A 69,980-nucleotide genomic window follows, 5' to 3' on the forward strand; every position below is an offset into this window, starting at 1 on the left:
GCCAGCCCCCACCATTCAGGCGCCAGGGCCTCGCCTGTGCTGCCGCTCCCTGGGGAACTGAAGTTTGGGCTCCTTTAATAACCTGCAGGTCCCTTGGAAAACTGCAACGAGGAGCATGAAGGAGCAATTCGGTAAGTTTATTTTGATGAAATACAATAATTATCATGCTTAGCAGCTGTTGCTATTTAAAATAAGAAAAAACGGGGCTTGCATTGAAAATGTTTTGTAAACCATGTGCACCAACAATCTGTTCCAATGAAACCAGCCATTATGGAAACGGTATAATAGCAGGAGCTCATTATGGAAAGTTAAATTGCAAATCATATTTTGTTTCAAATGAGCTAGATGAATGCATAATTTGCCTCAAAGAAATAGTTTTGTAGTTCTGATCCTCCTGCCAAGAGCTGAAACTCTGGGGCTGCAGCTGCCGGCGGGGCCTGATTGTCCATTTCAAACTGCAGGAAGTTTGAGTTTCAAAGGAAGATTTGAAGAGAAATTGGGGGGGGGGAGGGGGGGGGAGGTAGTAGCAAAGGAAAAAAGGCAGCTCACTGCCTTCTGAGCTGAGCTGGGAGCTCTCGGCTGCTTTCCTACCTCTGATCCCGGCGCTTGCGGGGCTCTGCAGGTCGGGATAAAGGCACAAAAGGCTCCAGCCCCCCCGGACCCTCCTGTGCAAGGGGCAGCGGCGCCCTTCCCGCAGCTCAGCATCAGATGCAGCCTGGGAACATACCCTGCCATAGCCAGGGCATCGTTTATAAACACAAAGCTGTTTGTGTCCTGTAATCCTCGGCTCCATCCCAGCGGCTCTGGCCATCCCTGTCTGGTTAGCAGGCTCGCAGTAATTCTCCCGGCGCTCTGCAAGGAGGAGGCTCAGCAATCTCCACCGGTGAAAACCAGCAGTAAATTCTCTGATGAGACTTTAAAGCCCCGTCTGGGGGCTCATTGGCCCATTCCCTGAGGGTTCCCAGCCTTTCCGGGCAGCCGCTGTTCAAATCTGCAAACTCTGCGCTTCCCTTTGCATCCCGGGGGTGCAGAATCCCGCTGGTACCACTGCCAGCAAAGAGGAACAGGGGAAAAAAAGCTGCCCCCAAGAGCCCCCTTCTGCCGGACGGGGATCTCCCCTGCCTATGACTGCAAGTCACCGCTGCTGTGTTTTATTACACAGCAGCGCTGTGTAAGCTTGTGTAAGCCCTCAGCTTTAAAAAAGAGCCACAAGTAGTAATGAAACTTGGCGGGAGGTTCCGTGTAAATGCTCCGTGTAAATGCGTTCCCAGCCTCTCAGCCTGTTCCCGGGACGCGGCAGCCGCCGGGATCAAGGGTCGGGGCGGCCCGAGGGGACAGGTCCGGGGGTGACACATCGCTCAGAGGGTTCATACAGGGCTGGGCTCCTTGTGCCTGCATCCCGGCACCCAGCAAATAGTGGGAACAGGGCAGGAGGTGACGGGTTCCTGTTTGAGCCCGTCGAACCAGGGAGCACAGGGAGCAGCAGCTCCACAGCCATCTGGGATGGATGAGGCACAGCCTCTCCCCGGGAGCAGGGATGTGCTTTCCAGAGAGTCTTTGAATGCATCATAGATCTTCACAGATAATTTCAAGCCAGTTAACCTCACAGCAAACTTGCCAAAATAATTGAAAAGGCTAACGAGTGTTTTCTAACCTCCAAGCAAACAGCAAATACTTAAAACAGCAGGGTTTTTTTATTAAAAAAAAAATAAAAAAATTCCTCCTTCCTTTCTTTTTAATGGCAGCCTGGAGCTGGAAGCAGGTAGGTGATTTCTTAATTAGCCTCTAGTGCCTACCCCTGCAGTTACCATCTCCTATTGCTGTCCCAGCCCTCCCTAGGGCAGCACTGGGGGGCAGCACCATCCTCCTGTCCTTTGCTGCCCTGGCTCTGGCTGGGTGACATCCCCTGTCCTTGTCACAGCTCTGGTGACATCCCCTGTCCTTGTCACTGCAGCAGCCCCGACATGTCCCACTGCAAAGCTCTGGTCCCTGTCCCAGCCCCCGTAGCCCTGGGGTTGTTGGGGCAGGTTTGGTGTCCTCCCAGCCCCCCATGGCTGGTGGAAGGGGCTGCCCAGGGCAGGCTGTGGGGACAGGGGGATGGCTTTGGATCCAGCCCCCCCACTGCAGGGGCCAGGGGGCTGAGGGGTGGGGGGACGAACACCGGGGTGCTGGTGGGGCAGGGCCAGGCGTGGCTGGGAGTGGGTGGGATGGCTATTTCTCAAGGCTATTTTTCCTCCTATAGCAGCAGGTAGGAACTTCTCTGGCCGGGCAGGTAAGGTGAACACATCTCCTGAGCTGGAAAGCTATAGAATTCCAGCCCTGAAGCCCACCCGTGGTTTGCCCTGTGGTGGGAGTGTCTGGGGCAAGGGTCTGGATTTTAAATCCTCTTTCGTGTTTTTTCCACAGTGATAAGAAGAAAAATATCCAGAAGCAGAAGAAGAGAAGCGAGGTGGCTCAGGGCAAGTGGAGAAACTATAAATCACTGAGAGTGCATCCCAGAGGCTCACCTCGGAGTTCAAGTGCCTTTTAACCTCTCAGATCCTGGCAGCCCTGCTGGAATTGTCTCAATATGATTGAGGTCTTTAAGTGCCTCACAGCCCAAAACCAACCCCTGCACACAGGCTGCCTGGGGACACAAGATCACCTTTGGCACTGCTTAAGAATCCTAAAAGGCAGGATGAAATGAGTTTTATGCAGTGTGATCTCTTTAGACAGCAAAGAAGGCAAAGGCCCCAGTTCTCCTACAAGTATGACCAGAAATGAAGCAGCAGGTCAGGTCAGATCTGCAGCCCAGGAAGACACTTTTGGCAGTTTTACGCAGTGTAGGAAAAAGTGAGTCCCACGCCTGGGGCTGCTCATTACTTTAATGAGCTGCAGTGTATCATAAAACCCAGCCCAGGGAAAATGATATTAAGCAGCTGTGAAAAGTAATAATTTATTTCCATAATGTCTGTGTTTTGGATTGAAGGAAAAACCCACAACTCCAGCAAGGCGTCTTTTCCTGCCACAAAGTGGCAGTTTGCTCATTAGCTTAGAGCATCACTGCTCCAAGTGTAATCATCTTTAAAAATTATTAAAAATACAAACCCCACTGGTAAGGAGTAGCAGAGGGCTTTGCACCTTCAGCCTGGCAGCTGCCAGCAACCTGTGGGTTCACCGTCATCTCTGGGCTGTCTGACCTGCAGGCTGGATGTGTGAGATACCACCCAGTCTCCAGACCTTCCTCACTTCCCTCACCTTTCCTCCTGGTTTCTTCTGCCCTCTCAAGCAAATCGTCTCTGAGAAGGGACCAAGGGCTGGAGCTTCTCCTTTGAACTCAACCAAGCGCATGAAGTCGAGGGAGCAGCTGCTGTTGTGGGGTTTTTTGGAGGCTCTTCAGAAAACCCCAGAAGTTTTGGTCAAGAGCATGGCTGCATTGCCATGGTTATGGTTTGAGCAGGGTGTTGGACCCTTCTGGTCCTAATTACTGAATGCCCTGGGAAGCTGGATGGGGTTTGTGAGGGGCGGGTTTGGTTTGCTGCAGCCACAGTTGGATGAAGGAAGGGATGACCCCAGGAGCCAGGGCTGTGCAGGCTGCTCCCCTCCCTCCCCAGACTCATTAGCAGAGCCCATTAAATCTTGTGCTACACAAGGAACACATGGAGCAAGGAGGGAAATGAGCATGAAATCTGATTGCAAGGCTGATCAGAGCTGATGGAGCTGGGCAGCCAGAGCAGCCATACCTCGAAGGAGGCTCAGGCATGAGCCCTCAGGCTCCTCCATGGCATGGGGAAATAATCATCCATAGGACCTGATTATTCATGAGCACCATGAAGATTAGAATTCAGAATTCTTAACAATTCAGCACAGCTCCTGTTTGATGTGGCGAGGCTTGAGCAGTGCATTTGCATTAGAGAAAGTATTACTCCATTTCTTCATTTGATGGAGGAGAAGGATTACAGGAGAAATCTGCATAAATTTATTGGTAAATGTCATTTAGCATATGTCCAAATGTAATTTATCATGGGTTTGTAGTGCAGACTCTGACTCACACAGGGCTCTTTTTTCTTTTTCTTTTTTTTTTTCTTTTTTTTTTTTTTTTTTTTTCCAATAGACAGGTAAATAACCCCAGGGACAAAATTGCCTCATTGAAGGAAACTGATATTAAATCATCATTGTTGCAGGCGTACAGAGCTGGCTGGAGGCAGCCTCTTGGTGCAGCTGCCCATAGGTCCCCAGAGGAGCCCAGGCTCAATGGAGTGGAAATGCTGGTCCTGAGGGGAGGAGCTGGCAGCACCCAAAGGATCTCTATTCCCACAGGCTTTCAAGGCCTGTTTGGGTGAATTTGACAGCTGCTGGGGCTCCTTCTGTCCTGGAGTGACTCTCCAAAGGGATGTGTGTATCCAGAGAGGCTTTTCCAGCTGCCTTGGCTTTGATCTGCTTGGCTTCCCCGGGTGATCTGAGGTATTCAACATGTTGGGGAGGACTTTCTGGCAGCCCAGCACCTGCCAGAGCAGCTGTGACAAGCTGAGAACAGGTCCTAGAGCAGAATAGCAGCCCTGAAGCTTGGGAGGCTGGAGATCTCTGTCCATCCCCACAGCCCCCTCACTGTGAGATCGATGTGGAAAAGCAGAGGTCACTACAGCAACTGCCTTGAAGGTGACAGGCGTGATGGCACAGGGCTCCTGCCCCATGCCCATCCTGGCACCTCCTTGTCTGCAGGAACATCTCTGTGTGTCCTTGTGAGCAGCTCAGGACAGGGCAGAGGGAGCTGCAGCTCAGAAACCCCCCAGGCATGGGCTCCTTGGGCTGAACTTGCCATGAGGGCAACAAGATCTGCTCAGACACCCCGAGGTGGGGAGGAGAAACACCTCGAGGCAGGGAGCAGAGCCTGGGCACAGCTTCAGCAGAACTGGGCTGTAGCTGCACACAGGGCAGAAAATGTTCCTGTTTCTTGAGGAACTCAAGCCTGAGAACTGGATAATTTCATCCTGCTTAAATTCCAGCCCTGGGAAGGCTGAAGGTTTCTGCCAAACCCCAGCACTACCAGGTCAGGCAGCAGCTTCCAGCTCTCAGATGTCCTTGTCTGCAGGGATTTCTGCATCTCACTCCCAACACTGCTTCCACACATTTGTCCCAAGCAAGCAAACACTTGCTCCATCATGACTGGCTGGTACGTCTGAGCATCTTGTTAGCAACTAATGTTAGCATGCTAGAAATTGCTAATATGTGATAGACAATAATTAGAATTAAATTTAATTGCCCAGTAGCTGTTTAACTCTGCACACAAGTATGGCTTTCCCCTCTCTCCATTACAGGGAATGACACAGGAGGAGGAAAACATCCCTGAGGAATGGATGAGGCCAATGCAGCCCAGCTGAGCTCCCAGAACCCCGTTGCAGGGCAGGCCCAGCAGAGGAGGATTTCCCCCCTCCAGCCTGCTGGGAAATGGATGGAAGCTGCGCCAGGGGAGGTTTAGGCTGATGTTAGGAAATGTTTTTTCCCTGAGAGGGTTGTCAGGCATTGGAATAGCCCAGGACAGTGGTGGAGTCACCATCCCTGGAGGCGTTTAAAAGGTGTTTGGACCTGGTCCTCAAGGACATGGTTTAGGAGCTGGTTATGGTGTTGGTCAAAGGTTGGACTGGATGAGCCTGGAGGTCTCTTCCAACTTAAACATTCTGTGCTTGTGTGAAAGGCTGGGGATGGGCAGAGCAGCGTTGCTGGGTGCTCAGTGCTCAGGTATGCTCTATTGTAGCCTTCAGCCCTCTCCCCTGCCTCGGGGTCTTCTTGGGTGAGGTTGGAAGGAGAACTGCTGCTCCTGGCACCACCTGAGGCTTCATCTGTAACAGCAGGTACCCAAAAGACAACAACAACAACAAAGAAAGAGGAAATGTAAGAGCATTTCCCAGGGGTCAGAGTCCCCTGCACCCAGGTGGGGTGCAAGGTGGAAGCTGCCTCAGGGTGGGCTCTGTGTGGGAGCAGTGGAGAGGGGCTGGGCAAAGGGACCTGTCCTGGGGAGTTGTGGCTCTGTCAGCAGCTCTGGGGCATGGGGCAGAGCAAAGAGATGAGCCCATGTATCTCCTCAAAGCAGGAGTTAAAAGACCCTAAATTGTGGTCTCCACTTCCCCAGCTGTGAAAATGGGTGATAACAATGGTCTAACGGGTTGTTTAGCTCAGTTAAACTGGAATTAAAGTATATGTTTCAAAAAAGAGTGAAATTAATCCTGAAACAGTTTACCAAAGGATGTGCAGAAGGTTTTAAAATGAAGGACACAAATGCTGCTTGGTTTTGGCTTGCAGGGGCCAGGGGAGGCTCATGGGTTTGCATTCTTACCTTGGTGGACCCTGAGGCTCAGGGGACAGGGACAGGCAGGGGTCACCCAGAGGGTCAGCTCACACAGTTCCAGGGGACAGGAGCCCCCCAGCCCACGGAGCAGGGGTGGCTGGAAGCTCTGGCTCCACACGGTGACACAAGTGACACCGCAGCAGTGTCCTGGAGTGCTCCCAGCACGACCTCAGCTCACACACATATTTATTCCCTTTTTTTGAAGTGTGATCAGAGAGGCAGAAGTACCTGCACAGAAGGAGCTGGATGGGGCCGTGATCACCAAGGGATTAATTGGCTGCTGGTGACTCAGAACCGTGACTCAAAGAACGGCAGCAGCCGAGGGATCAAGTCAATCACCACAGCCCCATCACCAGCCAATTCCACACACTCAGCACCGTCTCCTGAGTGATTAGTGCAGCCGTGCAGGGAGTTTGCAGAGCAGAACAGCTCCATTTTGGGTCTCCCTTGCCTGCGAGTCGGTGTCTGTGTCTTGTGATAGCTGCGGTGTGCAGCCAGCCGGGGCTGGGAAAGGAGGGCTCCGGGGGATGGAGAGAAGGGGCCTTTGATCCCTCTAAGCAACTCTGATTTAAAATGGGCTCTGCAGTTAAGAGCCAGGAGGAAAGCTCAGGTGTTGCTCTGATGTGTAGGGGTGGATGTGGCCAAGAGGGCAGGGAGGAGGGTGGGGAGATGAGGTCCTGGGAGCAGCAGGGGCTGATGAGCACCCATGGGTACCCGAGGCGTTTGATGGGGACCCAGAACCCCCGGGACCCCAGCAGCGCACAGTCCGGGGGCTGCTGCTGCAAACGGTGCTTTGTTGGACGCTGATCCTCCGAGTCCCGGCTCCCCTGAACCCCCAGGGTCGCCGCCGCCTCTCCCGGTGTTGCCGTGACCTCTAGTGGCGGGCTGGTTCCGAGAGGAGGGGTTTGGGGCCGCGGGGGCTCCGCTTCCTGTGCCCCGGTACCGGGGGGGGAGACTCCGGAGCCTCCTGACGGCGCTGGCAGCGGCTGCTTCGCTGAGGAGCATTTCGGGAAACACCCATCAGGGAGGGCAGCACCTACCTGCCCCGGGGGACACTGCCCTGGGGACACCGCCCCGGGGGACACCGCCCTGCACCCCCCCAGCCTTCACCTCCTTTCCTAAGGGGGGACACAGACACCCGGAGCTGCCAGGTTGGGTCCGGGCTGTTGCCGTCAGGATGGAGGTGATGGGAAGAGCTGCCCCCTGTCCCAGCAGAGCCTCCAGTGCCACCAGAGCTGGAACAGACACTGGCGTGGTGGGGGGCACAGCTATGCCCCTCCTCCCCAGCCCGTGCCTGTGTCCTCCCCGGGGTGAGGAGGGGACAGTCCCCGCAAGAGCCCCGAGCTGAGGGGTGACATCTTTTCCGTTTCTCGCAGTTGCTGTTGAGGTGCCACCACCTTTGGCTGTCCCTCCCCCGGCATCGTGGCAGCCTCCAAGCCTTCCCTGGACCGAAAGGGAGAGTTCTGAGTGTCCCCCATGGGCAGGGGGCTGCAGGTGACAGGTATGGCCCTTCCTGTTCGCCCCGGGGCACTGGCAACCCCCAGCCAAGGAATTAACTCTGATTTCTGACTGCTTGGTAGGGTCAGTTTCCTTCTCTGTACTGGGAAATGTGTGAGTTGATGACAGGGATGTCCCAGCAGAGCTGGGCACCCCCTGACCCTGCCTGGATCTGCCATCCCCTGCCTCTCAGCAGTTCTGGACTTTCCTGTCCTCATCGGCGTTTAGGGTTTAATTAGGGTTTGAGAAGCAATTTGCATATGAAAAGCACCAAGATGTGAGCATCCCAATAAACAGGTCTGTCAGGAAAGGGCCCGATCCATGGTGATGCTTTGCTGGGTGCTTCCTCGTGTCACTCGGGTGCTGCAGCACAGCTTTGGGTGGCAGTGGGGCTGCCCCTGCAAGCACTTCCAGGCCAAAATCGGGGTTTGCTTCTTCCCTCCTGCATTTCAGCAGAGGATTTGTGGTTTTGTTCACACACTGCATGGCAAAGGGGCCGTATGGACAAGTGATCCCAAAACATCTGATTTTGGTGCGTCTGTGAGACCAGTTCCAAATCTGTGTGGAGAGTTAAATTCCTCATTAGTTTCGAGAAATACATGGATCAAAGACAGTCCTGTGGAATCAGACTGCTCTCTTAGGATCACTAGGTCCCTCTCCTCTTTATGGTAGTAATTCCTTCTCTCTTTCACTCCATAAATTGCAGGACAGTTCCTCACATGTATCTATAGTATTTATTAGCATTTAAAATAATAAATATCTCCTTACTGGGGCCCCTGGGCCCATTTGTCCTGGGCAGTGCCACCCCACTTCTGGAACAATGTGGATATTCCAGCAAAACTTCCCTGTGGCTCCAAGGTGGTGATCTAGGTTCCAGCCCTGCTGGCAATGCCAGGTCCTCTTGCACAGAACTCACAGCTAAAGTTTAAAAAGAAAATAAATTATTTAAAAAAAAAAAAAAAGAAGTAGAATCTTTGCTCCTGATGGGAAAAAAAAAAAAAAAAGCAAATCCCAACCTTCCTCCTCTGCCAGCCTGCTAATAGTGGGAGCTATTAGAAATAATTCGTCCTTACTTGTTTTGAGGTTTTTTTTTTTTTTATCTTTCTTTTTGTATCGTTCAGTTCTACAGCAGGTACTTCGCAGACACTCAGGTGTAGAGAAACAAGATAAACCAGGTGCCTCGAGTTGCCAAAGAGTGGGTGTGAGTCCACCTGTGCCTGGTTAGGGCAGGCCCCCTATTACCAGGGGGCCAATAAAGGTGGGACACACACCCACAGAGAGAAAGCTCACTCCTGCATGAGGCAATGGAGAGACCAGCAGCTCGTCGAGCCTCAGGAGCAAGAAAGGCTCTTCCTGCTACACTCAGGAATAATTCTGCCTCAGTCAGCCCTCTCAATTTCAGAATGAAAGCAGCACAGGCAGCTGCTCTTAGCACAAGGGGCTAAGTCCAGTGCAGCAGAACTGTGCTTAAATAAGCTGCTTCTGAATTGGTAAATGAGATAAAGTTCCCTACACAGCCCCTAATAATCCATTATAGTAAAGCACTGAAATTACATTTTAAAGCAAATGGTTTCTCTTTATTCCTCTTTTTTTTTCTTTTTTTTTTTTAATTAACATGTGAGTATGTAAAAAAAATCTGTGACAACAGAACTGGGGTAACTTACATTTTAGGGTTTTTTTGCAGAGCTTGGAGAACAATTTACAGCTGAATGCATTTGAAAGAGAGAAAAGTTACAGAAGTAACTTAAAGCTACAAAAATAGTCTTGTTGATGTGAACAGGGGTGCAGAGAACCCCAAGCCTTAATGCTGCTCCTCTGTTCCAATTGCTTCCAGAACTCAACCCAGGTTCCTTGGCAAGCCATGGGTTATTTCCTTGCCTCCCTTGGAGGTTCTGAATTTTTAAATTCTTTTTTAAAGTTATAAATGTGTGTGACTGAGAATACTTCCTTGTGTGATGCAGCAGCCAGCTGGTTGTTTGTGAGCATTTCTGGGGAGCCTTGGCCTACAGGCAGGTTCAGGCCCTTTGTGAGAGTCCCATTTGTCCAAGCAGAGGCAGGGCAGGATTCCCAGAATCAGGATCTGCTCACACATCCTCCTCTAGATGCACTGAGAGGTTCAGCTGCTCTCACCACCCTCCTGCCAGAGGTTCCTCCTCCAGTCTCCAAGCTCAGCTGCTCCAGGAGCATCCCTTGTCCTGCTTCCCCCCAGCTGAGCCTCCCTGCACATCACCTTGTCCTGGTTTGGGCCAGGATAAAAGGGAATTTTCTGTCTTGTAGTTTTGCTTTCAGCTCAGTCTCTTGTCAGGAGCTGCACTTGCTGAAATGAACAGCAAGTTTCTCAGTCAGTGTCTGCTTCTAGGACTGATAACACTGATGTTTGTAGTTACAGCCAGAGCCTGGTGTGCAGAGCCAAGGACACTGCTCAGCTCTGAGGAACATTTTACCCTCCAGAAGGAGTAAAGAGGTCCCACCTGCAGCCTCCTCTGGGGAGGAAGGGACAAGAGAGATGCCAGAATTGACCAAACAGAGGATTCCATCCCATACACCTCATACTCAGGATAAATTTGAGGGATAACAAGAGGCTTCCTGCCCTTCCTGCCCTTCCTGCTTCCCTTCCTTCACCCATTCCCTGTTTCCTTCGGCACCCTGGGAGGGTTCCATCCATTATCTGCCTGTGCTCCTGATCCATCCCAGCCCATATCTGTGTGTTCCTGCCTCCAGCTCCCAACTGCTGCTGAGCCCAGGATTCCAGCCTGGACTTTCCCAGGGCTGCCCTGCAGCCTCGGTGGTGACGTGAGAGTTACTGGGGAAAAGGGAGGAGGAACATGGTATCCATTTTCCTGTATATTTTATATATTTAGTAATTTTCCCTATTTATCATTACTGTTTCATTAAAGCTGTGTAGTTTAGTTCCCAACCCAACAGTCTCTCTCCTTTATTCTCTCTCCTTTCTTTATCAGGGAGGAAAGAGAGATAAACAGAGAGCATCAGTTATTTGGTTTAATTGCCAGGCCAGTGTTAAACCCTGACACACTCCCTGGTCAGGACTTGGGGCTGAAATCCTTGGGGGAGCCACCCAGCAGGTTCTGCTGGAGCCTGGGGGGGATTCAGCCTGGGCAGGGCAGGGCTGGGAGGGGTAAAGGCATCGGCCAGGTCAGGTGTGGCTGTCCCCTGGCTGAGTCACAGCGTCCCTTCGGGTTTTCCCTGGCAGGAGCAGCTGCCCTGGCACTGCTGCTGCTGCTAAAACATCCGTGCTGCAGCTGACGGAGGAGGGGAGTGTGTCCCAGCAGGGAAAAGTTGTGTCCCAGCAGCTGCTGAGGGAGCCAAGGGGCAGCACAGCCCCAGGGGGTGTGGGGTGGGTGCTGCTGGCTCCAAGCCACTGACACAGCAGGTGAGACACTGGGGCTGCTGGGGAAACCAGTTACAGCATGGGTGTCACCTGGGCTGTCCTCTAATCACTAGAAATTAAACACAGGACAATCTACTGCCCCTCTAATGAAGACTTGGGGCTTCCCACAGCCCTCCCCCCCCACCTGGCAGTCCCCATCTCCTTGCAGATCCTCTCCTCCCAGGATGGATTCAATCCCCCCATCTCACCTCTTGGGTTCAGATACCACTTTTCCTAGCCTAAAACTTGAGCTGAGTGTTGTTTTTTCCAAGCCTGTTCACCTTCACTGCTGTCACTCCAGAAGTGACAAAGCTTCTCTTTGGCTTGATGTGTTATCACCCCAGGTGATGTTCAGGAGGTTTTCTCTGTCCAGACTTGCAGCCAGGAGGTCAGAAAAGAACTATTTTTAAAGTTAAAGATGATAAATTTGAACGGATGGGTTGGATGTGCAACAAGTACACGACGTGAAGTGGTTGGGATTTCATTGTAACATTAATAAAAATAGGAAATTCACGAGAAGGTGACGAATATTGAGCGTGTAATTAAATTTTCTGCAGCATATTAGTGGGCAAATAACTGGTAAAGGGAAGATGAGGATGAATAGAGAAACGTGCATGGTATAAATCACTTGGGCTTTGAAAAAACTTGGATGCCTGGAAAGAAACCGAAGCGTGCATCATACATTTGTGGAAATAACAAATAGCTCCTTGCTAGAAAGCAATAATCTGCATAATGAAACATTAATGGATATTTGGAATCCCGGGCATCCCTGCATGGTGGAAGCTAAAGGATGATAATTATGTTCCTGTCCCCATGGGATCTGTTCTGCTCTTTACACACAGCTTTTCATTTCCTTATTCCTGCTCCTCAACTTCTCTTCCCTGTTCCCATTGATTTCCTGCTCATTCCCAGGCTGGACTGAGCCTCCTGCCCTTGGCACAAGGGAACAGAACCAGCCCCCCCCCCCAGCCTGCTCTCAACTCTGGTACCAGTTTTCCAGTCAACCCTGCCTGTGGCACTGGGGTGGCACTGGAATGGCCACCCATGGCCTCCCATGAGGTTCCCAGGATCCCAGGGGGTTCCCGGGATCCCGGGGGGTTCCCAGGATCCCATGAGGTTCCCAGGATCCCGGGGGGTTCCCAGGGGGTTCCCGGGGGGTTCCCAGGGGGTTCCCAGGATCCCATGAAGTTCCCAGGATCCCGGGGGGTTCCCAGGGGGTTCCCAGGATCCCATGAAGTTCCCAGGATCCCGGGGGGTCCCCAGGGGGTTCCCAGGATCCCATGAGGTTCCCGGGATCCCGGGGGGTTCCCAGACCCGCGGTTGTGTCGCTTTTTCTCCGCTAGGGGGCGCTGACGCGAGCCCCGCGGGGGGCGTGGCGTCTTTTCCCACGTGACTGGCGCGTGCGCGGTAAGGCGCGCAGTCAGGTGACGCGCGGGGAGGGGGGGGTGGGGAGGGCGGTGCGGCTGCTGCGCCTGTTGCGCCTGCGCGCTGGGGCTCTGGATCCGGCCCGTGCGGTTGGCGGCCAGGAAACCCCTCGTCTGGGCTGAGGCGGGGGCGCCCGAGCGGCCATAGCGAGCGGCGGGGCCGGAGCGCTGCGTGCCGGAGGCGGAGCGGAGGCCGAGCCCGAGCCGGGGCCGCGGGGGCCTCTCCCCGTCGTCTGTCCGGAGCTGCGAGGAGCAGCAGGAGGAGGAGGAGCCGGGCGGCGCGCCCCGGCGGAGGCCTGGTGCGATCGCTGAGGGCCGCGGGCCTGGCAGCGCCGCCGCCATGGAGTCCTGAGGCCTCCGCCAGCCGAGTCTGCCCGAGGCCGCGGGGCCTGGCCATGGCGGAGCGCCGCGGCCTCTGAGCGCCGCCGGCCCGCTCGAGCTCAGCCCGCGCTGCGTGCCGCGGCCCCCTCGGGGTCCTTCCCCGTCCCCCCGCCCGCCCTAACCGGCGCCGCGGCCGCCGTTGACGCCGCCGTCGCGGAGCGGGCGCCGCCTGGGCCCGACCATGTCGTGCGTGCACTACAAGTTCTCCTCCAAGCTCAACTATGATACGGTCACCTTCGACGGCCTCCACATCTCCTTGTGCGACCTGAAGCGCCAGATCATGGGCCGCGAGAAGCTGAAGGCGGCGGACTGCGACCTGCAGATCACCAACGCCCAGACCAAAGAAGGTGCGTGAGGGTGCGGGGCCTGGGGGCACGGCCCGGCCAGCCGGCGGCTCCTCCGCGGCCTGCTCTTTGTGGCTCGGCCCCACGGAGCGTGAGTCAGCCCCGGGCCCATCCCACGGGCATGCGGGGACCCAGAGGGCGCCGGGGATTAATCGGGGTGGGAGGCGGTAATGAGATTCGTCCGCAGTCGGGGGTTGTGTGAGTGGCGTCGGGGGCCTCCCAGAGCTGCTGTTTTTTTGCGGTGGCTGTGGTGACAGCTCTTTTCAGAGCGGTGGTTTAGGCGTGGAGCTAGGTGGAGAATTCGCGGTTGATGTGCGACGGACAGTGCTTACAAAAGTTTTTGTTTCCTGTAGTTCTTCTAGGTAAAATGGTGAGGAAATGTGGGGGGGTATCTTAGAATAGCAAACTTGCCAGATTTCTTAAAAATCTGGCAGAGAAAGATGAAAGTGATGGAAATGGTATGCGTACCTAATGTGGAGGGGGAAAAGAGTGGCTTCGGTGGCTTCATTTTGCTTCTAGCCTCTTTTATCCCCTTCATTGGAAACTGGCTTTGAGCCCTCTGCAGAAACTGCTTACTGGCAGCATTTTTATGCAGACCGCTTCTAAGCCATCGTGCACATGAGTGTTCTCTATATCGAAAGTGTGTTTTGGAATTTCTTGTTAATGCAACTTGTACACCAAAGACATTGTCACTCAGATGCTTTTGAGCATCATTTCATCATTCATTTCTAACACTTGTGTTTTGTTGCTGGTGCTGTGTGTTAGTCCTGTCAGAGCAGAACTGAAATTTCTGCTAAGAAAGTCATAAATTCTTTTAAATCTGATAAGTGGTGCTGGATTCTCAGATGATAATGGTTTCAGATGACTTGGTGTCATATTTCAGATTGGTAATATTCCATCTTGATAAATCTGAATGCGATTAAAGACTTTGGGCTGTGGTTTTTCAAAAATGAATTGTGAAGTGTTTTCATTCCTTAAAACTTTTTTTTTTCCCAGTGGTTCTGTGCTATGGCAATCTTTTATTTAAAATGGATAGTAGTGGGGGTTGCTTTCCTGTTTCATGAATTCCAAGTTAAGCAGAGTAATCTATATGCTGTGGTAACTGTAGCTTCAGACCTAGCTTTCAAAGTGGTTGGGCCCAGAGCTTGTTGTTTATCTGCAGGTATTTAACCCATTTTCAGGAGGATGTTTGTGAAGGGACTTGCAGTGCAATGAGAGGTGTCTTAGGGATGCTGTTGGGTTGCTTGAAATACTTGGGTAGATGCACTTCAGAAGTCTTTAGTTTTTCTGGTAGTATTGAATACAATTGCCAGAAGTTTTTGAGAAATGTTGAATTTGCTTTTAGAGTTTTGCCACAGGAGAATCTCAATTTGTTCTTCAGTTGCTCCTGTACTTCAGCTTCCCCAAGGCTGGTAGGCCCAGGGCCAGCTGGCTGCTACTGCTCTTGGAAGAGTTGGGTCTGTGTAAAACAGAGCCTGACTCCCAGCATGATAGGTGTCAATAAACTGGGGTGGAGCACCATTAATCACTACAATAAAAATGTTTTGAAATAGCCCAAAACATCGGGATTTTGTTGTAGCAGGTGAGGAACAGAAAGCAAGGTTTTAAAGAAAAAATTATTCTCATAAATCTGGTAGCCTGTGCAGTGTTCCTTCAGTACACTTAAGAGCAGCCTGGTGAAGTGTGTTGTGGCTTTGCTCTCCTGCACAAGCAGCGTCCAGGGAAGGAAAAGCATCTGCTTCCCTGCAGTCTGTGAAATGTGGTGTTGCATAAAGCTGAGGTTAAAGATGGAGTATCTGCATTTCAGAGAGCATGACTCCTGCTTAGCAGGGATAAGATGCTGCTTTAGTTACATTGTGTTGCACTTTGCCCTTAGTAAAATGAGTATAGAATTCTAAATTATTAGTGACACAGATGCTTACTGAAGTTTTCCTAAGGGTGTTTTCCATGTGAATACATGAAAATCCCCCAGTGGTTTTTAGATGTAGATGCTTAAACTCAGCTTCAGGAGGAGATGGAGGACTAAATTAGACCAAGAACCACCTATTTTGGTGGTATTGAGAAATAATAGTCCAGACTAATCATAAAGGTGTTTTGAGGCAGTGCTTTCAGTGGGCAGTTAGCTTGTCACAAAGTGTGCAAGTGGTGTTGGTTAGAACAGAGCTTAAAAAAAAAAAAAAAAAAATCACATGAGATCATATTTTTAAGTGCTAGGGAGAAAACCTGTTCTTGGGAGTTCCCCTCTTCTGGTGGAGACAGTTTTGGCCCCTTAGTGGTCATTTTGATCTCATACTCTGCAGATCCTGGCCCTAGTAACTCAGGATCTGGTTAGCAAGGTCACTGAGTCTACAAAAGGCTTTTCTGCCTAGTTTCAGATGTGACTTGCCTTCTGATTAGTTCAGACCATGAAGTAGCAAATGTTTTTTCAGTAACTTGTTCCTAGCCTGCATGTGACACAAACTACTAAAACCACCTGATTTTCAGAATTCTAGATTAATTCTAAAATGGGAATTTTAAATTGTGCATTAAATATGAAGCAGTATAAACTTCAGAGCATAACTGGAGCTCTTTGTGCTTTCTTGCATGAAGAAGGTTATGGGCACTAATGCAATCATTGACTTAAAGTTTTTTTAAGGCAGTGTGAGGCAGCAGTCAAAGTAGCTATTCCTTAACTTGCCTCCATTAATTCCTTGAAATACTTCTTTCTGTGATTCATTCAAGTATACTGTTTTTTTGTAGAATAGATATAGCAAGTTTTAGATGTATAAACACCTCTTCTGCTCTTGACTTTAATATAACATCCAAATCTTTTGCTTTTGCAAGCTTTCCAAGGTAATGGCATCCTTATTTTTAATCATGGGCTATACTGACAAAGCCAAGCAACCACTTTCTGGCCATCACTGTCAGTAAATTGGGTTTTGTGCTATAAGGGAGTAGCAATCAGCAATGTTGTTACCTCTAGCTTGTTTGAACACTTCACATTTGCCTTAGCAGAGCTCCAGCAGAAAAGTTGCTTTGTTGAGCATCATGTCCCTGCTCACTTTGCAGCCAGGTGGTGAGGCTGTGACATTGCTTTGCTGGGAGCTGCCAAGTCGCTGCTGCCTGTGAGGAACAGGTTCCTGATGGGAGATGCCAGTTTGGCCTGGGAGGTTGGGCCAGGCTCATATCTGTTAAATTCAAGTTGAGCAAAAAAAGATTTCTGGGGACTTCAGGAATAGTGCTCTACCTTTAGTCCTTTCCTGTTTAAAAATTTTACATTGTTTGAGTTTGCCTTGAATAAAATGTCATCACCAATATGAATGGAATTCATTGAGGCAAAGGATAAATAAATGTATTAAAGGCATTTAACTCACTAACTCAGCACTGTGCTCTGCTCTGTGTAAACACCACTTCACACATTCTCTGACATGGTGCCCGAGCCAGTGGGATCCATATAGAAATAAATCACAGAACCTTTTTGGTTTGAAAAGACCATTGAGATCATAAAGTCCAAACCATAATTTAGGGCTGTGAAGACCACCACTCAGCCATGTCCCTTAGTACCCTGTGTGATTGTCAGGCAGGTAGAAAGCTGCTTGGGGCTTCTGGAACTGCAGCCTCATCTCCCAGGGGTCTGCCTTACCTCAGGACTTCTCTCTAAAAAAAGTCCCAGCACATGACTCTCTTGACAGGTGGCTGTGTATGGTTAGATTTTTCTCTCAGCAACAGCTTGGGTTGGTTTCAGGATAAGATTTCTATAAAAGCTGCTGTTCTCATTGGTGGTTCTTTCTCCAACAATCTGAAGCTGCTCTGAGGTCCATAGGAGGCTTGCTGTTTGGTTTCCTAGTAGACAAAATCAGGTGTTAGTTTCAGCTAAATGATTGCCCAGTTTTCTGAAGAAGCATTCTGTAATTTTGAAATAGAAGTAAAATTCTAATTTCATTGTTGAAGTGATGTCTTCTGGTCTGTGTTGGTGTAAGAGAATAATAAGGAAGTGTAAGGAATAATATATACAGAACAATGGAGCATAAATTGTGAAATATTTATATTTTGTGTATGGCCACTGGTCAAAACCACCCTGGCAGAGCCTGAGTAGATCCACATCATCTGTGGTTTTCAGACCAGTGTTCTGTTTTGGTCTGCAAAGGTAATAGCTTTTAATATTTAAAGCTGTAGGTAGATTACAAGGAATGGCTGCTGATGGTGCTTTAAAATATTCAGTAATATCCAGCTTGGGTAAGCTCTGTACAAAAATCATTCTCATGGAGAGATTTTTGCTTTTGAAGCTTGCTCAGTCCAAGAGTCTCAGTTGGTTTTTGTTTGGGCCTTTGTAAAAGGTCAGAAAGCTTTCCTCTTCAGAAGGCTGACATGGTGTAAGCCAAGGCAAAGCACAAGGAGTTTCCCACACGCAGGGCTTTCAAAAAGCTTTTCAAGGCTTTCTTCATTGGTAATTTTGTTTGAGTCTTTCTGCTGTGTGTAAAAGAAAAAGGAAGTGAAAGATACCATGTCTTATTGGTTAATTCAAGCAAGACAATTAGCTTCAGAGGGGAGATACCCCTTTAATTTCAGCCAGTTCTGCTCCACTTGTAAAAGCAAACTCAGCCCCCCTGAAGTTAGTGATCCAAATGCTGGCAATGCCAGTTTCCAAGTAAATGCAAAGCTCCAAGCAGTTGCTGTGTGGTTGTGGAGGGATTAAGTTCCAAGTAATGGTGCTGTCTCTCTGCTGCGTTCTGCCAGTCTGGAGCCCCAGCAGTGCAGTGTGAGCTGGTTCCCAGCTCTGGGAAGCTCTGAAGGGCTTGGTGCTCAGTGCCTGGTCAGCTGCAGGGCCAAGCTGCTCACACTAGGAAGCAGGCCCTTTGCTGTAGTTTGTTTTTCTCCAAAGATCTATTGGTTTTTCAGCCTAACAGAAGCAAAAGCAACATCATCTTGATTAGGAAAGAGCCTCCTGCATTAGCAGACTCTCCTTTAGTGACCTTTGAGACCATATTGCTGTTGGCATTTGAACTATTTGAAAAAAAAATTTGCTGCTTGAGTTTGATTCTTAAACCTGAAGATTTCTTGAAACATGTGTTGAGATGATAAAAGCATAGTGTTACATGTAAAATTTTGGTTTTAGATCTGTGAAGGTATTCTCTGAAGTGCTATGTAATTACACATTCATGTTCATTCTTAGGAACTGACTGATTTTTTTCTATATTTGCTTTCAGAATACACGGATGATAGTGCTCTGATTCCGAAGAACTCCTCAGTAATTGTTAGACGAATACCTATTGGAGGAGTTAAAGCTACCAGCAAAACATATGTTATGTAAGTATCCATAAAACATTGTACTCTTTGGGAGCGGTTTCAGTGTGATAACCTTTTCTGTTGATACTAGATTGCAGAGGCATTCAGATTGTACCTTTCTTGGTAAAACTGCTGTTAGTTGTAATGGGGTAAATTTTAATGCACTTGTCCCAGAGTAACCTTAAAGTTCTAGGCCTGCTGAGACAGTAGATTTGAACTCCAACAGTGCTTTACTTTTAAGATGATTCTGTTGGGTTTGGGCCTTCATTTTTGAGGCCCAAATTTTAGATGCTGTTTCCTCTATGTGGAGAGATTCCTGATTATTTGTATCTGCTTTTCTGGTAAAGAGAGATACACACTGCAGTGTCAATGTATAATTTGTTGCCATCTCAGCAGAGTCTGATTTCCACTGGTTGACTATTTCTTGCATTTGGGAGAGGGATGGCAGGATATGAGAGGTATTCCTAGGCCCCAAATCTGAGGGTTTTGCATACTTGCCATAAAGGAAAGACCAAGGGTTGTCAGCTGGCCAACCCTGCAAACAAGAAGTTTCATAACTGGTTCCTATTAGTTTGCTAAAGACGATGTCTGTTTCAGGCAAGAGAAGATAAATAATATCCTCAGCAGATTGCCCTTTGTGAGGCCATGATTAGTTAATTCTTTCCCATCTTGAAACTGAGTAAGCAGTGTAGCACATGAACAAATGTTACAGTTATCTTTCTGTGGCTGTTTCTACCTTCAGCCAATACCCTGCTCCAGGTTTTAGTTCTGGATGTCTCAGGTCTATGGAGGACAGAGCATCAGGTGTATTGGTTAGAATTACAGCTGTTCCTGACTCCAGGATTATTGCTGTCCTTTAGTACCCCTACAGTCCAGTTCTGTGCCAGCTGCATTAGCATTATCTGCATGGTAATGTTTTCTGGCCTTTTTAAAGATACAGCTCTCCACCACGAGTCATAGATATTATTTGCCTGTGGTTTTGCCATGTCTTTCTGATGTTCCTTCTCACTAAGTGTAGACTGATGAGTTACAGTGTGCCTCAAACAAACAGCACAGCAGCATCCTGCTACCCATGAAGCATTTGCAAGCAAAAAAAAAAAAAAAAAAAAAAGCTAAAGTAATGTGTCTCTGCGTGTAAACCTGGGCCATATGGCTGCAGTAGCTGGTGCAGGGTTTTCAGGCACTACCCAATAATTCTGTACACCACAGGTTGTGCTTCTAAACATGGCCCTTCTTGAGGATTAATTTAAATATGTGTGCTGAGTGCTGACTTTTCAATGCACCCTCTGTTTCTGGTTGGGTGGTTCCTCTCCTGCTCTTGTAATACTGCCCTAAACTGAGAGGATAGATGCTGCTAGCATCAAAGATCCCATAAATACCTGTAGGTGGGGATAAGGAAAGAACTGCAGTTCTGCCATTGAAAATTAAGCAGGCAGATCAGCTTTCTGTTCCTTCAGCTGGAAACACTGCAGAAATAACTGGGAGGGTGGTTAATGTCTGGGAATGATGAATTGGCTGTAGTGGTGGAGAGGCCTTCAAAAACACATTGCTTGCCTTATGTTCAGGAAAGTAAATGTATGAAGAAACCATTGTGTGGCAATCTAAAGTGTTTCTTTGTACAGCCTCATCTTCAGAAGGAGGCTGTAATTGTGAGCCCCATGGGCTCTGGCAGTGCAGGACTCAGGAGCCTCTCTATTTTATATAAATTCCACGGCAGCCTTTTAATTGCCTCTGCTCATAGGACACTTGGGATGATGTATGAATTGTTTAACTATATCAGTGGTTGCATGTCTGAGTCATGAGGAGTAGCATGCAGATACAGATCAATGAGTATGTGGAATCTCAGCAAGTTTTCAAATGTAAAAAACATTTCCTAAAATACTGTAGCATTTTCAAGATTATCTTAAAGCAAATTCTGGCAATTAAGACCTTTTTTTTGTCACAGGACTCCTAAATCGCACAAAATCCTAGAAACTTCTTTCAGGTGACATTTCTACTACTATTTTTAGTCAATATAGCAAATGTAACACGTTTAGTATTTTGGCACTTTGGTGGCTAAATATAGTAGATATCTGAACACAGTGCTTGGGCTTCCACAAAGAACCACTGTTCTAAAGACTGCACTGCTGATATTTTTGTTATTCCTTTGTCAGATGAGGGGGTGATTTTTTTCACTTAAGTAAACTTGCACTTCAGAGTGTCTAGACTATCACTGTTCTTTCTTAGAAATTAAGGTACTGTACCTGGTACCTGTTTGTAACACTGAAGTTATACAGGTTGGCTATAGCTGCCTTCATATTCAGGTGATTAAGAACATAGAACTGTAGTACCGACTTAATGTTTTGGCTACTTCCATACCAGAGAAAAAATACCTGAGGACTTCCTCTTGCACTGTTGTGTTCTATATCTGTAAATCTTAAAGAGTAATTTGTGACAAAGTAGAAAAGTTATTTTGGGTTGTTTTGTCTTCAGTTGCATTGACCATACCAAGAGAGAACAGTTTATGTGTGTGAATAAATTTCCACATTCACTAGAGTATCAGCACATAATGTTTTGATGTTGAGGTTTTATAATCTGTTTTCAGTGCAATATGTTGGGTGCTGTATTTGAAATTCTGATCACCTTTATTTCCTCTTCTAGAAGTCGAACTGAGCCAGTGAGTGGAACATCAAAAGCAGTATGTAAAAACACAATCTCAAAATTTTTTCTACACACTGCACTTAATTCTGAGCATTGTAGCCTTTTATTAATTCTCCAAACATTAACTTAATCTATTTCCCATTAAAAAATAGTATATGTTGTAAATACAATGTATTTGATTCAGCATAGTAAAAACTAAGTAATGCCATCATTTGCACAGTTCTGATGTGAATATTGGTATTTGTGCCTAGTAATGCATTGTATTTCATATTGAATATGCTAGAATATTTGCTGTATGACTTTGTGTTGTACAGATAATGTATGATCATTTTTAGGTCATGTAGGTTCAAGGTTTGCACAACCGAACATGGTGCCATGTTCTACATCTGTCTGTCTATAGCTAGTAATGTATGTTTGTATAGGTTGTTGTGTGCTTTTTGTTTCTTGCAATAAAAATTGTTTGGAGTGTATTTTTTACCATTTTCACATTGTATCACTTAGCTTTTGTTTTTAAATACTTTTTTTTACCTATTGGTTTTTGAAAATGTTATCAAAAACCACTGAGAAACCACTGTTAAACTTGCTACTGTGCCTGACTTTTGTCTCGGGGGTTCAAAAAACTGCCAAACCCAACTGATCCCATATGTTTTGGGGGATGGTTCTGTGCAGCTACACAAGTCCTTTCTATGACCTTGGGTATTTGTTCCTAATACTGTATGATGGAAGTGATATTGTTGGGGCCCCTCGGAATACGTGAATGTCTTGACTAGAGTGCTGTGACTTTAACTCTCATTGCTACACAAAGTGGTATTCTAAAGTTCTGCAATCCATCTCTCCACTTTACCAGATGAAGCAGTTTAGTTTAATAGTTTGCAAATGAAAATACCTAAAACCCAGTGTACAAATTTTGGCACAAGGTGCACTTGTGGGTAAATTCCCTGCCATTTTTCTTACCTCGTGCCTGCAGTACACTTTTGGATCTGGGAGATTTCAGTGTTGGATGCTGCTTGAGTTTCCCAAAGGTTCAGCCTTTCTTTAGTATACCACCACTTTGAACTGATGTGGGGCAGGATTTTTCTTCAGCTCTTGATTTGCCACTTGGGTTGAGTGCTATGTGTAACTGCACATTTCAAAATAGTCCTTATAGTATAAAAATAATCCTATTTGGCGGGTTTTCTTTTTCATCTTTATTTTAAATACAAATGCTTTTTCTTCACTAGAATGGTGTGAGGCATTACACTAACCCTGGCTCATTGGATCTGATCATTCAATAAGCTGTTAGGAGAACTTGATCTAGAAATTCATGAGCTCTAGGTCTGTGTTCTGTGGAGAATACAGCCTCTGATTTTCATGGAGTGGTGTACAATCAACTTTAAAGGGAAAACTTTTATAAGTAGGTCTAAAAATACAAAGTCTAAATGTGACATCCATAATTTTGTTACTGATTGGTCTGAATTCCTCATTTTGGACACAAATGCCTCTGATTGGGAGTTGCATTAGCTTACCTGGCCCAGTGACCCTAGTAGTTAATGTAATGCATTTATGTAAACCACGTTTATAGTATTTGATCTACTTCAGATGGGTTTTTATTTCTTGAAAACAGTTATTTTTCTTTTTGTTTACTAGCATGTGTATAAACACAAGTCACATGTTCATAAATAAAGTTAACATTCTTTTAGCCTTGTGTGTTCCCTGGCATGTCTGTACCACGTTTCTGAGGAGCTTACCATAAGCTAACATAGATGTCTCAAAAAAAGAAAAAGGGAAATCCTGGGGTGGGAGGGAAGACTTTTTGTTAGTTAGACCTAATCAAAGCAAAGGAAAGACAAAGCAGGAACATTTCCTTTTCTGCTTGCTCTGACTTTACCCGGTTTGGGCTGTAGGGAGGGTGGAAGTCAGGGCTCTCTCATGTCACTCTGAAGGCCCTGCAGCCTCAGGTGCCTCCAGTGTTGGAGACACAGTGAGCTTTATTCTTAATGCTAACTCAAGGCTTGGTCTGCAGTGTGGTGGTTTGATTTTGGTTTTTAATGACAGAGTTCTGGATGTGTCTTGAAGCAGAGCCTCCATCTTAGTGTGGCAGGAACAATTCACTGGGAAGCTTGCTAATTATTTAGGGGCAGTAAAGCAACAAACCTAAAATTAGTTGAGGGTTGTTTTTTTTTTTAAAGTATGCACAAAATCTTGAACCTCGAGTATTTTTTTTCTTTGCCTTGCTCTGCTCTTTGTACACTTCCAGCCTCATGTTGCAGTCCTGTTGTTACTACAGCCACAGCCAGGACCTGGATCCTCCTTGTTTGAGCATTCCTGTGTCAGTAACCTGCAAGAATCTCAAGTTTGGATTTGTCCTTGTAGTCTGTGGAAGTGCAGTCATGTCCTTTTTTTTATTTTTTATTCTTTTTAACCACTATCAAGCACAACTGTGGTTCTTCCTGGCTGTATTTTTGGTTTAGCCAAGGGGGGTTAGGAAGCCAGAGTAATTTAAATCTAGCACTCAGCAGTGAGATCAGATCAGCCTTTTCATCCTATTTTCCATCCTCTTTCCCATGTGCTTGATGTTAGTTTCTGTTTAGTCTTCTACATGAAATGGGTTCCAGTTTTCAGGAGTTTTGGTGGTTTTTCAAGTCTTCTGCAGTGTTATCTTAGGGTTGTATACACATTTCACAGAGATACTGTTTCTACATCGTGGATTTGAGGGACTTAGAGGAAATAATTCAGTAGAAATGTAAAGGAAACAGGCAGAAGAATGCAGGATCATTGGAAGTTGGCTGTTGTACTAAATAGTATATTAATTACCTGCTTGTTGCTTTTGATAACTGTGCAATAGAAAGAAGGGTTGTCCCCTCCCTTGAGAAATTAGTTTGTAGGCTGCTGGCCATTTAATAATACCTAAAAAAAAAGGAACGAGTTAATACTCATTTATTAATGAGTTTATTAAGTGTTACGTTTCAGCTACTGGTCAGTACTAGACTCCAGTAGAGAGATTTCCTGATGGCTTGTTGGCAGTACCACACCATGGTTGTGGTTGTGCCTGCCATGAGAGAACACAGGACTGCTTTTCCACATGTGAAAAAGTGGCATATGGAGCACGTGGCATATGGAGCAGTGCACTTGGTCAGGTTTCTTTTTAGCAGAACTAGGTACAGAGTATTCTGAAAGGAAGTTGAACCTGAGGGTAAGACTTGCCGTGGAAGGAAGGTCTATCCAGATCTGGGTGTTCCTCTCCAAAGCCACATTTTCAATAACTTTTTAGTTAGTAATAGAGTAATGGATGTGCTTTCCTAAACATGTAGAGAAGGAATCATTAACTGGAGTCAGGAATCCTCTTCTCCATGTACTGTTTTCCCCCAGGGACTGTTAAAGCTGCCCAGAGACCCATGCAGTCAGTTTACACTGTGACATTCTGCTTTTTTTAATAAGAGATAATTAGAAGTTACTTCAGTATCTTTCTGACCATGTTTTATTAGTGCTTGTGCAGCGTATAATTCAATGTACTTGAAAAGGACCAAGCTAAGTTTTATTTGTGGAAAAGCCAGGTGCCAGTAGTGTTGTCACTGAACACTGGCATCCTGGAGACCTTAGGACATCCCTGCTGCAAGGTGTTCAGTAGGTAGCTGGGAGGGAGTGTGGTGGCAGGGGAGAAAAAACAGGACTGCATTCTGAATCTTTGTTTCCATTATCACTGAAAATTGGTTTGTGTCTGATCACAAGGAAAACAGGAATTTTCAGAGTTCCCAAATTTCAGTATTTTCTATAGTATGGCCTGTAGTCTGATCAGCTACAGTAAGTCCACTTTCTCAGGTTTTGTGGGATACTCTACACCTTTATTTCAATAATTTCAACCGTTGGGGTTGGTTTTTTTCTGAAAAAGTTACTTTTGTGGCTGATGTTTTGGGGTTTGTGGGGCATGGTGAGTTTGGCATTTTTAAGTTTACTGACAGGAAGGGCAGAGTTCTGTTTTAGGGCTGATACGCCTGTGCTTTATTTTAATGGGCAATTACTGTGTTCATAAAAGCATAACCACTGCATTTATAGATGAGAAACTTATTTATTGTCAGTGTGGCTGGTAGATAAATTTCATGTTCTGATGCCTCCTTCTCAAATAATTTTTTTTTTCTAAATTTTTTGTAGCTGAGTGTTGACAACTTTCTTACCCCTGGAACTTTTAAACAGTTGTGAGCATTTTATGGGGGTCCCTCTCTGAGATAATCTGGAGCAATAAGTTGATATCAAGAGGGTTTGGTTTTATTAGTTTCTTCTCATTAACCACATAGCCACTCATAAGCTGTCACTGGAGTGTTTTGAACAAATGCAAGTTACAGGAGGTTGGAAATGCCCCTTCCAGTGACAGAGCATGTAGTGCAGACTTTACTGAAAAGGTTAACTATTGCTATGTTTTGATTGTAGAACTTGAATATGTGTTTAATTTTTTGTGAACAGATTGATGACTCTTCTGCATCTATTTCTCTGGCCCAGCTTACTAAGGTATATATATATATTCTTGTCAAATATTTTTTTAAAAGTGTTTGCTTCGTATTTTTAAATCTTACACTGTTATAACTGTTGTAATTTGGAAAAAAAGCTTAAATTAAATTATTAAAACCTTAATTTATTCATTTAAACTTTAAATGTGTGTATATTTGGATACTATCCTGTAAAGAGTAGTTCCCAGTTTGGGAAGATAGAAGGGGAGTACCTTATCAGCCTCAACATAATGTTGCAGTGTTACTCATCTTCAAGACACAAAGAAGAAGCCCTTCAGAAGCTGTTTACCGTTTTTTCATTCGTTTTGTTAATTTTTGCCTTGGAAACTAACACAGTTTTTACAGAAGAATTTAATTGGCTGTAAGTTACGGACATTTCAGGGGGTTACAACAGCCAAAATAAAAGCTGTCACATGGACAATTGCATGGCTATTTTTGAGTTGCTAGTCATTATAGTTCCAGATCCAGTCCTTGAATGCTGCACAATTCCATAAATTGTAGCCAATATACAGTGGACAACACAGCCTAATTTGTTTGAACGCAGACTGTAAATTGTGTAAGTGTACCTCATTGTTTATAGGAATATACCAATGTGTTTGTGTGGCATATTAGCAGCTGTGACCTTCTGAAACTGTTGTAATGCCATGTTTTGCTCTGGAACTGCTTGCATTTTTTGCTCAACAATGTGTAACTTTGTCTGGGAAAGCACTAGTGATTGCACTCTGTGAAAAGGCTCAGTGCTAGCCAGTGAAATTACTAGTCTTCAAAGTTACCACTAGAAAGCAGGGCCCAATGCAGAGTAGCCAGGTCTTTCTTCTGAAAATAAAGTTCATTTCCTAGAGAAATTGCTTCCCAATGGTAACTTCTTCCCTCTCGTACTGCAGAAATTAAATTGTGTACGTTTGGCAAATCTTAAAAAAAGTGTAAGTTTGGGAGGTAGCTACCAAAAAAATTGGTCTGCATTAGTGCTGTCCCTAAGCGTGTCCTTGGTTCTGTAAATTCATGTGAAGTTTTACTCTAAAATGTGAAAAACTGTCCAAGTGGTGTACACATTTAAGCTTTAAAAAAAATGGCAGTATTTCTGAGAAATACAAGAACTTGAGATAAAGCAGCTCAGAACTGTTACTTTAACCTCTTTAGTGCAGACTGGCTTAGCATAGAGGCAATGTGTTAACAGTATTCTGATTTATTATTACTGTGTATTAAATGCCATATTTGAATTTTGGTCTATTCCTACTAATGTTTTGTGGTTCTTGGATGTGTTTTGTAAACTGTTTGGGTTCAAACAAATTAGTCAAGTATTTGTAAAGTGTTCTGTAAATGTTATGGAAATTATTTCATAGATGTCGATCCAGAATATGTTACTGTTAAGAAAAAACTATGTATATGAAACAACCATTTAATAAAATGTTGAAACTAGTTGGTTGCTTTTGTGAATGAATGCATATAAAAAAAGAAAATATGAGTGGTTGATCTGAATGATAGGTGCTTGAAGGTCCAAATAATGTGCAGTCACTCCCTTAGACCCTGCTTGTATCTGGACTAGTGTGTAATAAAAACATTTTAACAAATACTACTTTTAAAAAATTTAGCTGGCTTCAGTAATTTGAAGATCTAGTTCTGCTTAAGGTTTATATTACAATTTGTGTGTTAAAAGGACACAGTTAACTGGAAAATACTGCAGGTTTTTCTTACTGTAGTTCAGTGACTTAATGTGAAGAAGTTTGGACTGCCCACAGCATGAGGTGGTCCAACTGCTACTGAGAAGAATCTCTTGTCTTACTGAGAGATTATGAAAAGCTTGATTCCTTTTAATGCTTCTGTGTCAGAAGCTGGATTTCAGAAAGCAGAAACAACTGTGTCCTTTTAATGCTGCAAAATGTAAATAACAATCCTCGCATACATCTTTCTCAATTAAAGTTCAGTGGATATCTTCCGCAAGTAGTCTGGAGCTTAATCAGTTTAAAAATACTGCCTAGTGTAATTTTTTTTTTCCTACACGTAGCTTCTGTCCACTTGGAAGAAAATTGGATTGGTTACACAAGTCTTTATGTAAGGTACAAACAGAGCCTAAGGTTTTGAGTGCCCAAGAATGCTCTTTTCAAGTAGGTTTACAGGCACATAAACATCATGTAATGGCGTAAGGACTCCCCAGAACATCTTCAGGACTAATGTATTTTATATAAGCAGCTGTTTTCATGCAACCTCAGCTAGCTTTGTGCTGCTCTTTACAGGATTGGATGAGTGGTGTTGTCTTTGGCTGTGTGGGCTTAAATGTGTTTCTAATGTGTATGTCAAATAATTGCCTGTTAAACAGACTGCCAATCTGGCTGAAGCCAATGCTTCCGAAGAAGATAAAATAAAAGCTATGATGACACAGTCTGGCCATGAATATGATCCAATCAAGTAAGTGTTGACAATGTCAAATCTGTTCTTTGAAGATTATGGAATAATTGTAGAGATTTGTTTTAATGAGAAACACATGCACACTTTTTTTTTTCCCCCCCTTAAAAACCCAGTTACATGAAGAAACCCTTGGGTCCACCTCCACCATCCTACACTTGTTTTCGGTGTGGAAAACCTGGCCACTACATAAAGAACTGCCCAACAAATGGGGTAAGGTTGTGGGGAACTTTGGGTGTCACTTGGTTTTTTATATTTTTATCTTGGCAGTTATATAAAAAAAATACGTTAATTTTCATAATAAGAATAATTTCTCTCGGGGTGAAATACAGAAGTCTTATGATAATGTTGCAAAGCCTTTAAAAATTCAAGGGAAACAGAATTATAAATGTAAAATTTTTTTTCTAGGTCATAAGCATTAAATATGTTTCTAGGTCTTTGTGAACTTTCATATATATTCAGATATATTTCAGTATAACTTGAAAATTTTCTGGTTTTAGCCCTTTTTAATGACAATTCTCAAGGTTTTTTATAAAAAAAAGGTGACGTTTCTGATGACCTCCATCTTTTGAATGCTTATTTCAATGACACAAGTCTCTGGTTGAGCATTTGTGCCATTTCATGTTGGTCACTGGCTGTACATTCATGGGGTAGGACTTGCACCTTCATCTCCAGGTGGTGAATATCAGTTTCCCCAGGGACTTCCAGACAGGTTTGAGTTTGGGTCCCTTTTCTGAGTGGATGGTGAGCTGAGGGATATCTCACCTTTAGGGAACCTGAAGTTTAGCCAAAGGCTGCTGATGCCTTTGGAACACCCAGGCTATACTTAGGGAAATAAGTGTTTTAATTAAGCAACCCTTGCACCAGGTAAAAAGCGAGGATTAAACTTCTGCTGCTGAAAATAATCATTGAAATCTTATTTTAAACGGTGGCCTTCAAATGAGTGATGTCTGCATTTCTACTCTTGACAGGACAAAAATTTTGAGTCTGTGCCCAGAATTAAAAAGAGCACAGGGATTCCCAGGAGCTTCATGATGGAGGTTAAAGACCCCAACACAAAGGGGGCCATGCTGACCAACACCGGGAAATACGCCATCCCCACCATCGATGCGTAAGTGTGGGCTTCATCTCATGGCCAGGGGGGGAACAAGGGGACCCCTGTGGCACAGCCTGAGTGGCAGTGAAGCCAAGATGGACAGCATCTAATTATGGAGGAGGAAGTACTCTCGTTGCATCTTAACCTAAAAATCTGTGGTGCTTTCTGTTATTAAAATAGGATGTTCCAGGCTTTCACCCCACTTGATGTTGGGTAAATTTGTGATGTGATAGGAATTTTATTTCTGCAAAACATGGCAGTGTTTAGAAGTTGGCATCATTCTCTTTGAAAGCTCATTTTGTGTCTCGTATGTTTCAAAGACTTCTTTCAAAAATAAACAAATAGCTGTAGGACTGAGATTTCCTCCCCCTCTGGATTTTATTGATCTTAGATGTGAATCCGAGTGAAGTTTTCCTGCTGCTATAGAAAATACTGTGGTGTGCTGTTTTAAAAGGCACTTAGAGGCTGTAACACAGACTGGTTTAATGTGTAAAATACAATTACTCAGAAACTAATTTTATCCCGAGTCTGCAATTTATGTTTACCCTCTGGCAAAGAAGAGGTGGGATTTGTTTCACCTGAGTTATAGCTGTCAAACATTTTTCTAGTCTGAGCTAATTCAGTTATCCAATGAACGGGAGAGTTCTTTAGGAGGAAAATGGTTCCCCCCTCTTCAGGTGGTAGTGTGACTGTGGAAAAGTTGTTCAAACAAAATGCCTACATTTTAGAAGTCTAATGTGGAGTGAGAAGAATTCAATTTGTTATATTCCTCTGATAAAATCCAAAGCTGGGAAAAGTGGGATTTTTTTAATGCATCTTTTACTATTTTCATTTTCCTTCCCTACCCCCCTTCCAGGGAAGCTTATGCTATTGGAAAGAAGGAAAAGCCTCCCTTCTTACCAGAGGAACCGTCCTCCTCCTCAGAAGAAGATGATCCTATTCCAGATGAGTTGTTATGTCTGATTTGTAAAGATATAATGACTGATGCAGTTGTTATTCCCTGCTGTGGAAACAGTTACTGTGATGAATGTAAGTGCTAGTCCCATGTTTGTTAATTCCAAACATCAAATCTGATCTTCTGAAAGCAGAAACAGGAGATAACAAAATTCCTTTGTTTGTGCTTTATTTACTACTTAACTTCCTATTCAGGTATACTTGGTCTTCTCTTATAAAAGAAAAATGAAAAAGGACAGACAGCTTTTTTCCTTTCTCATATATCTACTTAAGTCCTCTTTACATGCAGGATGAGCATGAGGGAAGTGCATAATTGTGCAGGTGATGATGGTGTATGAGATACTGAGTGCATCTGGTTTGTCCACAGTCCTTTTCCTCACACAGAATGCCATAGGCAGCTCTGGTGAGTGGCAGTGGTCACCCACTGACAGGTAGCTGGGCATTTCATCCACATCCTTCTCCACTGGAGAGATGGTTAAAAACTCCAGAACTCAAACCTGCTGTTGTTCTTTTTTGTTTTATTCATTAACCTTGAGGTTGGTGACTTCTTACTGTACTAGATAGTGGAGCAAAGACAAGTGGAAACATCAAGACACAGCCAACCCCACATCTTTGAATGTTACAATTCTGGAATTACACAACTGTGTAATGACTTGCTGCAGACTGGAAATTGTACACACTGTTGAACATTTATAACTTCGTGCCTTCCATGTTCCCCCATTAGTCTTGTACATGTTTTTATAATTGATTAGAACCCAACAAACTTTCTTCCTTTGGCTAAAATCTATTTTGATTATTCTAATTATTCACAGGTATTAGAACTGCATTACTGGAGTCTGAGGAGCATACCTGCCCAACTTGTCATCAAACTGATGTTTCTCCTGATGCATTAATTGCCAACAAGTTCCTGCGGCAGGTAACGTGACTTTGACATCAACTGTTAAAAAAAGGCTATTTACAAAAAGCTGAAAAGGAAGAAAATATTAATTTAATCTCCTTAAGCAAAGCTGAATTGCATAAGGTTAAATTTACTTTTCAAACACGCTACTTTGGTGTTGTTACCAAAGCTTACAACTCTGTTTTGTAGAGACAATCCAGCAAATTCAGATCATGCTTCTCTTTTAACATGATTGCCTCAGTTTCAAATTCAGTCTTAATACCAAAATGCTTCACATACAGGTACTCTGAGTCACCAGTCATTAATATCAGTGTTTAATGTGATGTGTTCATATCTGTATGTTGATTTATGTAAGTGTTATCCTGTAAGATTTACAGGAATGCACAAGTCATTGTACTGTCTGGAGGGTTTTGTTCATGTATCTACTCAAGTTTCGTATTACCTTTTTACAAATGTGTTTTTTTACCTCCAGGCTGTGAATAACTTCAAAAATGAGACTGGCTACACAAAAAGGCTCCGTAAGCAGGTTCAGCAGCAACAGCAGCAGCAGCAGCAGCCACCACCTCCACCACCTCCACCACCTCCACCACCCCTCATGAGGCAAACAATAACACGCAACCTCCAGCCTCTACTCCGGCCAGCCCTTCCCAGACAGCAGGATCCCCTGATGATACCATTGGCTTCTCTGGCTTCTCGTTCTGCTTTGTCATCCCTGGGCCCTGGCCCAGGACCTGGGCTGCCAGTAAATCCCTCTTCTGTCCTTGTCTCTGATCTCCCTCCAGCAGTGTCCCTGTCTCTGCGGGAAAAGCCCGATGGGCCCTTCCGGTGAGTGACTCAGCACATCAGTGTCAGTTGAAAAGACACCAAATGCTGAAATCAATTTCTTCTTCTTGAGCTTCTCAGCTAGTGCTTTATGTATCATTCGTGGTGGTTCCAGATAGCTGTGGAAGTTCTGGGGTTTCATTTTACTTAGAATGGGGACACTTTGATAAGTTGGAAGTGTGCCTCATGCAAGAATTTCCTCATAAGTGTTTCTTGTTTGGTTCCCTTACCAGTTGTTCTCTACATGTTTACCCTGAAGGAAGAGCTTTGGTTTTTTCCCCAAGATTTTAAGTGGCTGACAATTCCTAAATAACCATTTAGTTATGTCAAACCTTCTTGTGTACAATAATTTCTCATTAGTAGTGAGGAAATAATCTTTTCATGAAAAGTGTCAAAGCAGGATTATAGGCAAAACTGGCCTGCTGTTTTCACATTACTTTCTTCTTCACTATTTCTGTCATCAATATTGTGATATTGTCTGAATCAAATGCAGTAGGACACAGTGTAGTCAGTGACACAGAATAAACATTGAAAAACAATAAATTTGAAGTGTTTAAAAACATGAAAGTCTTAAAATTGCAACCCCATCAAGGCATATGAAAATACATTGGAAACAGCGCTAGGTTTTGGGCTTATATCCTTTGAACTATGTGTCTTGGATGCCACTTCGTCCCAAAGCCTGTCAGTCTCAGCTGTATTGTTGAATCCAAAGGATCACAACCCAAAAGAACTCTTCAGACACCTCAGAACTAGCTCATAAACATTTCATGACAGAATTTCAGTACTTTTGAAATTTTCACATTTGTAAATCTCCTGAAGTTTGGTTTGGGTTTTTTTCTCTATTACAGTAGTCAGCCTTTTCTCCCCATGGATTTTATATTTCAAGTGGCACTTCAAAACAATGTTTGAATTATAAAACTTTGTGCTTTTTGTTGTAGTGATCCCGATGCTCTCTTACCCCCTGCTGCTCTCGTGTCTGCTGCTGAACTTTCTAAATCTTCCCCTCTGTCAATCACCAGTTTGTTGGAAGAGAAGGTAAATTTCATTTCAACTTGAGCAACATTCCCTGAATATTAGCAGAGTGTCTTTTCTAACTTTTTACTGTTTGCTTTTACTCCCAAGGGCTATCAGGTTCCTGTGCTGAGACAACCAGCATTACCGAGTCTTCTGGGCCCTCAAGGACAATCAATACCCACAACTGGTAAGTAACTAAAACTCTAGAATCTCTTCTGAGAAATTATCTATAGAGCCACTCACTGAATGTGTTTTTTTCTTTTTCTCTCCCCACTCTACAAGGTCATCCAATGAGAGCTGGTGCCATTCGCTCAGCAGGTGGCAGACCAGGCTGGGAGCTGTAAGTATTCTCTGAAATTCAATATATATTACTACTTGTAACCTGTTAAATAGGCTGGGACATGTAACTCATGTAAGAGCTGATTTCTAATGGCATAAGTACAGACAGTTGTGGACAGTACAAGTGGGAATTAATTTTTAGATGGCTTATAATTTAAATTAGCTTTAGCAAAGGGGATTGGTGCTTGCAGTAAGATTTTGCAGAAAATAAGGGTAGGTTGTCATTATAAAATCTTAAAAGATAAATCGAAACAAAAAACAGGATCCAGCCCACAAATAATGTAAAAATCTCAAATTCAGTAAGCAAGAAAATAACAATTCAGGGACAAGAACAGGCCAAAGACATCATCAGGAGGCAGCAACATAGGAAGTGTACATGGGAGAAGTGCAAGGAAGTTCTAGAGCAGATGAGCTGGTGTCTGTGCAGCTCTTGGGAGGTCAGAAGGGTGGAGCATGGAGTGTGCCAGGGAGTGAGAGAGGAGCAGTGGTCACTGGGCTGGTGTCAGTGTGGGCAGCCTGCAGCTGGAGTGACAAAGGTGAGAGTAGGGAAGGAACTGCTGGGGTGAGGACGTGGAAAACCAAGCATGAGGATCATGACAGGAGCATAGTCTCGAATGAACAGAAAGCAGGGAGAAAAGAAATGCTGGAGTTGAGAGCAAGAAGTGCTCAGCACTCTGATCAGCTTCGTTCTCTTTGCTGTTTCAAATCGGTGCCAAACAGTGACAGGTTTTTGGGTTTCTGTCCTGACAGTGCAAACCGCGGGCGCCCTCACAGTGACCGTGCCCAGAGGACTCAGGCCCCGTCTCTGCCTGCCTCAGCTCCCGTCTTTGTGCCTGTGCCTCCACCTCCCCTCTACCCTCCACCACCCCATGCACTTCCTCTTCCTCCGGGGGTGCCACCACCACAGTTTCCTCCTCAGTTTCCACCTGGTCAGCCTCCATCTGCTGGGTACCCTGTTCCCCCTCCTGGATACCCCCCAGCTCCTGCAAACATGTCATCAGCTTGGGTACCCGCAGCAGTACCAGCAGCTCACTCAAACACCATCCCAACGACCCAAGCACCTCCTTTATCTAGGGAGGAGTTTTACAGAGAGCAGCGGAGGCTCAAAGAGGAGTAAGTATTTGTCTCAGTGCAGTTGCCTTACTTTCCATTTCTCTGTTTGGTAGCATATCAGCCTGCAGTTACACTAAAGTGCATCTGACATAAGCAAAAATGACGTAGTGTTTTCCCACTATTATTTTTTCATTGTGGATAGTAACCGTGCAAAACTAAAAGAAGACAAATGTAATTCTAAAACTTGCCCTAAAACTTGTAGGAATTCTTAACTGTTTTTTGCTTAAATAGGATGTTGACCATTTGCATGCAGTATACATTTTCTCATATTGGCCATGTTTTGTTTCTTGATGTCTTTTTGTAATAAAGGTCAAACTATAATTGTAATAAAGGTCAAACTTATTTTAACAGGGAAAAGAAAAAGTCCAAACTTGATGAGTTTACAAATGATTTTGCTAAGGAATTGATGGAATATAAAAAGATTCAAAAGGAGCGTAGGCGTTCGTTTTCCAGGTAACTGCTTTACATGTCCGTAACGGAGAAGCAGATTGTCTAGAAGAATCAGGAGGAGTTCCACTCCACCTCTGTCATTAGAAGGATTGGATGATTCCAGGGATTAGCAGTGATAGCAGTGTCATATATAGGTCACTGGCTTAAATATGGCAGATTACAGTTGACTGATAGTTACCGTTCGCAGCAGTTGTTAAGGAGCAGGTGTCTGTTACTAAAGCTTCTCTTCAATGACATCCCTCACCTTCTGACAAGCCCTGAGGAGGCCAGAAAGTGAGGAGCTTTATTTGTTGGATTTTCTGTCTCTCCCTATTCCAATTGTGGCCATTGCCTCAAAGCACTTTGGAGGTGATATGTGAGAGAAATTGTCTTCATTCCTTCTTTTGTTTATCTCCTGTGGTTACACAAAAGATTTTAACCTGGACTGCAAGCTGCTGGTTTTTGCTTTTTTTTTTTTTTTTTTTTTTTTTTAATTTTAAACCCTAACAAAAATTGAATGAGATCAGACTTGTTCATAAAGAAGTCTTAACTGGTGAAGGACTTTGGGAGGAGAAGTGATGCCAGTGAGCACAGACAGAAAAATGTGAAATCCTACTTTCAAAAATATTGAAAGACAAACTTGTGAAGAAATAGCTGAGGGTAGCTCATGTTTTCTATCCCAAAAAGTCACTTGGGCAGGAGTCTGAGTAGCTGTTACTAATTCTATCAGTACCTTGCTGAGACTGGTGGCACTGAGCCCTAGTGCTAGCAGCTGAGTGTAGAAGCTCTTAAATGTGCTTTTCCTGAAATGCTGTCACTCTCCTTGATTAGAGATAGAGATGGGTGCACAGTTTTACCTGGACCATCAGGCTAGAAGTGTTGATTAAATAGTCCTCTGTGTGAGGTTGCAGTTACAGGTATTTTGCATTCAGTAGCAAAGTTAGATAGGCAGCACTGGCATTTTAAAGTTGAGCTTTACTGTCATTGGGCTAAATTGTGTTTGCTTGGTGGTTGGTACTGCACTGTAGCCCTCAAGACTTGCTCTTTTTGCATCTTATGCAACAGAAAGTGATGTGCACTGCATGTAGTTGTGGAGCAGTGAAAAAATGTCTGTGTTTGTGTACCAGTAGAGGCCAGTGCACACCACCTTACATCAGTCATAGCTCCTGGGTTAGAAGTGAGTGGAACCAGACTTACCCTTCCTGTGTGCATTTACACTAACAAAGCTGCAGCTGTTCTGTCTCTTAGCAGAAACTTTTACATGTCACCAGGTTCTTCAGTTTGCAGTAGCATTATGTCAGCAGCTGAAAGAAGCTTTGACATAAGCATATGGAGAGGAAAAATAATAAATAAATTAAAAAAAAACAACGAGAAATTTGGGAGGAAAAAAAGCTGGGGAGCGTGACTGTTCCGAATTAACTTCATTTATATTTTTGTTTGTTTGTTTTTCTTTCAAGGTCCAAGTCTCCCTATAGTGCATCATCTTATTCTAGAAGCTCCTATACCTACTCCAAGTCAAGATCAGGTTCCTCCCGCTCCCGCTCCTACTCCCGCTCCTTCAGCCGCTCCCATTCCCGCTCCTATTCCCGCTCACCTCCCTACCCCAGGAGAGGCAAAGCCAAGAGCCGCAGCTACCGCTCCCGCTCCCGCTCACACGGGTACCACCGCTCCCGCTCCAGGTCACCCCCGTACCGCCGCTACCACTCGCGCTCACGCTCCCCAGTGTTCCGGGGACAGTCTCCCACCAAACGGACTCTACCTCAAGGAGAGGGAGAACGGGAATACTTCAACAGGTTCCGAGAGGTCCCGCCCTACGACGTGAAAGCTTACTACGGCAGGTCTGTCGACTTCAGAGATCCCTTCGAAAAGGAGAGGTACAGAGAGTGGGAGAGGAACTACAGGGAATGGTACGAAAAGTTTTACAAGGGCTACGCCGTGGGTGCTCAGCCTCGGCCCCCCGTAGCCAGGGAGAACTTTTCCCCGGATAGGTTTGGTCCGCCCGGGACCAGACGAGAAAACTCACCCTATGCTCGGGGCCGCCGGGAGGAATATCCCGGAGGGCAAAGCCACAGGAATCGTAACGTAGCTGGAAATTATCCCGAGAAACAATCCGGGAGAGAGGGCCATGGCATCAAAGATCCCACGAAATCAAAAGAGAAGGAGGTGGAAAATCCACTGGGTGACGGCAAAGGCAATAAACATAAAAAACACAGGAAGAGGAGGAAAGGAGATGAGAATGAAGGATTTCCCAGTGCGGAGCTGTTGGAAGGTGCCAGAAAGCCCAGAGAGCCAGGCACGGCAGAAGATGTTAAAGCAGACTCTCTGTTCATGCTGCCAAGCAGAGATGATGCCACCCCGGTGAGAGACGAGCCCATGGAAGCAGATTCCATTTCTTTCAAACCAGTGTCAGAAAAGGAGAAAAAGGAGAAGGATAAGCCAAAAGCAAAGACTGACAAGACAAAGCGGAAAGCAGACGTGGCTGTTCCCCCTAAAAAAGACAGCACAGTAAAACCAGCAAAGGCCTCCCAGGAGAAGGCAGACACTGACCGTGAAAAATCCCCTCGAACAGAACCCCCTGTGAAAAAAGTGAAGGAGGAGTTGCCAAAAACAGAGAGTGCTAAAACATCTTCCTCTCAAAAGGATGAGAAGGCTCTTGGTACCCCACGGAAAGCTCACCCCAAAGTGGCAAAAGATCACCCAGAAACTAGACCAGCCAAGGAGGAAAAGGCAAAGAAAGAGCATCCAAAAGAAGCCAAGTCAGAGAAGCCCTCCAACAAAGAGGACAAGTCAAAGAAACCTACTGAAAAAAGCAAGCCTTCTGATACAAAACCCGAAAAAAGAAAAAGAAAAGCAGATGAAAAGGTTGATAAAGAACACGAAGCCACTTCCACAAAGGCCTCTAAACCAGAAACTGCTGAATCTAAAACATCACCGAAGGGAAAGACTGAGCCTGATGGTGAGAAAGGAGAACGAACTCCAGAGAAGGACAAATCTGGTTTACTTAACCCTGCAAAAAAGATTAAACTTAACCGAGAAACTGGTAAAAAGATTGTGAGTGGAGAAAACGTGCCACCTGCAAAAGAACATGTGGAGAAACCTGAGCCAAGCAGCAGCAAAGCTAAGCAAGAAAAAGCAAAGGGAAAAGTGAGAAGAAAAGTCACAGCAGCTGACGGGTCCAGTTCAACTCTTGTAGATTATACCAGGTACCTCATCATTTCCTTTTCCTATTTTTTGTCCTTCTCCCTCCCAAAAAACCACCCGTAAAATTCTTTATGGTGGCTGACAAAAGGAACAGCTAGATCAATGCTAAATGAGTGAATGATCTTTCCTGTTAAACTGCAGTTGAGTCAAAATCAAATATTGGTGAAGAAAACCATCCTAAAGCTGATGGGATTCATCCATTGCTGAGGTGTGTGACCCTTGCTTTGGGGGCTTTTTTCCCCCCTTTCTGATTCCTTACATGTTGAGTCTCTGAGGAGTCTCCTCTGTATCTTCCTCCAAACCCACCTTCCCCCAGAAGGCAGGGATAACAAACATGTCTGTGCCATGCAGCAGTTTGCCTTTTCAAGATGGCAGGGAGCTGGGCTGACCTACTTCTGTCAGGGAGAGGAACTGCACCTTGCAGAACTAGCAGCTTGGCTGTCAGGCTGTGGTCCTGATCTTAGCTCTGAGCACAGTGCTGTGTTGACACAGATACACTGCTTCCAGCTTTCTCTGCCACTTACCTTGGAGATCTGTATCCCATTGTATGGCATGTGAAAAAAAACAAAACAGTACCCAGTGTGGAGGTGTTAATACTTAGATTTCAGTGTCTAAAGAATCTAGACTAAGCAAGCACAACATTTAAGACGTTGCTGGAGACTTTAGATGGTGTCTTGATATTCTAAAAAGTGTTAAAAACTTTTTTGTTTCTCAAGGACACAAGGGCAAAACTTTGGTTATATGTACCTCTCCATAACTGCTTGGTTACATGTTGAATCAAGTGTATCTGATTTGTCTGCCATTGGTGGAAATAGGACATCAAGGAATTACCAGATCAGACAGTCACCAATCTGATAATCTAGTGTCTTGGTTAATTTAATGAATAGGAGCAGGATACTAAATTAATTGATTGCTCATAATCTTGGCTAGTGGACTCACCCTTTTTCTTGTCTGTTCCCTTAATCTGAACATCTTTTGAAAAATGCTGAGGATTTAGAATTGAAACAAAACCTATTCTACAAACTATGAAACCAGGTGGTGGTGGTGGTGGTGGTTACACCCTGACTCATGTTTGCTGTCTTTCCTCCTAGCACAAGTTCCACTGGAGGAAGCCCCATTAAAAAGACTGAAGAAAAGACAGATACAAAACGAACGGTCATTAAGACCCTGGAGGAGTACAATAATGATATAACAGCCCCTGCTGAAGATGTCATTATTATGATCCAGGTTCCTCAGTCAAAGTGGGATAAAGATGACTTTGAGTCTGAAGAGGAAGACATTAAAACTCCCCAGGTACCTCCAACTGTAGGAAAACCTGCCAGTGTTATCAAAAATGTCAGTGCTAAGGCACCAAACCCCGTAAAACACACTGAAAAAGAGGTGGAGCCTTTGGAGAAAACACTGAAAACCACAAAAGAGTCAAGTTATGAAAGCTCTCAGCATGACACAAAAAGTTCAAAAAGTTCTCTGTCAAATGAGAAAGGAAAAACCAAAGACCGTGATCATTCTCTGTTAGACAAGGACACTTCTGAGAAGAGGAAGAGCAGTGCTCAGCCGGAAAAGGACCACTTGGAACGTGGAACTGAGCAAGGAAATGGAAAAAATACTTCCCAATCTTCCAAAGAAAGCAGGTCTGAGAAACATGATACTGGCCGTGGATCCACAGCTAAAGACTTCACTCCTAACAGAGACAAAAAATCTGACCACGATGGCACCAGAGAGCATTCTAGTTCCAAGCGTAGAGAGGAAAAGAGTGAAGCAGCCAGGAGGAAAGATTCCCCTTCTCGAAACAGGGAATCTGCATCAGTCCAGAAGAGCAAGCCCAGGGAGGAGCGAGCAGAGCCATCCAAAAAGGGAGCTGGAGATGCCAAAAGGAGCAGCTACAGCCCCCCACGGGAGAGAAAGCAGGCAGAGCACAAAGCTGCCCACGAGGCCAAGCGTACCTCGGAGGAGCACAAACCTCTGGATAAAAATGCAGGAAAAGAGAAAGAAAAAGAGAAAGAGAAAGAAAAAGAGAAAGAGAAAGAAAAAGAGAAAGAGAAAGAGAAAGAAAAAGAAAAGGAGAAAGAAAAAGAGAAAGACAAGCCTGTGCCAGAAGTAAAGAGCATTAAAGAGAAAGAGCCAACTGTTAGCAAACCACCACCTTTGAAACCAGAATCCCCAGAGGTAAAAGCTGAGAAGGAGAACGGGGCTGATAAGAGTGTGGCCAAGGCCAAGGCTCAGCTCAGCAGCGCCTCCCGCCTCTCCTCGGACCTGACACGAGAGACTGATGAGGCTGCATTTGTACCAGACTACAACGAGAGTGACAGTGAGAGTAATGTGTCTGCAAAAGAGGAGGAAGCTGCGGGGAAAAACCCCAAGGAAGTGAAAGAGAAGCCCCTTGGTGATAAGGTGAAGGAGGAAGGGGCAGCCCCAGCTGCGGAGGAGCAGCCTGAAGCCAGCAGGAGTCAGAGTCAGAGCAGCCCCAGCGTCAGCCGCAGCCGGAGCCAGAGCCCCTCTGAGAGTCAGACTCGAAGCCACAGCAGCAGTGCCAGCTCAGGAGAGAGTCAAGACAGCAAGAAAAAGAAAAAGAAAAAGGAGAAGAAGAAGCACAAGAAGCATAAGAAACACAAGAAGCATAAGAAACACGTGGGAACCGAAACGGAATTGGAAAAGAGCCAAAAACACAAACACAAGAAGAAAAAATCAAAGAAGAGCAAAGATAAAGAGAAAGATGACCAAAAAGTGAAATCTGTCACCACATGAAATGACAGATGATTAAAAAATGACTTAATTCCTAAGTCATCTGTATTAAATTTTGTTAAAATGTAAACGAATTCAAGCGTTGTAAATAATGAAATGGAAGACCCTGTGCTGCACTTAAAATATTGCTGCTTGATTATTTGATTTTTACATCAGAGCTTTATAAAAGTGAACATTTTGTACAGAATTGTGAGTTGTGACCATGTAACATGAAAGGTTTTGCTGGGGCATCTTATTTTTAACCACCATTAATTAGTTTGGGTGGAGTCTACTGTACTGTGAAAATTTTCACATTTGGATTTTTTTTTTAATTGCCTGGCAGAAGAAGCTGGTATCAGTTATAAAATATCAGCAGAATGATTTGCAGAATACATTACAGCCCTGTTATGTCACTTTTTGATTACAATAAAAGGTTTTCAGTAAACTATCCGGTGTGATGAGTTGCAGTGATAGCTGAACACGGCAGAAAAAAGAGTGATGGAAAAAATGTATGAACAATAATGTACCAGTAATGGATTTTGAGAAGACTGGTGGGACTCTGCATCTTGCAAACTGATGCAATGTGGGGAGGTGCTGGCCCGAGGTGTGCTTTGCTTGTGTGCCAAGTGGAATGTGGCCCCAAAAATACAGGTGCTGTCCCACCTCAGCGTGGCTCTGGTTTGCTTAGAAAGCTGTTGTCATTGCCAACAAACATTTACACATGCTCTGAGTGCCCTGTAATCTGTGATGCTGGTGTCCAAGTGTCAGGGTTTAACACTGGCCTGGCAATTAAACCAAGTAACAGCTGCTCTGTTAATCTCTCTCTGCTCCCTGATAAAGAAAGGAGAGAGAATAAGGGAGAGAGACTGATGGGTTGGAAACTAAACTACACAACTTTAATGAAACAATGATAAATAGGAAAAATTGCTAAATATCTACAAATATACAGGAAAATTGATCCCAGTAACTCTCACGTCACCACCGAGGCTGCAGGGCAGCCCTGGGAAAGTCCAGGCTGGAATCCTGGGCTCAGCAGCAGTTGGGAGCTGGAGGCAGGAACACACAGATATGGGCTGGGATGGATCAGGAGCACAGGCAGATAATGGATGGAATCCTCCCAGTGTGCCAAAGGAAACAGGGAACAGGTGAAGGAAGGGAAGCAGGAAGGGCAGGAAGCCTCTTGTGATACCTCAAGTTTATCCTGAGTATGAGGTGTATGGGATGGAATGCTCTGTTTGATCAATTCTGGCATCTCTCTTGTCCCTTCCTCCCCAAAGGAGGCTGCAAGTGGGACCTCTTTATTCCTTCTGGAGGGTAAAATGTTCCTCAGAGCTGAGCAGTGTCCTTGGCTCTGCACACCAGGCTCTGGCTGTAACTACAAACATCAGTGTTATCAGTCCTAGAAGCAGACACTGACTGAGAAACTTGCTGTTAATTTCAGCAAGTGCAGCTCCTGACAAGAGACTGAGCTGAAAGCAAAAGTACAAGACAGAAAATTCCCTTTATCCTGGCCCAAACCAGGACACCAAGCTGTTTGTGTTTTTTAAGTAGAAGTTTTATTATTAGGAGTATTTTCATCCAGTGGTGCCATGCGATCCAGAGTTTAACCCATCCACTAAATGGGGGGTTAAGCAGAGGGGTTTGGCAGAAGAGGAAAGCCCACTGGGAAAGCAGACTTCTGGTCTCAGAACCAACAGGAAAGATACAAAATGTACATTCAGTAATCAGCTTGATCATTTTAAGATGTAACTATTTTTTCTTTTTTTTTCTTTAAAAAAAGGGTGGCAGTGGTGGGTGTTCAGCTGTCTGGTTGTGCAGTTAAGGGTATCACCTCCTGGTGGGGATTGATCTCAGCAGTGGAAGCTCTTGACTTTTTGGCTTTTGCCCAAGACGTTCTTCTTGAAAGCACTATAAATTCAAGCAGCATTTTGGGGGCTTCCTGCTGACAGAGACTTTAGTTCAGAAAGTGTCACTGTAGGTCCTGTTCCAGGGGATTCAGCAGCAGAGAAATGGTGAAATAATACATCTTGCTTTGTGACTGTCCCCTGTCACTGGGTTAGAGGCTGAGCATCCTATCCCATGCCCCTGATGGGCAGCACAAACGCCAGCACAAACCAGAACTGGTACTGGTTCCACTTCCAGGTGTTTGTCCCTTTTCATGCCAAGGTGTTCTGGGTGGATTTCAGGTGTTTTCTGCCAAAGATACTGTGAGCTCAGCCATCCACTCAGCAAGAGTCCTGCAGGAATCTGATGCTTGTGGAGCTGCTCTGCCTGCTGGGGCTGGCCATGGGGCTGGCCATGGGGCAGCTGGGGGGCACAGGGGGTACCAGGTGTCCTGGTGGCTGGTGGGAGGTCACCTCCTGGGGGGCTCCAGCCCAGCACAGGGGGAGGGAGGCAGCTGCTGCCTCCACCTTCAGCTGATGGGTCAGGAGGAGAAAGCAAAGGCAGCCCAAGGTTGAAGGAGGCAATACCTCAGAATGAGACTAATTAAAAGGAAGCGCTAATCAAGGCCTGGAGCTTTCAGGAGTCCCGCTGGGCTGGGGGATGCTGGGGGGATGCACTGTCCGGGGAAGGAGGTTCCTTAATAAAACAGGGAGAGAGCAGCGCTGGGTGCGGGGTGGGAGGGAGAGAGGGACTCAGAGAAATGGGCTGAGGGGTGGGAGGACAGATTGAGCTCCTCCTCCTCCTGTGCCCAGATGAGGAGCCCGGGGCTTGCAGAGGAATCTGAGCTCCAACTGGGAAGGCACCAAGGGATGGAGGACACGGTGGTCCTGGGGCAAAGCTCTGGTCCCAGCCCTGCAGGGAGGGCTGGTGGGGACACAGCAGCTCTGATCCCTCCTCCTGGCTCCTCTGGGGTGCAGACTCACGGGACCTGTTTGCCACATCGCTGTGACACACCAGAGGTGGGAGCAGCAGCTCTGGTGAAACGTTCTGCTGGTGTCCCCTGCAGTCAGCGCTCCGAGCTGGGAGAACTCTCTGGAACAAGTTAGTGATTTTGAACCCAACTGAAAAGCTGCCAACAGTTCTGTATTTGGGAAATGTTAGGGCTTTTTCCATTTCCTGTTTAATTTCCAAGTTATTTAACCCCTCTTCCATCGTGTCAACGGTGTGGAGGTTTGCAGGATTCCTCAGACACAGAAGTCTGCAGCTTTGTGAAGCTGCCCTGGGGCAGAGACAGCCCCTGAGATGATGATGCTTGTGGAGTCTGTGTCTGTAAGATCCTCATCTTTTTTCTCTAAGTCTTGCTTTACAAATTATTTAATCGAGAGTTTTGTTGCAATTTACATTTCAATTGCAATCTAAGTCAATACTTAAGATTGTTTTTACAGACCTGGAAAAATAGTGCTGAGCTAAGATTTAGTTGTTTCGGGCGTTCTTTAATATTTTTGTAGCCCCGTTTTTAGCAACAATATTGATTTAAATGTTCTGTGAAAATGTCAGAGAATCAAGTATATGAAAAACAGGAGGGACAGCTCAGACTTTCCCATTCCCACCCTGCCCTGAGAGGGGTAGCTGTTGCATCCATGCTAGCCTTTACCTTCAGCAGGGACGTGCTCTTCACTTCCAATTGGGAATTTCACATCTTATTTTCTATTTCCCATAACTATTCCTATTGTCCAGACCTTTCATTCTCTGCCTGCAACACCCATCAGCATGCTCAAGGTGCTGGGAAATGAAATCTGATAGGAAACACTTCCTGCAGATAAGGCTCTTCCTTATCTCTGAGGTTTTTTCCTGCTGCAGACTGAAGGAGTTCTGACACCTGGCAGTGCATTTATCTTCATCTCTGGAAAACCTACGGTGTCTGCAGGTGGATTTCTCTCTGGATGCCAAAGAGGGGCATCCTCCTTATCTGTCTCTCCTTAGTTTTTGACACCACTCATGCTGAATACATCAATTACAGTTATTTAAAGCACTGGGAGGTTTCTGCTTGAGACATTTCAGCCTCTGAGGTTTTTGCAGGACTAAAGCTGGTCAGGAGGGTCTGCTGGTGCTGCCAAGGCCACACTGATGGGCACAGAGCTAATGTCAGCAGGTAGAGGAAGTTTCTTGGGTGTAATACCTTTCATTTAGCCTCCCTAGTGTATAATCCTGGAGTCAATTTCAATTAAAGTGAGATGTTTTGACGCACAGCCTTGCTGTAATTCCTTTCTGTGCAGAATATGCTGTAAGGTGATAAAGCACAAGCTCAGGCACAGTAACACCAGCACAGGAGCTTCTCCGGGGGGACTAGTTTATAAAATAACCAACTTGGGTTTGTCCAGAATCTACCCTCTTGGCCTTCTTTTGCTCAGTATTTGGTAGCTCTCCAAGCATTTTGCAGGAGGATTTTCCATCCACGTTTTACCTCTGTGTGTGTTTGTGTGCTCAGGCCTGGGCTTTTGTCACCCTTTGGGGAGTGAAATGGTTGTTTGGGATGGAGGAGCCAGGGCTTCTTGCCAAGGCTGCCTAATTAAGATTAAGTATATGCAGATTCCCCTTGCTTTCAGCTAATGACAGCTGCAAACAATTATTTGTGGTGCTTGCTGGCTGTGGGTTGGTAAAGGCAGGGACTGAAGGGATCTGGGCTTTTCAGGGTGCCCACGGGGGTGGTCTGGGGTCTGGTGGCTGCAGGGGGCTCAGCCCAGCAGCCCCCAGTGAGCCCAGTGCTGACCTCCCTGTGCTGGGAGCTGGGCTGGGGTGGGCTGACAGGCAGGGAGAGGCAGAGAGCCCTGGTCTGTCCCATCCTGTCCCTCCCAGCCCCATCCCCTGGCCACTCAGCCCCAAGCCCAGTCCCTGCTTCCCTGCCAGCAGCCCAGGCAAAGGCTCAGACACGTCTGAGAATATTTTGGAGCGTTCCTGGTTTTAATTAGATTTACTTGATTATTATTTACTTCGAGTGAAGTAACTGTTATGTTTAAATAACACTGCATGTGCCAAAATGCTGTCACAGAGCACTTCCCCTTTAGGAGCCCTCAAACACGGGCACCTTTCCAGCCTCCTGGAGCATCCTCGTTCCTGCTCCTTCCCCAGCTTGGAGCACAGAGAGGGTGAAGTGGGAGCTGCTTCCAAACAAACCTTCAGTGTTTCTTCTCGGAGCCAGGCAGGGCTGGTGATCACCCTTGTGATTGTCCTGCAGCTGGGCAGACGCTGGTGTGCCCTAAGGAGTTTGTGAGGGGAGCATCTGTGAACACAGGCAGGGCCGTGGCTGGACTGGTGGGAAGAAAGCTGGATGCCAAGGGATGAAAAGCAGACAGCATTTCGTTACAGACAGCAACGAGAACAGGAGTTGTACTGAGTTCTGAGCAGACAAATTTTCACTTCAAATCCTAGCATGGGCTTGACTTTCATTCCGATTATTTTTATTTTATTGCTGTTGTTGTTTTCTTTCTTGTTCCTCTTCCCTTTAAATCACAGCTAAACACCATCTAAGTTCTCCTTGGAGCTTGGACCCAGCAGCTCTCAGCCACTGGGACTCCCCACCTGCTGCGGTTCCGGATGGAACCAGGGAGGTAACGTTCCATGGGACGTGGTAACTGGGGGAGCGGAATGCATCCCATGATCCCCCCCCTCATGTTGCCCCTTGGACCATTTTTCCCCAGCTCTGCAGCCTTGGGGCACTCCCAGCATGGCAGAGTCACAGCCCTGTCCCTCCCAGCACGTGTGAGGGACTTTTGTACCCAGTACCACGAGTTCTCTACCGTTTGCTTTCCTTATTTGGTATTTCTTTAATAATTAGTGGCAGATTTTGTACTTATGTTTGCAATTATCTAAATGCCTCTGGGACATGTTCTGCCAGATAATTGAATCTCCTTGGTATGTGACTGTGAGGATGTTGTTAGTGAGCAGGGGCTGGAGCTGAGGAACCTTCCGCTGGCTTTTGGTGTCACTTTAAGACAAATCGGGCTTTTTCAGTTTAAAACTGCTGATGGAAACAAAGCATTTTGCTTTCCTGTCCTCAGCAAAACCTCTGCCGTAAGCCTGTATGGGAGAGGGGAATACATTATTATCAGTAATTAACTGAATGTAGGTTTTAATTGTGTGCAGCAGTTCCTTCCTGGGCTGCAGCAAACACTGTGCCCAGTTTGGAGCAGGGTAGGGACAGGTGGGGAGTTCACCCTTCACCTTCCACTTTTTTAGGGAGTAACACTGCAATTTAAAGTGCTGAGCAAGGAAAAGGAAACCTCCAGTCTCAAATGCTGTCCTTGAGAGTAAGTGCAGAACTGTTTGGGTTCTAAACACCTCTAGTTCAGGATGATTTGGTGGCATCCCTCCCACCAGCATCACTGTTTCTCGCAGGGCCTGGACTGGCAGGGACTCAACAGTTGTCTGGGTGCCCAGTGCTGCCTGGGTGTGACCTGAGCCCATCCTCATCCCCAGCTGCTTGGAGCAGAGCCCGATACCCAAAAGTCCTCAGGGTCAGCCAGGATGACTTCCCCCCCGTGGTGGTCCCGTGGCCACGGCCCGTGGGGAGGGGGAGGCTAAGGCACCCGTGTGTGCACGGTGGGGGTGAGAGCTGGGACCCCACCCCCCCAGGGCACAACACCCATGGGAATGGCTGCAGAGTCGTCCGAGCATCCGTGTGTCCCGCAGCCTCGAGAGGCATCCACACTTGGTGTCCTGCCCCACGCGGGGTTCTCCCCACCCAGCCGTGTCCCCCCCCGCACCAAGCAGTTCATTAATAGCTGTGGATGGCGGCCGCTGCTCGGCGCTCGGCAGCTCCGGGAGGCAGCGCGTTCCTCCTGGGTCTCCAGGGATCTGGTGGCGTATTGCCCAGATGGCACCGGTCCGCGTCTCAAGGACATAACTCGGTGCCTCCGGCTGGGAGCGGCGGCTCTGGAATGACAGATGAGACCCGGGCGCTCCTTTATCTCTGCCGAGCGGGAAGAAAAGCTCCTGGAGATGCCGGGTCCTTGGCCGGCCGCTCCCCTTTGCCTCCTCGGATGAGTTGGTGCCGGGGCAGTGCCAGCCCAGCACGTGGGGTCCTCCTCGGTTCCGTCCCTCCCGACGGCACAGCAGGTAGGTGACACGTCCCCACTGTGTCCCTGTCACCGTGTGCCCGTTGTGCCCTGCTCTGCTGCACACCACATGCCCTGGACACCTTCACTCCCTTGGAACAGAGCTGGCCCTGGTGCTGGAAGGCATCGGCCCTGACCATCCTGCTGCTGGCCCCGTGCTGCCATGTCCCTGTGCTGCCATGTCCCCATGATGCATTGTCCCCGTGATGCATTGTCCCCGTGGTGCCATGCCCTGGTGATGCTGTGGCTCTAGAGCAGGAGGCCAGGGGATGGTGCTGGCTGTTGGCAGAGCAGTCAGGAGTTTTCTCCATGCACTGGAGCCAGTGGGGAGATGACAACATGGGGACAGGAGCAGCCTGATCCTAAGATCAGCTAAGATCCTAATGATCAGCTCTGGAGTGGGAGATGTGGCCTCAGGTCACCTGTTCAGTGACACTGGTGTCTCGGGGAGGGACCCATCAGACAATGAGTGACAGCTCTGATCATTTGCAGGGCTGGCCCTCAGGCACCAGGAGCTGGGGGTTGCCCAATCACAGGGGTGTTTTCCACCCCTTTTGGACGTCCCAGAGCAAATCAGTGCTGGCAGCTCAAAGGCCCCCTGATCCCAGGGAATGCCAGTGAGTGCCCAGTATGGCCCCGGCACACGCCGGGTTCCTCAACACCCCCTCGTGGTTAGCAAGGCCCCACTGTGCTGCTGCTGGGGGCAGAGGCCTCGAGTGCAGCTGATCCAATAAGACAAGAAAATTGGGTTCGGTTTTATCTTTTTTATTTTTTCCCCTCTTTCCTCTGGTGAGGGAGCCAACCCAGCGCTCCCTCCCTGCCGTTCGTTCAGGGTTGGCACAGCTGCAGATCCCGCTCCCGGCACTGCCGTGTGCCGGGAATGCCAAGGACTGCAGCACCTGTTTGTCCTGGATGCAAAATAATTAATGCTTTGGGGGAATCGAGTGAATTACTCTGGAGCTGTTGCCCAATTAGTTGAACTAATTGTGAATTAAGGAGAGCTTCCAGGGTCCCAGCGTCCCGGCTGCGCCCCGGCAGCTGCAATGTCCCCGCTGCAGAATCCTCCCTGCAGGGCTGAGGTTGCTGTTTGGGCTGGACAGTTTGGTTTGTCCTTATTGATGGGTCTGATCCGTGTTTCTGGGTACAAGCAGAACAAGATCTTTAATTCCCTCCCATGGGTGTGGTGGGTTTGTAACTGGGTCTTTTCGCCATATCCCATCACAATTGTTGCCACCGCTGCCGATCGCAGGCGGTCCGGGTGGGGATGTTGGGCCCTCACTGAGTGGTTTTGCAGATGACACTAAGCTGGGGAGAAGTGTGGATCAGCTGGAAGGCAGGACGGCTCTGCAGAGGGACCTGGACAGACTGGAGAGTTGGGCTGATTCCAACGGGATGACATTCAACAAGGCCAAGTGCCGGGTCCTGCACTTTGGCCACAACAACCCCATGGGGAGCTCCAGCCTGGGCACAGAGTGGCAGAAAGGGACCTGGGAGTCTGGATTGCCAGGAAGCTGAACAGGAGCCAGCAGTGTGCCCAGGTGGCCAAGAAGGCCAATGGCATCCTGGGCTGGCTCAGAAACAGCGTGGCCAGCAGGTCCAAGGAAGGGATTCTGCCCCTGTGCTCAGCCCTGGTGAGGCCACAGCTTGAGTCCTGTGTCCAGTTCTGGGCCCCTCAGCTCAGGAAGGAGATTGAGGTGCTGGAGCAGGTCCAGAGAAGAGCAAGGAGGCTGTGAAGGGATCCAGCACAGATCCTGTGAGGAGAGCCTGAGGGAGCTGGAGGTGTTCAGGCTGGAGAAGAGGAGGCTCAGGGGAGACCTCATCACTCTCTGCAACTCCCTGAAAGGAGGTTGGAGCCAGGGGGGGGTTGGGCTCTTTTCCCAGGCAACTCTCAGCAAGACAAGAGGGCAGGGTCTCAAGTTGTGCCAGGGGAGGTTTAGGTTGGAGATTAGAAAGAATTTCTTTCTGGAGAGGGTGATCAGGCATTGGAATGGGCTGCCCAGGGAAGTAGTGGATTCTCCGTGTCTGGAGATCTTTCCAAAGAGCCTGGATGTGGCACTGAGTGCCATGGGCTGGGAACCACGGGGGGAGTGGATCAAGGGTTGGACTTGATCTCTGAGGTCCCTTCCAACCCAGACTATTCTATGATTCTATGATGCTCCCCCCCCTGACAGATTCCAGCTCGGTGGAGCCGCCAAGGAGGGAATAACGGCAGAGGAGGCGTCAGGGAGGTGATTAACAAAGGCTGCGATGCAAATGACGCTGGCACGGCGCCAGGATAGCGGGAGCTCATTGGGGACGGTGTGTTAAATATTTATCGAAATGTTGGCATTTCGTTCCCATCTCTCCACTCTCCCGCTTCCCCATCTTTCCTCTACCCCTTCCCCATCTTTCCTCTCCCCCCCCCCCGCCCTCCCGAAATTATTTAGTACTAAAGGTTAGAGGCCTACTTCAAAAATTAATTATTTCATTAGTGCGTTATAAATTAGATTTGGTTGGTTGGTTGGTTTTTGCAACTAAGTTGTTTGGGTGTTTTTAGGGTCGAGGCAAAAAAAAAAAAAAAAGGGTGGTGGTGGCACTTCATGGGGTTTGCTCCTCACGTGAACCCTGCCCCCCTCACACGATGGTGCCGACCGATGCTGCCGGCAGCATGGGATCCTAAATATCCTTTAAAAGGAGCCTTGGCACATCTGGGACCTCTGGCTCTCCCCCAGGAGGTGCCGTGGGGGAGCGGGGACTGAATCCCTCCTGCTGGAGCCGGGGTGCCGGCATCGCGCAGCCCCGGGCTGGAAGGGGCCGGAGGGAGCCGGAGGATGGGTGGGTGGCAGCCACCCAGCGTTGGGATGCGGTTCCATCAGGATGCAGGTCCATAAGGATGCGGGTCCATGGCCATCTCCTTGGAGACAATGTGAAAGCAGAGCTGGGTGTGGGTGTCTGGCGGGTCCGGGGAAGGTGCCTGGGGGGTGCTGAGGAATTCCTGCCCCGCTCCGGCCTTTGTTCCCGGGCATTGTCACAGGGAGACGGGAAGGAGCTGACTCGGGTGATGGGGTGGGGTGGACCCTGTGCCAAGCCCAGAGCACGGACCGAACCATGCCGCAGCACCCGCCGGGGTTTTCAGCATCAGTTAAAATTTTTTAAATATTTTTCGTTTGTCCTTGAGCTCATGATCCGCAAAAGCTCTTTTGAGCTGGCAGGGAATATGAATTCCGGTGTGCGATTGTCACTGCAGTCATCCCCTATTTAACACTCAGGGCACTCCCGGCCATCTCCAGCCCCTTTGTGCCGCTGAAGGGAACCATATGTTCCCGAGACATCTTTAAAGATGCTTGCAGAAACAACAAAAAGAGGGATTTCTGTGCGCTGCTGAATGCGGCTGCCAATCACGCCGCGTCCCTCGCCGGGTCCCTTGTGGGTGCGAGGCGGCGGCTCCGGTAAATCCGGGCCGGTGTTTGTAGTCGGGATTTGCCGTCTGGGGGAATGAGCTGCAAAAGATTTAATGGGCACGAGTGTCCGCCCTGCCCCTTTCTCACGTTTCTGGCTCTCCCCAGCCCAACTCTCTCTCTTTTTCTTTTTTTTTTTTTTTTTTTAATTAATTAATTAATTTATTGTTTTATAATTCGAGCACCAGGAAGTTGCTGCTGCCGCGGCCTCCTTGCTTGAGAATAATTTTTCTCTGCTGCTCGAACAGATTTTTTAATTTTCTTTTTCCTTTTGGCTTGCAGCCAGCTGTCCCCGTGAAGCAATTAAACAAACAAACAAACAAACCAGTGACCCGGGCCCTGCCGCGCCGTCCCCCGGCTCATTTCCCCAGCTCCCCCAGTGGCGTTTTGCTCTCAGACCCTATATTTTTACTCCGTTTAATTGGCTCAGTAATAGTTTCGTGGCAATCAGTTCTGCTCCCATCAAAACGCGCTCGTGTGAGCCTTCCCCTGGGGCACAAAGCAGATCAGGAAGGAGGAAAATTGATTCCTGGCCGTCCCCCGGGGTCTGTCTGCCGGCACCGGGGCTGTGACCCTCTGCCAGGACCGATGGTTTTGGTGACATGGCCCCTCCTGTCAGTGCCCCCCCGGCAGCTCCTTGTCCCCCGCAGGGTCTGAGGAGCCCCCGGGACAGGCGCAGCTCCATGTGCATCCATTGACAAGCATCCGCTCGCATCCCGGGGCCTCATCCAACAGCCAGCACACCCAGCAGAGCTCTCTAAGTACCTGGGAATACCATAAAGGAAATGATAATTAAATATCGGATACAAGAGAACGACCGGCCCAGAGGCATCTTAACAAGGCGAGAGTGTAACCGCAGTAGATTAAGATGCTGATTCCATCCCTTGTATCTTCTCCATCTTCCCTGTCTCTTGACAGGCAGAAATAAACGTCCCCTCCCTGGGAAGCACTCTCTGCCTCTCCTTGCTGCGTGGTAACCACGGGGTGCCCACAGCTGGAGCAGCCCATTTGTTCTCCAGATTTGATGCTTTATCACTTTCAAAGGAGCAGCTCGGCTCGTTCATCGTGCATTCCCACCACAAGCACTTCCACTTAAAGGGCAGGTAGAGATTCTGCTGCTTTTTTGGTTTTTTTAATGCTCTGAAGTAGGTCTGGAAATCAGAGGTGCAGTTTGTGCCTTTGTTTAGACCATGCAACAAGGCAAGGGGAACAAAGGCAAAGCACAAAATGAAAAATAGTTTAAATGAGTCTGGAGGAGCCAGGGTTGGGTTCTGTGAAAGTGAGAGCTGTGGGCTGTTTTTTTGTTGTTGTTGTTGTAAATGCAGCTTTCAACCAAATGAAATCCCAGCAAATTCCCAGGCCCAGCACAGTGCAATAAGGACAGGAGCTGAGTGATGGATGTGTTAATGTTTTAATAGGCTGACCACATCATAAATAATTTGCTCAGTTCTAGAGTAATTGACCTGGTCATGGCAGTAATAAAGAGCTGTCCCCTGGGCTCTTGTGCAAAGGTTCAGCAAACCCTTCTAGAGAAAGTCTTAAGTAGCTTTTAACAATATATATTTTATATTGTTACAGCCTAGTGCCCTGCTAATTCCACAGTTGGTGAAACACCATCAGTTCAGCTCCGGGGATATTTCAATTAAAAACACCAGAAATTAAAACCAAGAGGGACTGGAGCTGGGGGAGCTCGTTGTTGTTTCTCTGCTGAGCAGGGAGCTGCCTGTGGAGCATCCTCCTGGGAATATTCCTCTGGGCACTGGGTATTTATTCCTCATCCACCCGGGGCATTCCTCTTGCATACTCCATGGCAGCCACCTCCAGCACTGCCCCCCAGTACCAGGGTGTCAGTAAGTTTGAGGCAGGGAGGGAACACCCCCATTTTGGAAGGCAAATCAGCAGCTCCCCAACAGCCAAATTGGCCAGGAGAGGAAGGGTCCATGGTTGGGGGTCTATGGGGACACCGGCGAGGGGTGGCAGGGGGGTCCCCAGGACAGTGGTGTTGGGGAGATGAGCCCCCCACCTGCACGTGCAGCCTCAGCTCAGTCACCAGAGGCAAACAGGGCTCTAAGGGAAAGTAAATATAATAATACCTGTGCCCCTGGTTTTGTTAATGTGTGACTGCCAGCTGCAGAGTAAAGAGCAGCAAATCCCCGCCTGGGGAAGTTCAGGCAGGAGCTGGTGCTGGGAGGGGATGGTAGGGAAGCCCCAGCAGTGATGGGGAAAGAACAAGATGCTGGCTGCAGGGAACTGTAATTGCAGGGGCCTGACATATTGTGAGCTGCTTATGGTAATGAAGTGGTGCATCAAATCAAATTAACCCTTGTTATTTAACGCAGGATGCACCCAGGGCTCTCCCCTCAGTAGCTGCTAAAGCCAAATCTGGCAGTGCTCACACCGAGGGGTAAGGAAAGGCAACAAACAGCCCAATTAAAGGCAGCTGATAGTGTCCCTGTCCTGCCTTTCTGAGTACCTGGTTTGCTTCTGAACATTTTGTTACGGGCTGTTTTGAATTGGTTTGTGTTAAAAAATATTTTCTCAGCACTCCCTGTGCCTTTGGGAGCCTCTGGGGAGCTGAATCCTGCCCAGGGAAAAGGATTCCTCTGCAGAAGGAACTTCCCACTTGTTGGAAAAACATCTCCAGCAGAAGTCCTCCCTCTGGGAAATCCAGAGTGTTTGACAGATTTCGGAGTACTCCAGTCAGGTTCATCCTGAGCTATATTTCTGCAAATCTTTGTTTATTGGGTTAGTTTTAAAAAACATGTTTTCTGTCCTTTCTGCTTTCCAGCAAGGAGAGATTCCATCAATGCACACTCCTACAGCAGCAGAGCTGCTCAGACAGGCAGCACAAGACCAAGCAGGCAGCTGATGGGAGGGGGTGATACCGTGGTGGCCCTTTTGGGGGACAGCCAGGAACTGCCCCAGTGCTCCCCAGACACAATTCAGGGCTGGACAGGGGCCCAGGGGCACACAGCTCCTGCCTGTGGGGAGTGGGACCTCACCCCATCTCATTTACTGTCACTGAACCCCATTGTCACTTCTCTGACCCCTGAGCCCTGATCTGCAGCCCTGTGCTGGCACCTGCCCTGAGTGTCCATTAGTAATTCCCAGTAATTCCTCCCCCAGTGCTGGAGGAGTCCTGGTTCCTGATGGAGGTGTTCGCATCTCTGGTTCTGAGTTCATTTTGCTTCTTCCCATCAATATGAAAATTCCTTGTGAGTCCTGAGAGTTAATCACTATTGCAAGGGAGTAAAGAGAGGAGATTGTCTCTAATCCCCTTCAAATGGCCTCCAAATGAGGGCTCCAACAAAGATGACTGAGGATGGAGATGATTAAACTAATTTAGGAGGTGAACCCCTGACAGGAGCCCTCCCAGACCCAGGTATAGCCCTGGGGGGATCATGCTCTGCACACTGCAACACAGATGTGGCTGTCACGCTTTAATTAAGCAAACTTCGTGGTTTTGTTTTGTTATGACCAGAGGATTGGTTATTTTCAATTTTAATTGAAAATATTTTTGTCTGTTTTCTGCAAATGTTTTACTTGGCACTGCCAGATGCAATCTCACCACTGGGACAGGGAACCCAGAGTCCCCAAAGAGCCACAGCCCTCACACCTCATCCAGTGCCCTCATCAGAGGCTTCCCCTCTGGCCACACCTTTGTCTTCAGAGCTCTGGTGACAGCAATGCAATATATATAAAGTCAGTGAAATGCACCCAGGGGAGGCTCCAGGGCAGCTGCTGCTGTAGACACCTCCCCTCACCCTGCCAAAATCTGTTTGTACACAAAACCAGGGACAAAGCCCCTTCTGGGACTGCCAAACACCAAAACCTGATCACTGGAAAGTCTGGGAATGAGCTGAACAAATACAGGGTGCTCCACCCCTTCCCCAGGACACTGCCAGTGACTGATGTGACACTCCTGCTGCCCATCTTCCATTTGTTTAATTATTGTTTTTGTATTTTTTTTTATGCCTCCGGAGACCCGATCTGGCGGGAATGGTTTGATGGATTATGTATGAAATCCAGGTCAACACATCCAAGTATTACTGCCTCGTAATTTGCTGTGCCACGGAGCCCAGTACAGATGCCTGGTGTTATTAATTATACCAATATATTTTCATGAGTAATGTGATTAATTAGGCTTGTATGCATTACAGTTGCAGGCCTGGTGTGCTGGGGGGGTTGCTGTTGGGTGGAGGTGGCTGTAGCACACCCCTCAGCCTGGCCTCCGGGTTTTCTTTTCTCTTCCAGAGCATTCAGGGGAAAAATACAACCCCATACATGGCTCCCGGTGTGCCAGGGAGCCAGGAGGCAGCAGGGAGAGGCTGGGGGGGGCTGCCCTGGGAAGGTGGTCTGGGAGGGGATGGGCTGGGTGGCTGCCCTGGCTTTGGTGCCCCCAATCTATGCCCTGAGATGGATGCCAGCAGCTTCTGGGGACCCATGAGCTTTTTGGTGCTGGCAGGAGGGGCAGGGAGATGCTGGAGGGGCTGGGTGGGAATCCTGCCCCACACCATCCTGGACTTTTGGGGGTCAGGACCCCAGCACCTCACCTTTAGCACTGCACAGGTGAATTATACTTGAAATAAATCTCAGGGACTCTCCCACACTGGCTGAACTTCTTTAAAAGTGCATCAGCAAAGTCGTTCCTGCAGCTCATTTCTATTTTCATTTTACAGGTCCCAAACCCAGGATCTAAACCATTCCAAGTAGGGTGCCACACTGCTGCCTGCCACCCCTGAGGGCTGGGGACCAGGAGGGGTTTAACCCCTCTGCTCCTGCAGCACAGCAGAGCTGAAACTTCTCCTGTCTTCTGCTTCCATGTAGGTGAAGAAGGAAGAGTCACTGCCCTTTAAGTGCCATCAGGAGACCTTCCACCTCCTGCTGCAGGAAGACCCTGAACAGTAAGGCAGTTGCTTTTGCTCCCTGGGTGGTTGCTGTTTGGTTGCCGCTACATTGATTTTATTCCAGATGGGGTTTGGGGTTTTTTTTTCCCTTCTTGTCCAAGTCTGGCTTTGGTGGTTTTTTTCTTGGCTTTCTCCTGTAGCAGCCCTGGCAGTCCCATTGGTGATGGGGAATGGTCCTGTCCTCCCAGAGACACTGCCAGACTCAGGCTGCAACTTTCCCATCGAGTTATTCCTTGGGTGGGAATGGCAGGACCCAGGGGAGGGTGGTCCTGGCTCCTCTGGAGCCTCAGCAACCTCTCTGGGAGCACCCAGGAGCCCTCCTGGCAGAGGCAAGGGCTGAATTGCAGCTCTGTTGGTGGGTGGCTCTGCAAGGACCAGACCAGAATGGGGACCCCATTCTGTGCAGTTTTAGTGTCTCACTGGGAGGGGGTGACTCAGGACAGAGAGCTGGCAGGCTGCAGGATCAACCCCCCTGTAATTCAGGTGGGCAGAAGTGGCTCCAGGTGGCCCCCATGGCATCCCTATCTGCAAAGGGAAGCAGGTACCTGATGCTGTTGCATTTTCTGACATTTCCAGAGCACTTCTTCGGCCCCTCGGGGGTTTTGCAGCCTGGGGAGGGTTTGCTCTGGCGTGCAGGACCTGCCCAAGCTGGACTATGAGGGCAGGCTGGGACGTGGCAGCCAGGCTCAGCTCTGTCCTTGGGTCCTGCTGTGCATTTTTCTGTTTGTCCTGAGCTGTGGGGAGGGTGAATAATGTAAGGTTATTAGTTATTGTATTGTTAATTAGATAACGTAAACAATCCCTGTCTGGGGACCTGGGCTGAGTTTGGGCTGAGGTGTGACTGCTGCATGGAAGGCAGCAGGGATCTCAGCATGGAGTGAAACCTCCTCGGTTTCACTGGCCCAGGGATCCAGCCAGAAGCCAGGGAGGAGCCTCCTTTATTCCACATTTAGCTCTTGGAATTGAATCCCCCCCTTCCCCAGGACAATCCCATAGCTGAAAATGTGTTTTAGGAGCTCTGGTCACAATCAAAATTAAATCAGAATATGAACTATTGCTCAAATTGACTCGGAGTTGCTCAAGATTTATGTGCTGTGGGCAGCTGGAGCTCCATTTGCCAGGATACTTGGGGAAGCCTCCACCACGAGCTCACCGTAACCGCAGCAATTTCACAGCACTCTGAGCTCCCTCTGATTGAGACTGGGGAGATGAAAAATGTCTTTATTAAGGGAAGTCACAGGTCCCTGCTTGGCTGTAAATGTGTTTTAATGTGAGTGAGGAGGGCAGGGGAGCCCGGCAGGGCACGGCAGCTCCAAACAAAGGATTTCCCCTTGGCTTTCCTGCCACTTTGGCCATCACGAGAGGGTTGGTGACAAGTGCCTCGGGTGGCTGTCGAACTCTCCAGCGTCCCACGGATCAGCTCGGATCATTTCCCACTCAAACACGGTGTGATTTGTGCTCCTGCAAACAAATGAACACCTCGGGGCTCTCACCTCCAGCTCCCGCTTTCGGCAGGTGCGGAGCAGGGAACCCGGAGCTGTTTGTGCTTTCCCCAGCAGAGCTTTTTGAGGACCCCCTCCTCGAGGAGCTTTGATTCCGGCTCTCGCCTTCACCCCGGGCTCCTGCACCGCTCCAGGAGTGGAGCCCAGCGCAGCCCCTCCTCCCGGCTCATCCCGCCCCGAACACAGCTCCCTCATTATCCCTGCACCCACACTCTCTAACCCTGTAATTAGATGCTTAAGCTGTGATTGCCCCATTGTCGGCTGGATGGGTTTAATCGTTCTTTATTCCTACAGTGGCAATTTTGTTCCAATTAATTATTTCGGTTTGAACAGCAATAGCTGGTTGAGTTTAGAGAGAAATTAAAAGGGTACAGGAGGATAATGAAGAGTGAGCTAACTAGGGGCAGACTCCAAACAGGGCTGTGCCTGGCCCTGCTTCTCTTCCAGGCTCTCCCTTGCCCCCCGAAGAGCTTTCGGGGCTGGGAAGGAGGATGCTGAGTGTTCCAGGCTGGGTCTGGTGCGAAGAGCAGAGAGTGCTCAGCCCAGCCTGGGAGGGGAAATGTTCCTGATGCGGGATTCGGTCCCTGTGTCCTCACCCCTGGCAGAGGCAGGGGAGGTTCGGGCTGTTTGTGAAGCGTGTTCGCAGCCACTGCAGAGCAACATCTGGCGGGGTGCACCCCTGGCTCGTGCCGGAGCACCCCGAGGGGGGGAAGGCTCAGAGGAGCTTTCTCACCCTGCTAGACTGACCCTAAACACTCTGTAAGTACCAGGGGCGAGCCCTGGTCACCAAATCACTGATAACATCGGTGGAATTTCCTGATACTGTGGGTGCTATTCTCAGGGTCGTTTGAGATGCAAGTAATTTGGATTTTTTTTTTTTTTTAATTACGATAAAATTATTAAGGTTAGATAAGGTTTTAGAGGGCGAGAGGGGAAAAAAAAAATCAACGTCTTTCCGGAGTTACAAAAATGCTGTCTGTACAATTAATGTATGAACTCCAGAGCTGTTCGAATATTTAAATTATGTATGATCAAAGCAATAAAGAAATCTGCATTTTCTCACTCCGAAACCCCACGGAGAGGGGTAGCTCCGTGTCTTGCAGGATGGCAGCTCCGTCCTTTCTGGTTTTGCATGAGCTGGGGTGATGCTGGTCCCGTACTCCAAGCCCCCTGGATGTGTCCAACTCCTGTGCTCCAGGCTGGGATGTGGCAGCTCCTCTCCCCCTGGCAAGGGAAAAAAAAAGGGGGAAACAAAACAAAAAATTCTCCTACTGCCCTTTCCCCACCCGTTCTTCAGATGCTGTAAACTTTCATTAGTATACTGTAGTTTAATGAACTATTCCCAAGAGAAAACTAGTCTTCAATTTAGGAAAAAAAAAATCCCCGTTACTTTAAGCAGTAGGAGAGCGATGTGAGTGCCGGAGCTTCGTCCTGCACCTCCCGCTCCTCCCTCCCCGCAGTGAATCCCAATAAAACGCTCAAATCCATTTGAAATCTCCCAACGTTTCTGGGGGCAAGAAAAGCAAATTCCTCCTGAAACAAGAGGCTGTTTTGTAGCAGGCAGAGACAGGATTCGGGTGCAGATTGATGCTGGAAGCCTGGGCGGTGGCAGCGGGACGGGGGGGGCAAGGATGTCCTGACCTCCCTCATCCTGGAAATCCTGAGCTGGGAGCCACCTCCTCTGGAAGTGCTGAGATGGGTGATGGGAGCTCTGCTCGTTAGAGGCTGAGGCAAAGGGGAGGTGCTGGGGATCTCCCTTCCAGGGAAGAGCTGAGAGGAGAGCTCATTAACTGCAAATCGGGCTCATTTGTCGGGTACCAGTTCACTGTTTTTCCCAGTAATGTGAAAATGAGGGAGGGGGATCTGAGCCTCTTCTCAGTGACCGGCTCTTTGATTTACCCTTTTCTCATGCGTGCCCTCTCTTCCAAATTGCCTTTAATGCCATTTATTTTCCACAGGCCTTACACCTAGCCCTGTGGAACACAACCTTTTGCTCCCATGGGAATGCTCCTAAGGGACTGCGAGAGGATTTCTCTGAGCACCTCCGGGCGTCCTTGCCTTCCCTCAGCCCATCAAGGTCAGGACCTACCAGCCTGAGCCCCCCCTGGTCCCCTCCCGGGCCGGCGAAGGGCTGCTGATGCTCGGGGGATGCTGCAGGTCCTGCCTCCTCCTCCACCCCACCTGCACCAAACCCGACAATTAGTCAGAAGCCTCAGCAGCAGTCTCGTTAATTGCCTCGAGCAATTAATAATGGCAGAGCTGTCAAACCACAGCAAATATTTGGGTGGGAGCCTGGAGCAATCCCTGGCGCGGGGAAGGTACCGAGGTTTGGGCCGAGCTCCTGGGGAAGGAGAAGATCCGGGCAGAGCCCCCCGGAGAGTGCTCAGCCTGCAGTGTAAATAGTGTTTTCCTGCCAGCCAGTCCTTCCCCAGGTGGGGTTCTGTTAGCAGGGAAATCTATTGCTTGTTGGGGGAAAAATAATAAAATAATTAAAAAAGGCAAGTGAACTGGATGTTAAATATAGATATATGGTATGTAAATGAATCTGACAACTGAGTGAATAAAAAATGAAGGTTTAAATTATTGAAGGGTAGGAGGAGATGGCACATGCAAATAGCATTAATGTGGAAAGAGGCAGCTCTCCGAGCAGGGAAAGAAGATTTGGAAACGTAATTATTTCTTTAAAGAAAAGAGCCACATGTTAAAGAAAAGTCAACAGAACTGGCACATGTTTGTTTCAAAGGCCTTTCCTCCCATCCTGGCACTTCAGTCTCCTGGCTCTTTCCCCCCTCAAAGCAATGAGGGAAATCCAAGGCTACTGAATTTTTAAGCTTTAACTAAAATGAGATAAATGAAATTTTGTTCATGATACAAGAATAAATCGGTGCCAGTAATGGCTGATCCTCAGCTGCTATTGAGAGGGCTGGGAGAAGGTGTTTGCTGGTGGATGGAAGGGGGACACAGCCATCACCTCCAGGATTATTGCAGCCCTCTGGAAGCCACTTTCAGCAGGCTTGTAGAGAGAGATTGGACTTAATTTAAACAGAATAATACCTGCCCCAAAATTTTAGCCTGCCAGAAGGGGTTAAACAGTGAAGAGGGTCTGGTTGCTTTTGCTCTTGTTGTTTTGGCAGAGCCAGGACAGGAGCAGGAGGGAGCACAGGGCTGGGCTGTGCAGCTCCTCTGCCATTAGTGGCTCACTTTTGAAAACAGCAAACTAGCTGGTTATTTTTATCAGCAATGAAGCTGACAAGGAATTCTGGCAGAATGGTTACTCTGCAAGTGCAGTAAATGTCTTCATTACCTTCCACACAGCTCTATTTATGCCTCCCTGGCCTTCTTCAGGACTGGCAGGGCAGGTTACTGGTTGCCTTTCCCTAATTCAGTACATGATGGCTTGGGACGAGTTGTTAAAGCTGTAGATCAAAATGTCATTTATTAGAAAAGTGCCTCCCCAGGGATTCTTCTCCTTCGTTTATTATTTGTCGTGTGGTGACAGTGTGCTCTGTTCTGTCTAATCTATCTTTCCAGCTATTTTTACAGCCCTCCCCATGGCAGCACCTGAGTGCCTCCCATTGCTAAAAAAAAAAATGGTTCGTTTCCTGCTCCCTTCCCTGCTCTGTGAGGCCAACCAGGGCTTCAGGATTTATGAAAGGTGTATGGGATTTATTTTCCCATTCACTTCCAAGCTACCAGAGCTGAAGGGCCCATCCCAACCCCAGCAGAGGAGGGTCTGGCTCGGGTGATGCTGCTGTCACAGATTTAGGGGCAGGCAGGGTGAGGGCTGGGGTGCCTCCAGCCTGCAGGAGGGGAGCCCCCACATCCTCCCTGCCCACATCCCAGCAGGACCAGGAGCCATTCCTGCGGGCTATCCGTGTAGGACACAGGAGCACTCCCTTTGCTTCACCTGATGAATCACCCTTATCAAGCACACAAATTGTGTTCAAAGCAAACACAAACTATGTATGAGCACCTCACCACCCAAAATTTGTAGAAATAATTGTGCCTGGTGCCTGTTAACCCTTTTTGCAGGTCAGGGGAGGGCTCTGCAGTGCTGGGTCTGCTGTGGGTTGCTCAGTCTCATCACCTGAGCCAATCTGGCATGGTTTGTCCCTGCTGCATTACCCCCTCAGAACGTTTGCCCCCCACAGCGTTTGCACTGATGAAATGAAGAAGGAAGAGAATTCCTCCTTGGATCCCCAGCTCTCATGTTCACTGCCTGCTGGAAGGGATGTGAGGATGGCATCCGAGGGTGTGTTTATAGGGCTGTGGGGGGGGAGCTAATAACCACCCACCCCACGCAGCACCAGAGACCAACCCCTGCCTTCCTGAAGGTCTGGATGTATAGAACCCAGAGTCAGCCACAGCCCTCAGGGGGTTCAGAGCTCACCTGCTTTTTCCCATATTTTTTCCACCCACAGTCAGGATTGGGCTTCCCTGGAGGATGGCCCCGCTTCTGCCCGACCTGCAGCCCCATCCCAAGGCTCTCTCCTTTGGACAGCCCCTCCCTGGGCTCGGGACAGCCTCTGCTCTGCCCCCGGAGAGCTGCACCGAGTTTGGAGAAGGAGCTTTGCCTCCGAGCTGAGGCTCTGCCCTGCCCTGGGGGAGCTGCTCTTCAGCTTTTATCACCCGTCCTTCTACAGGCGATTTGCCCTCTTCTCCTGCCCTTGGCCCAGGCAGAAGGGACAAGGACCCTGATGGGACACCTCGTGGGGCCAGCCTGGTGCTCAGCCACCCTACAAGAACCCAAGTTTTCAGCTTTTTGCTTTCCAAGAACCCCCCTTCACTGCCCTGCCTCCCGGCACCAGCGCCAGGACCCAACATCTGGTCCTGTCCGCTGGGTGCCCTTGTCTTGGCTCCAGTGGCTCCCAGTCCATCCAAGTGCCGGCCCTCATCCCCGGCCTGGCCGCCCTGTTTCCATGGCAACGCTCTCCCTGCCGCCGCCGCATCCTTGGCTCGCCGCTCCCAGCCCCGCATTTGTATTCCCAGCCTTTGTCTCCTGCTCGGCGCTGGCAGGCGGCCAGGCCAGGCATCCATTTCAAAGCAGCCTTTGTTTTCCTGGTGAAATAGCTGCTCAGGAATATGTGTGACTTAACCGGGGCCAGAACGGTTTTGTTTTCTTGGCTTTTCTCCTTCCCCAAGGTGCAGTTGCGGTGGGAGCTGGGGGTGGGTGCCTGGGTGCCCCCCCTGCTCAGAGCCTGCAAACCGGGGCTGCTCCGGCTGCGCTGGGTCGGACAGGAGAGCAGGAGGGGGGGAGGCATTGCCCTTCTCGATCCCACTACCCAGGAGGAGCTGAAATTCTCTTTCAGAGTTAGACGCCTCGTTTTTAGAGCAGCCGGGAGGCTCAGCTGGATTTGCTGAGCTGCAAAGAGACCCCAGGCCCTGGGCAGGGGAAAAAAAGCTGCTCGGAGTGGAGTCAGGCTCCCGGCTCATTGCTCCTTCCCTCCTGCGGCTGCCGAGGGGTTGGAGCCACCGGGAGGAGGGGGTGGGGGGAGGGAGCCGCTAATTCCTTTAATTAATAATCCTGTTGTTTGGAGGGGAGTGCGAGGCTCAGAGTGTGTGTGCTGGTGTTATACACCTGCTCGAGTGTGCAAAGAGGGATGCAAAAGCATCCTGGTGTGTGTGTAGGTGTAGTGGTGCAGGTTCATGGGGTGCAAGGGGAAGCCAGGAGGGGACACAGGAGGCATGGTGTGTCACTGCTGAGACACCAGGACCTCCAGGACCTCTCTGTAAACTCTCAGAGCACGAAGTGAGGCTGGAGGAGAAGAGGCTGACTGGAGAACAGTGAAGGTTTTGCTAAGGGCAGAAGCAGAAGCCTTGTACAGAAATAAAATACATCCAGGATCAGCCTGTCCTCTGATAAGCGTGTCCTTGGAAGACAGCAGGAGCTGGGCAGCCAGTCCTGTGATAGGGGCTGTGGGGAGTTCATCCAGCAGCAGGAGGAGGAGGAAGGTTTCCAGCCCTGGGGGGACCTGGAGTGGTATCCAGGAGCACTGGGCCAGTGCTGGGCACAGCTGGAGCACAGCTGGTTGGCTGCCAGGCCAAAGCAAGAGAGGTTTACTTCAACAAAGCCCAAGTGAAAAAACTGAAACCTAAGCCTTTGGTAAGAGATGTAAATGAAAATAGAAAGAAAAAAAAAAAAAAAAAAAAGAAAAAAAGAAAGAAAATAACAAAATACTCGGGATAGACAGCAGTTTTTATCAAGTCAACACAGATTTGGAGTGAATTAGATTAATGCACAGCACATCTGGTAACTGCAAAGGCAGAGATGTCAGCGTTGGTTCAGAGCTGCAACATCCAATCTCTGCTACCAGAACAGCTCTGGAGCCTGCTTTACGCTGTGGATCTCTGCTGTCCTGCAGTGATATGTGGCTATACCGAGTAACTACATTTCCAAGTGTGTTTAGGGGTCAATTTAAATAATGAAGATGTTAAAATTAGTGTTCTTTGAGAACTAATCTCCAGGCAACTTGTGCCCTTCATTGACCTGTATAACATCAGTGGCAGGAGGCAGCAGATTAATGCACTGGATGCCTGGAGCAAAACATCTCTGCTGCCTAGGAGGAATTGGGGCATCTGCATGTGCCTGCTCTGTACAGTGGGATGTTCAGACTGCAAAGGGAAATGCCAGAGCAGCTGCTGGGGAACAGGTATCTCTGTCTGCCCAGAGCTTCTGCACCCCCCCTGGGCAGCAAGTGGGACGGGGACTTCTTCATCCTTGGGCCACCTCTCCCCCAGCCTGGCTGCTGCTGAGCAGTGCTGCAGCTGGAAGTGGGCAGGAGGATATTGGCCTCAGAGGGCTCACAGGGCAGACCCTTCATGGTGGTGAGCCTCAGACAGTCTTCTTAGTAATTTCCTGCACCATTATGGTGAGATATAAACCACTCTAGCACGGCAGTTCCCATGACAGACTTTGCTGGAGCCATGGTGTGTTTCCCACCTCCCAGCATAGGAAGCTGCAAGACATCCAGGTCTGGGAGTGAATGGGGACTGTGCTGCCCCTCCCTGCCCCTCTGTGCCACCTTCTTCATGTTCTGAAGTGAAAGAAAAGCACAGCAAAGCCACTGCACCTCAGCAGACATTAACCATTAACATTAAGTATTAAGTTCACTGCTGTTGACCAGGACCCTGTTCAGCTGGGAGAAGCAGGAGCACAGGGATACAGAGCAGCGTGGAGAGGTCATGGTATAGGCAGCCCCAGCAGCACCAGTGTCACCTTGCATGGGGACACTTCCCCACCTGGAGACAGCCCCAGGGAGTAACAAGTGCCAGAGCTTAGCATCGGGTGTCCTGGCCCTGCTTTATTCTCTGCAATTAGGGAATCCAGCAGATGAATCACTTTCTGCAGCCTAAATCAGAGACCGCTGCAGGCACAAAAAGGAACAGGCTGTAGCAGAGCAGAAATCATTGGTGCTATTGCCAGAGAGAGGTGTGTGAGGAGGAGGAGAAATCTGCTGCTGATCTGGTGCTGTGCTGAGGGCAACTGCTGAGTTATGTGCTCAGTGAGCATCAGTCATGGAGAGGCTGACTTGTGTTAAGCACCAGGGGGGGGCAGAATAAATGTACATGAACACCATCTATACATACACACCATAAATACATAAACCCCAGGTGCACAGGAGATGCCCAGGCAGGGTGTGTGTCCCCTGGGTGACGGGGTTTGGAGTATTGTGGGCTCTCCAAGCAGTGCCCCACGACTTTCTTAAAATTTGCTTTTTAGTCAGCAAAAAAAAACCCTAGAAACAAGCTAGAAAGAGCCATGCTGGTGACAGGGACACCAACAGGCAGTGAGCTGGCAGAACCCATGGGGCAAACTGGGCTGAGCTGGTGGCAGCAGCAGGGGATGCCCAGGGGGAGGGTGACTGGAACTGGTTTGAGGGGAACCTCTGGAGCTGGGGAAACTCTGGGACCAACCTGGAACCTCTGGAGCTGGGGAAACTCTGGGACCAACCTCCATGAGACGTTTGTCCCAGGGTGTGTTTGCTGACACCAGAGCACTGCTGAGAGCTGTGAGGGTTGGGTTCTGATGAGCTTTAAGGTCATTTCCAACCTCAATCATTCTGTGGTTCTACAGGAGGAGGAACTGGCAAAGAGGGAAGGACTCAGTGAGATGGAAATGGACCTTGTGGTTTCCTTTTGAAGTGCAACACAGGCCTGGTAAATAAATAAGGATTGGAAACATCTCCTGCACTGTGCCCCTGGAGAGGCCGGGGCTGTGAGGAGGAGGTTGTTGGATGGGTGCAGAGTGAAATCCAGGCTCAGAGATTCCATTTTGCAGTTGGCAGCCTTCCCAAATGCAGATCAGGGAGAGCAAGTTGGCCTGGCTTTAAAACAGAGGGAAATCCTTTTTCTTTTAGATTTTTTTTTTTCCTGATTTAAAGGGTAGGATTAAATGCTCATTTAATAACCCCCAGTGCCTGCTCCCCCTGCTCTGGTTGCTGGGTGCAGGGGGGATGATTCTGGGCAGTGCTTGGGGAGTTTTCTCCTCCTGAGCACAGCTCTGGGGAGGGTTTGCTGCTGCTCTGCCTGTTCAATCTCCAGCCCTGACAGGAGACTTTGTGAGCTGTTTTCCAGGTCTGTTTGGAAAGCAACCCAAACGCTGTCTGTTATCAGCTTCCAGCTTTGTCATTTGTGGGTTTTCCTCCTAATTACAGATCCTGCAGAGCCCCAAATGTTCCTCACTAACACAAACAGTCTGTTTGACTTCACTGAGCAGCTCCTGGGCAGGCATTGTTCTAATGAGCCTGCTCAGTACCTTTCAATTGCCACCTTTAACCACTGGCTGAGATATTTCTCAGTATCTCTAAAAATGCATCCTGTAAATAAAGTGTGTAAATGAAGAAGGAGCCTCCTCGCAGGGTGACACACACAGCCTCTGTGTTAACGAGAAGACTGCTTCCCCTTGTCTCTCAGACCAGCTCATTTCGATTACTTAAGTCAAGTGCAATCTGTTTTGCTCCTGACAGCATCTTCATTCTGCAGAACGATGCTGAATGTGATCAGCAGCAAAGGGTTATTGATGGCAGACTCCCCCTGTTCCCACACCTGACATCGTCTCACAAGAGCAGCTCCTTGCTGGATTTTCTCCAGACATGAAGCAGGAAGGATCCTTTCCCATGTCTGCTTCCCAGGCTGCAGCATTTCCTGGGCACCCCAGGCAGAGAGGGGCAGGGTGGAGGGGATGGGGAGGGCTGGAATGGCACCAGCTCATTTTTAACATGGGTTCAGTCAGTGCATTTCTTTGCTCTCCTGCAGCTGATTCTGTTGCTCTGATTACACGAAAGCCCTAATTAAAAAGTTAATGGAAATGTAGGACATGTGGGGTTGGCAGGGTGCAGGGGTGGGAGAGGATCTCTGGGGATCACTGCCCAGAAGGGCATGTTTGTCCAGTGGTGAAAATATAACATACAGATCCCTCCTTGGCAGCTGCCCAAAAGCAGGACGGGCTGTTTGCCCTTGAAGAGTTGTTCCCATTATTGCTAATTTCATGTACAACCATCGTGCTTTGGAGCCTGAATCTGCACTGACACAGCATCAAAAGCAGGAAGTATCCTCCATCTCCATGGGGAAAGGATGGAAGTCTCCTGCAGGGCCAGCTGGAAAACATCTTCTGACCAAGAAACCTCTCACCACAGCAAAATGTGCCCTGGGTGTCAGCCCAGCTGGAGATGGAATCAGACACCAGGACCTAAGCAATGGAGCCCAGAGGTCTGAGCTGACATCAGGAGGGGACAGAATGGACGTGGAAATCAATCATGGTGTTGGTGTGGGGAGGTGACAGGAGAGGTGGCAGGGGGAAGGTGATGCAGCAGCTCTGTTGGAACCAGCTGGAGCAGAATGGAAGCCTGGGCACGAGGAGCTGGTGCAGAAATAGAATCAGAGAGCAATCTGAAATAATGATGGAAGCTGCAGGCCCTGACTGTGAATTTTACTGACAGTGGCAAAGTGACATAAGAGGAGCAAAGCATGCATTTATGAGGTGGTTCCTACCTGAGGACAAGTGTAATAGCAGTGCTGTCACATCAAGTGTCACCAGAGACAGAGCTGCTGTGAGAGCCAGGCAGGTCAGGGCATCCAGTTCCACACCATGGCATGGATATACAAACTTTTTTTTTTTTTTTCATATGAAGGAAAAAGACCAAAATTAACCTCTGAGTTATTAATAGAAGCGAAGAATCTGGTTTCAAATTGTCAGTGCCCTCTTAGTTACACCAAAAATGTTGGCATCACTTTATGGATGTAGATGCTGAGCCTCTCAGAGGAGGAGAAGAAAATCCTTATTTCCTATTTTCCCTATTTGTGTTGTGCTGAACACTTGGATTTAATAGTGCAGGATCTTCATCAGCTGGAAGAGACTTTACTCTATTCCTGCTGGCAGAAAGTTGATATTGCAGCAGATTCCCAGAGACAATTGCTCACTTGTCCAGGGCATCCATTTGTTTTACAGGTCAATAAAAACGCATTAATTTCTTCATTAGCACTAATAAGCACGGTAAAGGCCAAGGGAAGCCATGCTGGTGATTGCTTCTGGGGATGTGGGAGCTGGATGCAAAGGGAAAGCAGGAACTGCCCTCTGCCCCGTGCTAAAATAGCTCAAAAAAAGATGTTTTCAGGTTGTTTTGCAGAGATGCAGCCGCAAGTGCAGCAGATCCTGAACACAACCAGGATGGCACCAGGTCCTGCTCTGTGCAACGTTCTGACCAGAAACACCGCAGTTTGGTGAGGGGTGATGTTATCCTGTGGGCACTGGGAACGGGAAGCAGGAATTGGGCACAATGCTCCCAAATCGGGGTTTGGTGAGCGGCATCAAGGGTTCAGCAGCAATATTATAATGAAGCTTTTGTGCTTCGTAGTGATGCCGGCAGTAACATTTTACAATGTTCTAACTACACTTAACAATTACTTTATTGCCACTATTATTCTGTGGAAGAAGAAACTGTTGAATTTTGTGGAATTTTCCAGCTCTCCCCTCTGGGTGTTTGGGGATCTTTGCCCTCAGCTTTGCTCTTGGCATTCTTGTTACTAATTCTCTCCCGCTATTCCCTGCCAGTCCTTCCCTTGGGCATTCCCCTGTACTTTCGGGATGGGTAAGAACGGGGGTGCTCCCGGAGCCAGAGGCGATCGGCGGGATGGGGGGTAACAACCATCATCCTCGGGCAGCCCAGGCCCCTCCGCACAGCCCGCAGCGGCCGAGCCGCTGCCTGGCACCGCTCGGTGACCCTGCCCCGGGAGGGGTCTCGGCCGGGCCGGGGGTCTCAGCCTCCCGGGATAAGGGCGGTGGCGCCCGCTGTCCCCCGCCCCGTTGCTAGGGCGGTTGCTAGGGCGCCATGTCGGGGCAGGGCGGCGCCCCGGAAGTGTTTCCCCGTGCCCGGGTTTCCCTTCCTGTGCGGCGGGGCCGGACCCGGCCGGGTTAGGAGGCAGGAAATGGCGGCGGTGCTGCAGCTGCAGCTGCCGGGCCCTCCCGCTCCGCACTGCCGGGACATGGCCGTGTAAAGACGCCGCGACACCGCCGGGCCCGGGCCGCAGCCACGCCGGGACGGACTCCGAGCACTTTACATACATGAGGTAGCGGGAGGGAGCGGGCGGCGGGAAGGGCGGGAGCCGCGGGAGCCGCCGAGCTCTGGCGCCAGAGGGGGCCCGGCTGCTGCGGGAGGGGGAGGGGCGGGCGGCGGGGAACGGGGGGAATCTCAGAGGGGGGGCTGTGAACGGGGGGAATTTAAAGGGGGGAGCTCTGAGCGGGAGGGGGGGGCTGTAAATGGGGGCTGTGAACGGGAGGGACGTAAAGGGGGGGGGGGCTTCGGACGGGGGGGCTGTGAAGGAGGGGGCTGCTGAGGGTAACGGGGGGGTCGCGTCCCGGGCCTGTTGCTGCCCCGTCGATGGTCCCGGATCCGGGGCGGTCTCCCGCGGGAGCCGTGCCCGGGGCGGGGCAGGGGGTGCCGGGGAGCGGGGTGAGGGGGTGTCGAGGCGCGGTGCTTCGCTGCGGGGCTGAGCTTTGACCTCCAGCTCTCGGTATTGTTCGCTCCCGCAGCGCTGCCGGGCAGGGCGGGCTTGGGACTCCTTCCCCGGCGGGAGCGGAGCTTCCCGCGCTGGGGAGGAGCGGGGGAGGCGGTGCGGGATGCGTGCGGGGGGCTGGCAGCCCATGGGCCAGCACCCAACACCCACCTGGGGCTCAGCCCCTGCCCTGACCCCGCTCCCCTCTTGTTTTTGGCTTTGTGCTGCTTTGCTGTTGACATGGAAACCAACTCCGCTTTCTTTTCCAGAGAATTGGAAGCTAAAGCTACCAAAGAAGTTGAAAGAAAACCAAGCAGGTAAGATACTCATTTGAATTCCCTCCTACAGTTCCGAACAAGAGTTGGCCTTGGGCTAGAAATCCTTGTGGGCTTTATCTGGAGCTTTAATCT

The 69,980-nt window shown here is 48.3% G+C and overlaps 2 protein-coding genes across 6 annotated transcripts in view; both read left to right on the forward strand.

Annotated features, from left to right (window-relative positions):
* The first annotated feature begins 12,841 nt into the window (after positions 1-12,841).
* RBBP6 (RB binding protein 6, ubiquitin ligase) lies at positions 12,842-41,183 on the forward strand. Of its 5 annotated transcripts, none has more exons than XM_030459493.1 (18): positions 12,842-13,362; positions 18,546-18,645; positions 20,570-20,608; positions 21,265-21,301; positions 25,702-25,746; positions 28,063-28,151; positions 28,265-28,361; positions 29,120-29,259; positions 30,101-30,273; positions 31,011-31,114; positions 31,569-31,921; positions 32,857-32,953; positions 33,041-33,119; positions 33,215-33,272; positions 34,022-34,384; positions 34,736-34,837; positions 36,271-38,016; positions 39,106-41,183. In XM_030459493.1, exons 1-18 carry the CDS (start codon positions 13,197-13,199, stop codon positions 40,757-40,759), a joined length of 5,442 nt encoding a protein of 1,813 aa, XP_030315353.1. In that variant the 5' UTR covers positions 12,842-13,196; the 3' UTR covers positions 40,760-41,183. The 5 variants fall into 5 exon arrangements, with proteins under 5 accessions (XP_030315353.1, XP_030315354.1, XP_030315355.1 ...); XM_030459494.1 differs by having other exon boundaries at positions 21,265-21,280; XM_030459495.1 differs by lacking the exon at positions 20,570-20,608.
* Positions 41,184-68,980: 27,797 nt separating this feature from the next.
* TNRC6A (trinucleotide repeat containing adaptor 6A) overlaps positions 68,981-69,980 on the forward strand; it is a 41,566-nt gene continuing 40,566 nt past the window's right edge. Inside the window, 2 exon segments of the mRNA XM_030459812.1 lie at positions 68,981-69,144; positions 69,840-69,887. Coding sequence (XP_030315672.1) covers positions 69,140-69,144; positions 69,840-69,887 — 53 coding nt within the window. The 5' untranslated portion in view covers positions 68,981-69,139.

The sequence above is a fragment of the Calypte anna genome, chromosome 14 (assembly GCF_003957555.1).
Source record: "Calypte anna isolate BGI_N300 chromosome 14, bCalAnn1_v1.p, whole genome shotgun sequence".
Lineage (NCBI taxonomy): Eukaryota > Metazoa > Chordata > Aves > Apodiformes > Trochilidae > Calypte > Calypte anna.

Excerpts from the sequence above, each read along its gene's own strand:
- RBBP6 (XM_030459493.1), top strand. The coding sequence starts at position 13,197 with ATGTCGTGCGTGCACTACAAGTTCTCCTCCAAGCTCAACTATGATACG. Across the intron at positions 31,115-31,568 it reads CCAACAAGTTCCTGCGGCAG|GCTGTGAATAACTTCAAAAA; the intron begins GTAACGTGACTT and ends TTTTACCTCCAG. Across the intron at positions 33,273-34,021 it reads GGCAGACCAGGCTGGGAGCT|TGCAAACCGCGGGCGCCCTC; the intron begins GTAAGTATTCTC and ends CTGTCCTGACAG.